Here is a 60,948-nt window from a genome sequence, read left to right on the forward strand (position 1 = left end):
TCAGTGTTACCTTATCTCTGGATCTATTTTTGTTATCAGTTAATGTTGTTCATTATGTCCTACATATGAGTGAGATCAGGTGATATTTATCTTTCTCTGACTGGCTTATTTCACTTAGCATAATGCTCTCCAGTTCCATCCATGCTGTTGCAAATGGTAAGAATTCCTTCTTTTTTATGGCAGCATAGTATTCCATTGTGTAGATGTACCACAGTTTTCTAATCCACTCATCTGCTGATGGGCACTTAGGCTGTTTCCAAATCTTATCAATGGTAAATTGTGCTTCTATGAGCATAAAGGTGCGTATATCCTTTCTGATTGGTGTTTCTAGCTTCTTGGGATGTATTCCTAGAAGTGGGAATACAGAGGCTGCACCAGTCTGCATTCCCACCAGCAGTTCAAGAAAGTTCCTTTTTCTCCAAATCCTCACCAGCACTTTTCATTTGTTGATGATGGCCATTATGGCAGGTGTGAGATGGTACCACATAGATGTTTTTATTTGCATCTCTCAGATGATTAGTGACGTTGAGCATGTTTTCATATGTCTCTTGGGCTTCTATATGTCCACTTTCAAAAAGTGTCTATTTAGGTCCTTTGCCCATTTTTTTTATTGGATTGTTTATCTTCCTTTTGTTAAGTTGTATGAGTTCCTTGTAAATTTTAGAGATTAAACCCTTATCTGAGATAGCATTGGCAAATATGTTCTCCCATGCAGTGGACTTTCTTGTTGTTTTGTTGATGGTTTCTTTTGATGTGCAGAAGTTTTTTGTTTTGATGTAGTCCCATTTGTTTATTTTATCCTTAGTTTCTTTTTTTTTTAAATATATCTTATTGATTTTGTACAGAGAGGAAGGGAGAGAGATAGAGAGCTAGAAACATCGATGAGAGAGAGTCATTGATCAGCTGCCTCTTGCACACCCCCTACTGGGGATATGCCCACAACCAAGGTACATGCCTTTGACCAGAATCGAACCCGGGTCCCTTCAGTCCCCAAGCCGACGCTCTATCCATTGAGCCAAACCGGTCTCGGCTTTATCCTTAGTTTCCATTGCACTAGGAGCTGTATCGGTAAAGATATTGCTACAACATGTCTAATATTTTGCTGCCTATGGAGTCTTCTAACATTTTTAGGGTTTCCTGTCTTACACATAAGTACTTTAACCAGTTTGCGTTTGTTTTTGTGGATGGTGTGAGTTCATGGTCTAGTTTTATTGTTTTGCATATATCTGACCAATTTTACCAGCACTATTTATTGAATAGACTATCTTGAATCCATTGTATGCTCTTGCCTCCTTTGTCAAATATTAATTGAGCATAGTGGTTTGAGTCTATATCTGGAAACTCTATTCTATTCCATTGGCCTATATGTCTGTTCTTGTGCCAATACCAGACAGTTTTGAGAACAGTGGCTTTGTAACATAGTTTGATGTCTGGTATTGAGATCCCTCCAAATTTGTTCTTTCTCAGGATTGCTGTGGCTATTTGGGGTCTTTTTTTTTAATTCCAGGTGGATGTTTGGGGAGTTTGTTGTAGATCTGTGAAATATGCTGCTGGTATTTTAATGGGGACTGCATTCAATCTATAAATTGTTTGGGTTTTATTTATGTATTTATTTATTTATTTATTTATTTATTTATAAAATATATTTTATTGATTTTCCACAGAGAGGAAGGAAGAAGGATAGAGAGCTAGAAATGAGAGAGAAACATCAACCAGCTGCCTCCTGCACAGCCCCTGTGGGGGATGTGCCCACAGCCAATGTACATGCCCTTGACCGGAATCAAACCTGGGACCCTTCAGTCCACAGACCAACGCTCTATCCACTGTGCCAAACCAGTTTCGGCAATTATTTGGATTTTAATAAGTAAAAGTATTTTTTAATTACTAATAGAACTAATCCACAGTTTAAAATCCCTGCTTGGAATCTATCGGTCTAGTAATAATTAATGTCGTTTTTAAACATTCGTTTAAAATCTTGCTTGGCGTTGACTTGTATTGACATAACCTTCAAACACATGGTATCTACAGAACGTGTGAAGTGCAATTAACAAGTTTTGCTTGAAAAAGTTTGTGTTTGGTTTGGTTTTTGTTGCAAAACTAGGGCTAAGAAGATGGCGGATGAAGAGCATATTTGGCACTGCATGCTTTACGAGTTCCAATTAGGAAGAAAAGCAAGTGAGGCTGCAAAAAACATCTGTAGTGCTCTTGGTCAAGATGCAGTTAGCGCCAGAAAATGCCAGCGTTGGTTTGAGAAATTTCGCGAGGGAAATTTTTCGTTAGATGACAAGAGTGGTAGAGGCCGTGTGTCCAATTTTGATCAAGAAGCTCTTCAAGCTCTTTTGGTGCAAAATCCTCAAATTACCCAACAAGAGCTTGGGACAACTTTAAATTGTTCACAAAAAACAATTTCCAATCAATTGCGTGCATTTGGCAAAGTCCAAAAGTTTGGAAAATGGGTTCCTCATTAGTTGACCGACAACAACCATAATCAAAGAGTCACAATTTGCAGTTCGCTCCTCTCTCGTCAAAACCGTTTGCCGTTTTTAGAGCAAATTGTTACTGGAGATGAAGAATGGGTGCTGTATGTTAATTTGAAAAGGTGGCCTCAATGGTTGGACAAAAATGAGGCTCCGCAGCCCACGCCAAAACCTGACTTGCATGCGAAAAAAGTGATGTTGTGTGTTTGGTGGGATTTTAAAGGAATTCTTCATTATGAACTTTTACCATCTAACCAAACCATTACAAGTGCAGTGTATAGTGCCCAATTGGAAAGGTTAGCCCAAGCTTTAAGAGAAAAAGAACCCGTGCTGATTAATCGGAAGGGCGTAATTCTTCACCACGATAACGCACGACCGCATACTGCAAGAATCACTGCTGAAAAACTGCGTCAGTTGGAATGGGAAGTTCTCCCTCAACCTGCATATTCTCCTGATATTGCCCCTTCCGATTACCATTTGTTTCGTTCTTTGCAAAACTTTCTTCTTGGAAAAAAATTTAATAATGAAGAATGCCTCAAAAATGCATTGACCGAATTTTTTGCATCAAAATCACAAGAATTTTACAATAGAGGGATTAAAATGCTTCCTGAGCATTGGGCACAAGTAGTAGAAAACAACGGCAACTATATTGTTGATTAAATTTTGTTGTATTGTTTAAATAATTTCGATTTAAAAAAGTATTAGAAAACGACATTAATTATTACTAGACCTAATAGTAAACTACTCCCAGAAGGAAAACCAGAGATATACTGTTCCCCAAACATTACTTCAGAGCCAGAAATAATGATGCTGATGAGCAGCAGCACATCTTTATCAAGAATAGAAGCTTTCTGCTCCAAAATAAAAGTTGGTTACAGCCTTATCTAAAATGAAAAACTTCCACATTTTTAAAGCATGCTAGTGCTTTGGGGGGAGTAAGGGGTGGGGGGTGGGGAGGGGCAGAAGGAGCTTACTACCAATCTTGGAGTATGCTTTGTTCATAATGGTCCCTTTAGTCATCTGAGCTAGAGGGAAAAATAAAAACACTGGCAAGGTCAATTCTTCCATAACTTTCCCATGGCCCTACGGCCCAATCCAAAAATGTTGGTGGAAGTATGAAGGCTGGAAACCAAATTATGTGTCCAACAAATCAAATTCACACACAAAAATAAGCTATTACTAAGACATATTACTGGATCATCGCTCTCCTTCCCACACAATTATATGGATCAGAATAATGTCTCTTTTGAGAAAAAAGAAGAAAATAGAAAATAGAGGGAAAATGCAAAAGTAGGTCTTGTATATGTTACAAATATTTCTTCTGAGAGTCTCTTCATCCTAAGTTACCTTGGCAATGTAAATATGGATTTGTTTCGAGGTAATGAGAAAATTGTCATATTTATTTATTGAACAAATACTTACATGGCTTTCACCATATGCCAGGCCCTGTTCTAAGCATTTTATAAATACTCTATCAAGAAACAATCTCAACAATTCTCTCAGGTATTTTCATTTAGCTCATTTTAGAAGAAAGTGAGGCACAGAGAGGTTAAGTAACTTGCCCAACATCACATTAGTAAGTAGCAGAGCTGGGATTGGAACCCTTGCAGGCTGGCTACAGAGTCTCTGTCTTTTATCGCTATGCTATGACATGTCATTTTTTCCACCCAGCCATTTAATTTGGTGTGTTTTTGTTTTTCTTTCTAGATCCTTCCCACTGATTTCTATTTGTTCTGCTGAAACTTGGAAAGCATTATCCTCTTTACTATTTATAAAAACTTGGATCCGATTCCTAATCTGTGATTTTCAGTTCACCCTGAACAGCTCATCAAGGAAGATGCTGCAATAACTATGTCTGTGGGCACTGCACCATTGGCAAGGAGAGCATTGACTTCATCTTGGACCAGATTCACAAAGTGGCTGACCAGGACAAAGACCTTCAGTATTTCTTGGTTTTCCGTGGCTTTGATGGGGGGACTGGTTCTGGATTCACCTCCCTGCTGAGGGTTCTCTGTCGATTTTGGCAAGAAGTTCAAGCTAGATTTCTCCACTTACCCAGTTCCACCCCCTCGTCCCCCTCCTCCAGGTCTCCACAGTTGTAGCTGAGCCCTACAACTTGATTCTCACCACCCACACCACTCTGGAGCACTCTGATTGTACCTTCATGGTTGACAACAAGGCCATCTATGACATTTGTGGTAGAAAACTTGATACTGAGTGCCCAACCTACAATAACCTTTACCGCCTTATTATCCAGACTGTGTCCTCCATCACTGCTTCCCTCAGGTTTGATGGAACCCTGAATGTTGATCTGACAGAATTCCAGACCAACCTGTCCCCGCATCCACTTCCCTCTGGCCACAAATGTCATCTCTGCTGAGAAAGCCCACCATGAACAGCTTACTGTAGTAGAGGTCACCAGTGCGTGCTTTGAGCCAGCCAACCAGACAGTGAAATGTGCCTCACACCACAGTAAAGACATAAAGTTTGCCACCTGCTGTACCATGGAGACCTGGTTCCCAAAGATGTCAATGCTCCCATTGCCACCATCAAGACCAAACGTACTATCCAGTTTGTGGACTGGTGCCCACTGGCTTCCAAGTTGGCATTGATTACCAGCCTCCCATTGTGGTACCTGGTAGAGAGAAACCTGGCCAAAGTACAGTGAGCTGTGAGCATGCTGAGCAACAACACAGCTACTGCTGAGGCCTGGACCACAAGTTTAACCTAATGTATGCCATGTGCCTTTGTCTGCTGGATCATGAGTGAGGGCACGGAGGAAGGAGAGCTGTCTGAGGCCCCTGAGGACATGGCTGTCCTTGAGAAGGATTATGAGGAGCTTGGTGTGGATTCTGTTGAAAGAGACGGTAAGAAAGGAGAACACTAATTACCATTCTTTCAGCCCTGCAACAAGTCATACTCAGAACTCCAGGTTCAACAGCTACCAGGTGTTCATGCTTTCTGGATAGATTGTCTTCACTTATAGCTGTCATCATCATATCTGTCTTTTTGTTGTGTATAAGATTTCCCCCTCATATCCCAAAATAAAGCCACTGAGAAATAAAAACAAACAAAAATATGCCAAGTACCCTTTTAAACATCATTTCCTTCGAAAAAAGAAATACAAAGAGAAAGCAAAAAGAAAGAATGTATAATGAAGTTTTTCCTTTTTATTAGTTTCAGGTATACAGCATAATGGTTAGATAATGTTTTACAAAGTGTTCCTCTCGATATTTCCAATACCACCTGGCACCATTCAGAGTTATTACAATACTAGAGGCCCAGTGCATGAAATCCGTGTCCTTCAGCCCAGCCTGTGCCCTCTCGCAGTTCAGGAGCCCTCAAGATATGTCTGTTAGTTGGACATCCTTAACGCTGCCTCGGAGGCAGGAGAGGTTTCTGCCACCACTGCTGCACTCACCAGCCATGGCGCTCCCCCTGTGGGAGCACACTGACCATCTGGGAGCAGCTCCTGTGTTGGGTTTCTGCCCCCTGGTGGTCAGGGTGTTGTCCCTCAGCCCAGCCTGCACCCTCTCCAATCTGGGACCCCTTGAGGGATGTTCGACTGATCGTTTCGACCCCCTGGTGGGAATGGGCCTAAATGGGCAGTTAGGAATTCCTCTCACGACCCAAGACTGACTGCTGGCTCCCAACCACTCACCTGCCTGCCTGTCTGATTGCCCCTAACCTCTTCTGCCTGCCAGCCTAATCACCCCCTAACCACTCCCCTGCAAGCCTGTTAGATGCCTAACTGCTCCCCAGCCAGCCTGATTGCCACTAACTGCCTTCCCCTGCCCTCCCCTGCCAGTCTGTTTGCCCCTAACTGCTCTCCCCTGAAGGCCTGGTCACCCCTAACTGCCCTCCCCTGGAGACCTGGTCCCCCTTACTACTCTCCTCTGCAGGCCTGGTCTCTCCCAACTGCCCTCCTCTGCTGGCCCGGTCACCCCTAACTGCCCTCCCTGCTGGCCTGATCACCCACAATTGCCCTACCCTACTCCCTTGCAGTCCTGGTCTCCCCCAACAACCCTCCCCTGCAGGCCTGGTCCCCCCAACTTCCCTCCCCTGAAGTCCTAGTTCCCCCCAACTGCCTTCCCCTGCTGACCTGGTCTCCCCCAACTGCCCTCCTCTGCTGGCCCAGTCATCCCTAACTGCCCTCCCTGCTTGCCTGATCACCCACAACTGCCCTCTCTTGTAGGCCTGATTCCCTCCAACTGCCCTCTCCTGCAGACCTGTCCCCCTCAACTGTCATCCCCTGCAGGCCTGGGTGTCCCTCAACTGCCCTCCCTTGTTCACCTGGTCTCCCCCCAACTGCCCTCCTCTGCTGGCCTGGTCATCCCAAACTGCCCAAAATTGTTCTCCCCTGCAGACCATCTTGTGTCCACATGGGAGCAGTCATCTTGTGTCTTAGAGTGACAGTCAATTTGCATATTACTCTTTTATTAGATAGGATTTCCCTGTATACCACATTAAAAGTAAAAGCACTTTCAGAGTGCTTGCTTAATTTCCCTTTATTTATAATTTTAGCTTTAATGTCATAAACTCTTCAAATTCCAGAGAAAGCAACATATAACTGACCATGTCCGAAAATGGGTTCAGGTAGGAATATTCCTACTCTGTTTAGCGTTTGTCCTTGTGACTTATTAATAGTCATCACAAAGGCTGGCATCAGGGAAAAATGTCTTTGAATTAATTTAAACAGGAGGCCAGTGTCAGATGGGGCAAATCAATTCTTGGAATCAGAACAACTTCTCCTTCCGCAGATCCTGTTAATACTTCAGCTTTGATTATGTTAGGTTGCAATCTTTTGGTAATAAATCTAGTACTATTACAAAGCCTCCATTTACTATTAAGATTTCTCAGTAGCATGATGATTGCACCTACTTTCAATTTTAATTTATGACATGGAATTCCCAAAGGAGTAATACTATTAAGAAATTTAATGGGAAAATTTTTCTTTTCATCATCATCCATTGAATCGGTGGAATCATCACTCAAATAGGTGTGAAAAGCTCTATCAAGTATATCCAGAATTCACCAAATTCACAATCAACAATGACAGGTGGAAACACATGTGTGCTATTAGCACCAGGGAGAGCTTTATATGTATTGTGCATGTGAGAGCCAATGTTTATTTTAAGTTGCCAGTGTACATCATATGTACCAGCCAGGTGGATAGTCAGACGGTCGTATGGACAGACAATTGGTCACTTAGCCTTTTATATATGTAGACTAGAGGCCTGGTGCATGAAATTCGTGCACAGGGAGTGAAGGAGGGGTTTCCTCAGCCTGATCTGTACCCTCTCCAATCTGGGACCCCTTGGGGGATGTCTGACTGCTGGTTTAGGCTCGATCCACGGACATCCCTCTCACAATCTGGGACTGCTGGCTCCTAACCACTCACCTTCCTGCCTGCCTGATTGCCCCTAACCACTTCTGTCTGCCAGCCTGATCATCCCCTACCGGCCTGATTGATGCCTAATTGCTCCCCTGCTGGCCTAATCACCCCCAACTGCCCTCTCCTGCCGGCCATCTTGTGGTGGCCATCTTGTGATGACATTGAATAATGCCACCTAGGCTTTTATTATATAGGATATTCAAGAAAATATAAAAGAAAACCTGTTGTAAAATGAGATGTTTTACTCTTCTGCCAAATTAACCATAAGGCAGCTATACAGTAATTCATTCCTTAATGTTGTGGGGTCAAACCCTGGGTTCAAAATAAGACCACCAGAGGCTGATGATTGATTTTAAAAAGCAGGCAAGGATTTATTGGAAAAACTGGCCAGGACAGCCGCGAGAGCACCACACGCAGGTGGAGTCCACAAGACTGCACCATTGCAGGTGTAGGCAGTCCCTTTTAAAGGTTCAAACCACAGGAATTTTCCTTCGTTCTAAATTCTAAATTCTAAAGGCTGGGAACAGCCCACAGGGTCATTCCCAATCACATCCTTCTGGACATTGGAATGTGGTCCTATCTTGCGATAACCGATAATACAGAAGCAGAGCTCAGTGGTTAGTCTCTTAAGGTTATCTACAGTTTCTATCCCTGAAACTACTGAATCAGTGGGAATCAATCTCATGTAGTTCTGGTCCCAGGCACGGGAAAATTACCTTAGCCTCCAGGTCTCCACCTGGAAGATGAGGTAACTACCCTATGTTTAAGCAGGTGCAGAAGCCAGAATAACAGGATTAAAATTCAAACAGCAGTTTTTACCAAAGTATGCTTGCTACCATATTTCACTTAATTTTCAAATTTTCCTCAGCCCAAAGTCCTTTGCTTTTTTCCCCCACCCTCACCAAGGCACCATTAAAATTTAAACAAGTATTCAACAAAATATATTTTAAGTAGGAACAATTTCCTCCATTCTATAAGTGCTGTGCAGAGGGTGTGAGAGCTGACCATGTGGTTTTCCCCTCAAAGCCCTGGGTCAGGCCTGCACTGGAGATAGAAAAAGATTTATAGCTGAAACTAGTTTGGCTCGGTGGTAGAGCGTCGGCCTGAAGACTGAAAGGTCCAGGTTCGATTCTGGTCAAGGGCATGTACCTTGGTTGCGGGCGCGTCCCCGGTGGGGGGTGTGCAAGAGGCAGCTGGTTGATGTTTCTCATCGACGTTTCTAGCTCTCTATCTCTCTCCCTTCCTCTCTGTAAAAAGTCAATAAAATATATTTTTAAAAAAATTTTTTTTAAAGAGAAAAAGATTTATATCGAATTTCAGAATGAAGCATTAAACTGGCCTGGACTGACTTTTATTAACCACAATGGGTAGGGTGAGAATTAGATGAGATAACATATGCAGCATCTTTGCCCTCAAACAGTGGCGAGAAGATGAGTAATTAATTGAAGGGCAACAGGGAAATCTCCCTCAACATTCAGTTACACAAATCCACAAATACATCCCTTTCTGACGCATTTCCTCCAGTCTCCTCTTCGCTGGCCCAGGATGTCTAAATCGGGTGGTTTTTATTTGCGTAGTCTAAACTTGAATGAAAAGGCAAAGATTTTTTTCTACACACCACTAAAAAGCACATACAACACAGCATCATCTCTCTCAAAGCTCACTTGTAAGGTTAAATGCTGATGAGCATAAAGTAAGGGTCACTGCCTACTCGAAATGCAGTACCACAACGTGCCCTTTGCCCCCCTCACCACAGCCTCCAGCGTCTTCATACATCATTCCCAAGGCTCTAGTGTCTCAGGAGTTACAGCTCAGGCTAGATTGAAGGGCTTAATGAGTGGAAGAATTAAACAAAAACAAAAACAAAACAGCCATCACAAACTGCAAATTAAGAGATCAGCAAATTCCTGTTGGTTTAAAAATTCCATTCGGCCTTGCCAAAGCACTAATTAATATAATAAAACACACAAAGATCTTGCTGAACATTAAGCTAGCAGGCTGCCCACAGCTTGCTGCCCACTCTCTAAGCAAGGATCTGCTTAGAATGTAACCAATTGTCTCTCAGGGAGGCAAAAGGAAGGGAGGAGAAATTGCTTTGGCAGAGAGTCTAACAGTTAACTATGCCCCTTTTGAAAACAGAATTATCCTGTTTTCAATGCCAAGCATATATGATGTCAAGTAAATTGGTCTTAATATAAAACATGTCAGAACTGCAGCAAGTGGAGGAGAAATAAATGTATACAATTAATCTGTGCTAACCGGTATTTGAAATGTTTATTCTTTTTAACTTGTACTCCTCCCTTGTATTTAGAACAAAGCTTGGCATATATTGGGCACTCAATAAATGTTTTCAATAACTGTAGTTAATAAACAAGCCCTAGCCAGTTTGGCTCAATGGATACAGAGCCTGTGGACTGTGAGTCTCAGGTTTGATTCTGGTCAAGGGCAAATGCCTGCATTGTAGGCTCAAGCCCCAGTAGGGGGCATGCAAGAGGCAGCCAGTCAGTGATCCTCATCATTGATGTTTCCATCTCTCTCTCTCTCCATCTCCCTTCCTCTCTAAAATCAATAAAAATATATTTAAAAATAAATGAACAGTACACCTGTTGATGTTCCACAAACATCATTAATATTAATGATTCACTATTAGTTCTTGATGCCCAAACTCAGAGGTTAAGCATCTTGTCTGGCTTTGTTCAGTTGCTAATCATTTATTATGCCCTTCACTGTTCTAGGCACAATAAAATATTCAACAAAATATTTTTAATGTTGTCAGCTTCCTTAAACAGCTAAGTTCCTGTGGGCGAGAAAAAAAAAATACACAGATAGGAAATGTTAAATAAGTACAGAGAAATAAGAACTGAGTCATATAGGAATAAACTGCTGTACTTCCATAACTGTTTCTTGATAAATAGAAAAAGAAAAAAAAAACCAGAAAAAAAAACACTTATTAAGCATCTTCTATGTGCTAGACACATAATTTCATTTAGTTTTCACAACTTTGCTTCAGATTAGGTTTTGTAATCCTTAGTTTTATATAGAAAATAAAGAGGTTAATCAAGGTGATGCTATTAGTAAAATACAGTTTAGGATTTCAGATGTCTTACTTCAAAGAAATACATACACAATTTCCAAGATGTCATGCTGTTTCCTGTTTTTAAAATTTGTGAGGTATGCTTGTGCTCCTTGGAAATACAGAGATATTTAGGAGATAATAGCTTGAATACTGAATTCAGGATTTGCTAGGCCATCTTGAAAAAAAAAATTTTAATAAATTTTTATTGTTCATATTATTACAAATGTTCCTTCCCCTCCCCCCCCCCCCCCCCCCCCCCCCCGCTCCATTGCTCTTTTCCACCAGGTTCCCACCCCACCCTCTGCTCTTTCCCCACCCCCCATTGTCCTCATCCATAGGTGCACAGTTTATGTTCAGTCTCTTCCCACATCCCCCTCTCCCCTTTTCCCTCCCCTTTCATACCTCTGATTCTATTATATTCAACAGTTAATATTGTTCATCAGATTTTTTTTAATTTCCTTGGTTTTTAGGTTCACTTGTTGATAGTTACGTATTTGTTGTTCATAATTTTTATCTTTGTTTACTTTTTCTTCTGAAAGAACCCCCTTCAGCAATTCATATAATTCTGGTTTGGCGGTGATGAACTCCTTTAGCTTTTTTTTATTAGTGAAACTCTTTATCTGGCCTTTGATTCTGAGTGATAGCTTTGCTGGGTAGATTATTTTTGGCTGTAGGTTCTTGCTATTCATCACCTTGAATATTTCTTGCCATTTCTGTCTGGCCTGCATGGTTTCTGTTGAGAAATCAGCTGACAATCGTATGGGTAACTACCTGCTTTTCTCTTGCTGCTTTTAATATTCTCTATTTGTCTTTTGCTCTTGGAATTTTAATTATGATGTGTCTTGGTGTGGTCCTCTTTGGATTCCTTTTGTTAGGAGTTCTATGCGCTTCCTGGACTTGTAAGTCTAATTCTTTCACCAGGTGGGGGAAGTTTTCTGTCACTATTTCTTTCAGTATGTTTTCGATATATTGCTCTGTCTCATCTTCTGGGACCCCCATAATTCTGATGTTGGTTCGCTTGAAGTTGTCCCAGAGGTTTCTTACATTATCTTCAATTTTCTGAATTCTCTTGCCTTCTAGCTTCTGTGGAGGAGTGTCTTCTGGCTCTTTATGTTCCAAATCTTTGACTTCATTCTGTTTTTAGGACTCTATATAATATTTTTTATTTCAGACAATGTATTCTTTATTTCTTATTGATCCCTTATCATTTCTTGTTGATCCCTTATCATTTCTTGTTGATTCCTTATTAATCTAGTTGATCTCTTTTCATATCTTCATAGTTCTTATCCATCTTTTCTAGGAAATTCTTGAAAAACCTTATAAGCGTAGATTTGAACTCTATATCCAGTCGCTTTTTGTCCTCCATTTCTTTCGTTTGTGATCTATTTCATTGTCGCATTTCGCAGCTACAGATGGGGCAGGGTTTCAGGGTGGAGCCTACAGCCCTGGCCTATGCAGCTCCTGGGTCTCAGGGTCCTTCAGTACTTGTTGCAAGTGCCTCTGATAGAAAGGTGCCCTCGATTTTCGCCTGCTACCAAACAGTCTAGGCTCTCCCCCAATGAGCCCGGTATTGGGGTTCAGTTCAGTTGGAAGTGGAGTTGGAGGTGGCGTTCAGAGCAGTCTGGAGCCCCTATCTCCTTCCTGCCAGGGCAATACCGTGGCACAGTCAACCGTCCCTTCTCTGCACTCAATGTGCACACCGCCAGGACCTCCTTTTGCCGCTCCCCCAGGGGTTCTGCCTCACAGCCCAGCTCCCTCTGGATGAGCCTGGGTCCCCGGGGTCTGGCCTAGAACTGGGGTTCAGAGCAGTTGGAACTGGGGCCCAACACAGTCGGAGCTTTTATCTCCTTTCTGCTAGGGAACGCCAGCCAGGCACTCAGCCACTCTCCTCTCCAGCTCTGTCCTCTCCCGCAAGCAGCGTGTCTCTGTACCTCAGGCTTTTACAGCTCCTCCATGCTTCCTTCTGGCCTTCTTCTTGCTTCTTGTTGTAGAATAGGGGTGTCGAACTCAATCAGAGAAGGGGCCAAAATCTAAAATCCAGCCTAAATCGCGGGCCGAATGGTTTACTGAACAGTCATAAACTGTCATTGTGATGGAAACGCAGTGGAGTGCAGTGATGACAGCGTGGTGCGGGCCACATTGCAAGGCCTGGCGGGACGGATTTGGCCTGCGGGCCGTGTGTTTGACACATATGTTGTAGAATTTCCAGTCAGTCGACTTTCCTGTAGTTCTGGGTAATGTCATTTTATATTTTAGTTGTATTTTATTGAAATTGTTGTGTGCTGCTGCGGCTAGGTGTTTACCTGGGCAGCCATCTTGGATTCTCTCCCATCTTGAAAATTTTATGAGAGGCAAAATGGTCCAAGAATTTGAAATCTGGATTATTTTGGAAAGTTTGTTCTTTCTGTTCACTGTTCATGTATAAAATATAAATGATGACTTAAAAGATAGGCAGGATATTTTCATGAAAGGGATGATATTGGAGCTATGCCTAAAGGACTCTAAAGTAAGATTCAACCCTTGTACTCAAGGAACTAATGGTCAAGAAGATTATAAACCAATGTACATTTATATAGTATAAAGACATTTAGAATTTAATAATTTTTGTTCACACAACTAAAACATGGGTTCTACATTTCCATAATTAGCTGTGTTTGGCCTCAGTCAGGATTCTTTTTGTTTGTTTTGTTAATCCTCACCTGAGGGTGTTTTTCCATTGATTTTTAGAGAGTGGAAAGGAGGGGGAGAGACAAATAGCTTGTGGGGGACATTTTGGAGAATTACAATGGAGAAAGTGAGAATAATTTAGGAAAAGACGGAAGTGATCAAGTGGAAATTTGCAATCCCAATTAAAAGGGTTTTATACAACTTTAGGATAAATAAAGAAAAAAAAAACCGAGTGTTCTGGGTTTGAAGATAACTAATAGAGATGGCAATTGGGCAGAAAAGTCAGGATCCTCAGGAAAGTAGAAAATTACATAATAAACTCCCATGTTCTCATTATCCATCCTCAGTAATGATCTCCTCATGGCTGATGTTGTTTTATTTATATCTTCACACTCCTCCCCAGACATTAGTAGATTATTTTGATATATTATTTATTTGGATTTTAGTATGTGTCTCTAAAACAGGTGCTTTTTAAAAACCATAATAGCAATACCATATTGCACCTGAAAAATTAACAATAATTCTTAATACAAATATTCACCCCATGTTCAAGTGACTCCAAATGCCTCATAATTTTTTAAATTATCTTTTTTTAAAATATATTTTATTAATTTTTTTACAGAGAGGAAGGGAGAGGGATAGAGAGCTAGAAACATCAATGAGAGAGAAACATTGACCAGCTGCCTCCTGTACACCCCCTACTGGGGATGTGCCCGCAACCTATGTACATGCCCTTGACCAGAATCGAACCTGGGATCTTCCAGTCCACAGACGAACGCTCTATCCACAGAGCCAAACTGGTTTCGGCTCATAATTTTTTTATAGTTGTTTTATTCAATGCAGAATCCAACCTGCCTTGGTCTCTTATATTCTTTTCAAATTTATAGTTCTCCCCGCAACTCTTTGTTTCTTTGTAATTTCTTGCAGAAGCTGGAAGCAGGAGAGGAGATCAAATATGCAGCCAGAGGGGCTAGATCTTGTAGGGCAAGCATGTCAAACTCGCAGCCCAAAGACTGCATGGGGCCCACAACAACTATTTTTGCGACCCAGGCAATATAACAATATATAAGAAAAGTTTTAATAAAAATTTTGTAACTTAATTTTTACAATATTCTTTTATATATAATTACTAATAATGAATCACAACATTTGCTAATGACTGATTGCTATAATCGTGTTGCATTCATTTCCCTTAAGTGCCTTACACACAGGCACACCATTTCTCTCCACTAATACTAGCAGGGAATATTTTAGTAGCCAACTGCCACGTCATTAGACTTGGACTGACTTGTTTGGTGTGCGCAACAGGAAATATTTTGCTTTTGGAGAACAAGAAAAATAGATTTATATGTGTCATGTTTATTAATTTGTGCAATTATGCAGTGTCTGGTAAGTTAATGTTCAAGAAAATATATTAATTTTTTTAAAATGTTCTTTTATTTTAACAATTACTCATTTATCTCAGTCCTTTGTATTCAGCATGTCTGTATTGAAATAAACCTATGTTTCTATGAAAACTGAAGCTTTTGTGGGGTTTTTTTTGCAGCCCACATAAACTTAAACCTTGTTTATTTGGCCTGTATTAGCCTTTGAGTTTGACATGCTTGTTGTAGGGCTTTATAGATCATTACTAGACCTTTGGGTTTTAATTGCAATGGAAAGCTATTAGGAATATAGAATACTGTGATCTCAATGATTTTATTCTCATTCTGGATACGATGTGGACAATGGATTGTGTGGCAAGAGTGGAAACAGGCAGACTCATTGCCATCTCCCACCCTTAGGCACTACCCTTAGTCTTGTGTCCCCAAGTTATGACTTCCCATGAAGATGCTGTTGTTTTTCAAGATAATCAATGACTAGATTGGGTACAGACACATCCTACAAAAAGCTCTCTTTGAGAGAAGAGACAACCTTCTCTTTGGGATTCTTAATAATGAACATGAGTGAACATACTGCAGATTAATCTGGGCACCGCAGAGAATAAGCTCTCGCTTGCTCTGAAGTGCTCCCCTCTGGGCAGAGACAAAATGGACCTTGGCCAGACTCACAGTGTGAACTGAATCCCACTGTTAGCAGCTTGCAGCACAAGCACCGCTGAGTCCACTTGAGTTGGCAGCACTGAAAGAAACTCAGTCCTAGTTATAATTATGAAAGCCAAATGCCCCATCCTGTTCCTTCCAACTTCCACTTCCAAATAAAGTGAATATTCTTATCCTATTGAGCGCCGCAAATAGAACTCAGAGATGCAATAAAATACATCTTCCAAAGAGAATTAATTTGGAAGCTTTAGGGTTAGGGTGCTGCCAATAATAGCTGAAATGTAAGTGGCAGGAAAGCACCTTTCCTAACTCAGGAAAATAAAACTTTATTTTATCTTTCTGAATTTTATTCGCCGGTTTAAAAAGATTCAGGTTTTCAATGTCCGCTAGAAGGCACAATACTTTTTGTCACCATAAGTTATTTTGTATAAAGTTATTTCCTGTTTATCAGTTCCTTCAGAACCTGGTTGCATAGTCACAATGAGAAGCAAAATGATGTTCTGACTGAATAGACTTCCATGGCAGACTGCTTGGTTTTAAACCTCAACTCTGTCCCTTTCTGACGTGTGCAACCTTAGGCAAGTTACTTGTGCAACCTCAGTCCAAGTTTCTGCCTCCAAAAAGTGGGTATAATGTAGGACTATGTCATAGGCCTATAATGAGGACTGAAGGGGTTAATATCTGGCTGGGCTGGCGTAGTTCAGTGGTTGAGCATTGACCTATGAATCAGGAGGTCACTGTTCCATTCTTGGTTGTAGGCTCAATTCCCAGTGTGGGCATGAAGGAGGCAGCTGATCAATGATTCACTCTCATAATTGATCTCTCTCTCTCTCTCTCTCTGAAATAAATAAAAAAATATTTTTTAAAAAGAAATTAATATCTGTAATCCAATAATCTGGATTTTGAGCACTCCACAGTTTTAAAATGCTATTGAAGCTATGATTCTTTTTTTTTTTTTAAATTTAGTTGTTTAAATGAATAATTCAGTGGTTTTGATATATTCACAAAGTTGTGCAACCATGTCCTGAATGGGTCGCTCAGTTGGTTAGAGTGTCAGCCCAATCCGCCAAGTTTGCTAATTCAATCTCTGATCAGGGCACACACAAGAATCAACCAATGAATACATCAATAAGTGGAACAACAAAACCTATATCGCCTCTCCTCTCCTCTCTCTCTCCCCCGTTCTCTCTCTAAAATAAATCAATACATTAAAATTTTTTTTTAAAAAAAGGGTTGTGCAACCATCACTAGTATCTAATGCCAGAGCATTTTCATCACTGCCCAAAGAAACTCTACATGCTACCAGTCACTCCCCACTCCCTGGCAACCACTAATCTACTCTTGGTCTCTATAAATTTGTCTGTTCTGGATGTTCCATGTAAATGGGATAATACAATAGAATATGTGGTCTATTGTGTCTGATTTCTTTCACTTAGAATAATATTTTCAAGTTTCATCCATTTTATAGTCGTATCAATACTTATTTGTTTTTATGGCTAAATAATATTTATTGTGTGAACATAACACATTTTATTTATCCATTACCAGATGATAGACATTTGGGGCTATTATGAATAACGTTGTTATGAATATTTACTTACAAGTTTTTATATAAACATAAGATTTCAATTCTTTTGGGTAAATACCAAAGAGTGGGTTTGCGATAACATTTGATAACTCTATTTTTAACTTTTGAGAAACTGCCAAACTTTTTTTCCAAGTTGGTTACACCATTTTATATTCCTACCAGCAATGTATGAGGATTCCAACGTCTCCACATTTTTGTCAACACTTGTTATTATTTATCTTTTTTATTATAACCATACCAGTGAGTGTGAACTAGTATCTTAATGAGGTTTTGATTTGCAATTTTGATAATGACTAATGATAATCATCTTTCCATGTGCTTATTGGCCATTTGTATATATTGTTTGGAGAAACATTTATTAAAGTCCTCTGCCAATTTAAAAATTGAGTTATTTGTTTTTGTTTTTGTTTGTGGGGGTGTAGATACTCTTAATATACTTTGGATAAAAGTCTCTTACAAATACATGTTTTGCAAATATTTTCTCCCATACTGTGGGTTGTCTTTTTACTTACTTTATGGTGTCCTTTGAAGCCCAACATTTTTATTTTTATTGCTGAGAAAACCCATCTCCCTCCCCTGTTCAGCCTTATCTTCACAGCACACACCACCTCAGACTGTTACATATTTTACTTGTGATCCGGTCTCCTCCCATTAGACCATAACCTCCAAGGGTAGGGCTCATGGTCATTGTCTGCTTTGATCACTGAAATATCCCCAGTACCCAGAATAGTGTTTGGTGTGCAGTAGGCATTCAATAGGTGTTTGTTGAATGATCACGTGAGGGACCCATCCTTGACAAGGCTGGGCAGCAAACAGCCTCCCTCCTAACTGACAAGTACGTCCTCCTCAAGTCTCAGCTCAAACACAACTTTTCTTTGAAGCTTTTTCTGTTCCTCTTCCAAGACATTATCATAGGATTTGCCATGTGTTATTGTTATAGCTTCTCCCCAAGTAGGTTGTTAAGCTGAGTTCTGGGAGGGTGAGGAGCATGCTTTATTTATCACTGTATCTCTGGGGCCTGACTCAGTGCCTGGGAAACAACACTCACCCGGAAACGTGCTTACTGACTGGTTCTGGAATTTTAGCCATGAGTGGTTATGGCACTTTGGAAGTTTGTTTCCCATCTGTTGCCTTCTTGTTTACCATCCCATTATCAGTGTTTGGGACTGTTATTGTCCTCTTCACGTTACAATGAGAAGGATACAGTACAGGGAAGTTAAATTACTTTCTAAAATTACATAGGGAATACAAGTCTAGGCTATGAATAAAGTTTAGAGCGCCGATACTCAGTCATCAGTGTTCTAAAGGAACATGCTCTTTCTTGAGGTTGCTCCTGTAAGGTGCTAACTAAGGAATCAAGCCCATGCTCTTCCCTACGATAAGGCAACTACTCCATAAGTGAAAGGAAAACTGACAAAGTCTACAGAAAACCCTAGAAGAACGCCTGCTGTCGTTTTAAATCCCCCTTTAACCTGGTGTCAAAGCTAACTTAGCCCTTTGTCTCCAGCTCCCATTACCTCTGCTCCTTCGACCACACATTCCAGCAGACGGAGCCTCCAGGGTTTTACAGCTAGGTACCTATTCCTACTGCGCCTTCACTTCCTTCCTCCCCACTGTCCCAAAGACTCACGTTTGGGCCTAATTCTGCTCCCAAGTCATTGAACAAGCCTGGCTTTCCCTAAGGCCACATTAAGAGCTAGTAGGGTTTGAAAACCTGAAAAGAGAGACTGTATTTTGTCACTCCTCTCCATATTCCATTAAGGAGGTGATACTTAAATACACCATATGAAGTATAGAGCATAATTTTTTTTTCTTTATTGATTAAGGTATTACATATGTGTTCTTATCTCCCCATTGCCTCCCACCCCCACTCCACTCATGCCCTCACCCTCCTGGTGTCTGTGTCCATTAGGCTTATGTGCATGCATACAAATCCTTTGGTTGATCTCTGCCCTTTACCCCTAACCTCCCCTACCTTCCCTCTGAGGTTTGGCAGTCTGATAGATGCTTCTCTGTCTGTGGATCTATTTTTGTTCATCAATTTATGTTGTTCATTATATTCCACCAATCAGAGAGATCATGTGACATTTGTCTTTCTCTGACTGGCTTATTTCATTTAGCATAATGCTCTCCAGTTCCACCCATGCTGTTGCAAATGGTACAAATTCCTTCTTTTATACAGCAGCAGCAGTGTAGTATTTTATTGTATAGATGTACCACCATTTTCTAATCCACTCAACTGCTGATGGGCACTTAGGCTGTTTCCAAATTTTATCAATGATAAATTGTGCTGTTATGAACATAGAATATCATCGGTGGTGTTACACCATTCCGCCATAGCAGTAAACCTGAAGAACTTACATCAGTATTTCAGCTGAGAGATGACTGAGTCCTGCAATCAGCCGCAGTAGAGAAGTAGAGCAAGAAAGGGAAGAGGGCTAATTAAGCTTGGGTGCATTTTCATGCAGATGACCCCTGTGGGGCTCCATCCTGTGGAATTCTGGGAAAACTGGGCAGAGGAATTGCCCTAACCAGGTAGGTGATGTTGCTGTGATTTTTAGTCACCAGGTCCTTTCAGTCACTAGTTGAGAGGTGCTTGAGGGGGAGAGTGGAGACAGCAAACTCCCCAGCACTTCTAGCCTCCCCTGCCCTCGGGCTGCTCAGGCAAACAGAAACCACTTTCCGGTGAAGCATGGCAGGTGTCTGCAGATGGAAGCCTCGGTCCCAGCCGCATGCTCCTCCGCCCAGCTTCAGGGACAGCCCCCCTGACACAGCTTGTAACATCCTAAAGCCTAGACCTCTTGTGCTCTCAAATACTGTTTTAAATTACCTTTTCCCTTGAGTGCCCACATAATAATATGAAGATATAAGCCTCCTATGGGGAAAGAAGAGGAGAGGGATTTAAAAAAAAAAAAAAAAAAGGGGGGGGGGATTAAGATTACAATTTGCTTCAAGTGGTCTGTGCTGAACACTGTGTTAGGTGTTGTGAAAAATGGAGAAAAAAATGTGTAAGTCATAAATTCTGGTCCACGGAGTTTACAAGAGACTACTTGTGTACACACGAAACAGTTAAATGGAAACAAAGAACATATATAATTGTCAGTGATACAGATGAAAATGCTGAGGAAAGGCATTTCTGTGTTTAAAAATAGGTCATATACCGAGTCCTAGACCACACCAGCGGGTTACATGACAGATGAAAAGGAGGGTGTTCTTGATGATAAGCTCGGTATGAGCAACAATGTAATACAGGTGTGCCGAACCCTTTCCCGTCATCTCGCTAGATTCCCCTTCACTCTGCTCTATCCTGCGGTGTGCCAGAAAGGCTGGCCTGTAAGGCTTTGGTGAACTCAGACTTCTAGCAACTTCCTCTGGTAGAGTGTCACTTGAGGTCAAAGAGAAGGAGAGGGAGTTTGGAGTATTTCTGTCTCAGCTTCCTTCTTGCAAGGTCACCCCAAGACAGCTGCTTTCTTTTATCAGGGCTTTATTATAGTCAGCAGGCCTCCCCTCTCTCCTCTGTCCTCGCTAGATCTGGGAACTGCTCTCTTACTAGCCCAGGTGTACTGCACTGTTCCTTGTAGTGTTTCCTAGAACCTGTCCTCACCTTTGTTGAATTCTCCTCAAATTGCTCCTTAAATGTCCGGGGAGTTTTCTGCCTGCAGGGTGGGAATGGGCTGACAGGTTAGGAATGGGCTCCCCTAGGAGACGGAAGATTGAAATGTTCGGTGGAGCTTGAGGAAAATGTTCATGTACAGAAGTAGAGGCAGGTAAGATGGACATTGCTTTTTTGTTTTTCAATATATATATATATATATATATATATATATATATATTTTAGAAATGAAGGGAAAGGGAGAGAGAGAGATCAATGATGAGAGAGGATCATTGATTGGCTGCTTCCTGCACTTCCCTACTGGGGATAGAGCCTGCAACCTGGGCATGGGCCCTTGACTGGAATTGAACCTGGGACCCTTCAGTCCTCTATCCACTCAGCCAAACCAGCTAAGGCTATGTTTCTCTAAAGAACATGGTACTCCAGTTTTGAGGATAATATTCAGAATGAAGTTGGAAAACTGAACTGACATGTAAACGGCTGCTTGCCAGTGAGCGTGTGGCAAAGGCGATTATGTATCTTCTATCGCAAGCTTTCCTTGGCCTCGCCTGTCTCCTATGTAAAGGAAGAGCTTGTGTGGTGCCTCAAGCAGGTGGGCTCATACTCAATTACCCTCGAGGTTTCTATGATTCAAGTCTCAGCTGCTGAAAAGTAGCATCTGAAACGGAATAAGCTGAGCAACAGGCTATTCTACTCTATAGTCCAGTTTTGCCTCTGAGGAAAGTTTTTCTTACTAGTTTTGTTTTCTAGAAAAACAAATGCAATTATAACAATTTCTCTTTTTCTTTAAAACAATCTCTCTCTTTTTTTGTTTTTTGTTTAGTTAATCCTCACCTGAGGATATTTTCCCCATTGATTTTTCGAGACAGTGGAAGGAAGGAAGAGAGGGGGAGAGAGAGAGAGAGAGAGAAAGAGAGAGAGAGAGAGAGAGAGAGAGAGAGAGAGAGAGAGAGAGAGATGAGAGACACAACCTTGGTTGCCTCTCACACATGCCCCAGCTAGGCAAGAGATCGAACCTGCAGCCCAGGTGCATGACTTGACCAGGAATCGAACCCAAGACCCTTCCATAGGTGGCCAATTCTTTAGCCATTTAGCAACATTGGCCAGAGCCAATTTCTCTTTTTTAATGCTGGTTTATAAACTCCCAAAGAGAATTACTTACAAAGAGAATCTGAAAAATTGAGTTTCTTTCTGCACCATTTGTGCAAGGACCATGGGTTCATGAGTTCTAGGTTGTGCTGAGTACAGCCAGCAACCATTTAGGTAAAGGAATGACATCATCTTCAAAAGGCTGCAACATGATAACCTCAAAGTATTGTCTTAGACTCTCTAGAGTAGGGGTGTCGAACTCAATCAGAGAAGGGGCCAAAATCTAAAATCCAGCCTAAATCGCGGGCCGAATGGTTTACTGAACAGTCATAAACTGTCATTGTGATGGAAACGCAGCGGAGTGCAGTGATGACAGCGCGGTGCAGGCCACATTGCAAGGCCTGGCGGGACGGATTTGGCCCTCGGGCCTTGTGTTTGACACATGTGCTCTAGAGCCTCTGTGCAAACAGGTCAAGGCCAGGTGAAGCCAATTCACATACCTTCTCTGGTACTTCCCTGGTGGTTAGTGTGTTCAGATGCAGGGAAATGTCCTAGGACTGGAAGTCTACCTCCATGACTGCAGAGGAGGGAAAGGCAGGAGATAGAGGCTGGCCACTCCAACAAGTTACTTAGAAGAGTTTATTACAGGAAACTAACATATAAGGCACGACTTGGGAAGCTACAAGACAAAGTGGATCCCTGAAGTGCTTACTAGACACCAGAGAATTACATGGGATAAAGTGGAGGGTAGTCACGGGCACTAGGATTTTAATGCTATAGGAAATTGCATGCTTAACGAGTTTAGGACAAAGGTTTGTTCCAGGATCCAGCTTAGAGCAGGAGGCAGGGGAGGGGTTTATGTCAGAATGGACATCAAGTGCGATCTTTGAGGTGGTTTTCTGGAAGCACCCCTGATCACCGATTTGGCCCCAGGACAGCTCCCTGGGGTGAACAACTGTCATGCTTTGGAACAGTCTCTCCTCCACACTAGCTATCTCTTTCAATCAGTGGTTTTCATCAGCTGGTCTCTTCATGGCTCCTGACTGCCCTGCCTTCTTTCTCCACTGACCCAGTGAGAAAGCAACCCTAAAGTGCTAATTAGGAAAAAAGGAAGAAAGCCTGCAAGCTGGGGCAGGCCGCTGTGCTGGTTCCAACGTTTGGAAGCTGCTAGCACATTTTGTTTGTCAGAGACAAATATTATCCTTTTTGCAACTGGAAGTTCCAACTCCTCCGGCCTACAGTGAGACTGTTCTGCTGGATCGGTGGTCACCAGTGACTCAGTCATCGTCATCTGTCATTCTTCCACCATTCTATATGGGACTTCCTCCTTCAAATAACCTCACAGTCGTCAATGAAAAGAAGACTTGAACCTTTGTAGATTTAAGAAAAGAGATTATATATATATATATATATATATATTATATATATATATTGATTTCAGAGAGAGGGAGAGAAAAGGGGGAGAGAGAGAGAAACTCCAATGGTGAGAGAGAGAATCATCTGTCACTGGCTGGACCCCTCCAAGGACCTTACTCGAGAGCAGATACCTATGTCAGATTGCTAGTGAGTGTGATGGATGAAAGAACCGCCCTAAATTAACTAAAACAGTGTAAGCGGGGCCACTGGGTCAAGGCCAGAAAAAACAAGTTTGTAGTGGGGCAGAAGGCAGGAAGTGGTTGTTGTTAAGGGAAGGGTGGCTGTGGAGAACAGTGATAAGATAGAATAGGAATGGGAAGGAAGGTTAGCTGCAGGCCAGTGACTCCAGCCTGGACAGGGAGGGGTGGTGTTGAGGCTCTTTAAGGAAGTTTTCATATACAGGCAGCTGTCCAGAGGACTGCCTTCTAGTTCCAAACTTTGCCCCCAAGGCAAATGAAGATAAAATTGTTCTCTTCATTAATCTGACATTCTTTTGGCTATTATAAAATCTTTTATTCCAGGACTAGAGGCCCAAAGCATGAAGATTCATGCAAGAATGGGGCCTTCCTTTGCTTGGCTGCTGGCACCGCCTTAGCTCTGGCTCTGGGGTGGTGGGGAAGCCACTCCTCAGTCATGAATGCAAATTAACCCACCATCTTTGTTGGGTTAATTTGCATACTCCCTCCTGATTGGCTGGTGGGTGTCATGAATGTACAGTCAATTAGCATGTTACTCTTTTATTAGGTAGATTAAGGGTAAAGACTTAAAATGCAATTGTCGATTGAGGTCCTAGAGCTGGAGGTTGCTTTAACAAAACACAGGTCTTGTAAAATTTTTTCTTTGCTTTCTCTTCATCTCTACCCTCCCACACGCCATTGACTTTATTGAAGAGTTCATGTACTTCAATATCCCTTTTACTTTCCAGTTTGTAGCAGAGGATGCTTAGGCCAATACACTGCTTCCTTAAGTTTATAACCTGAGGTATTTATAAACATGAGCTGCTTGGCATATCCTTTGTGGAGCATGAGCAATGATAGAGGAGTAAAAAATAGAAGCCTTTTTTTTTTCTTCCTTTTCTTGCGTGTGTATTTGATTTCTGAAAGGCATAAACCCTAAGCATACCATGCGCCTGAGGAAACTTGGTGGATGTAAAAATAAACCACATTTTGCATGGACATTGAAAGGAAGAAACCTAACCACTCCGAGGTATTTGCGTATATCCCATCCAACAATGTGCTCTGAGGACTTGGCTAGGCCCCGGCCTGCCACATCAGCGCAGGGCAACCCTGCCAGTCCCTAGAGATCCCCCGCGGCCCGGGAGCCAGCGGGGCGGCCGGGACCCGGGATCCGGGGCGCACGGGGGAGGCCCCCTGGAACCACACTTCCCAGAGTGCCGCGCGCCGCCCGAGGCGCCCTCCTCGCCCCGCCCCCGCCCGCTCCGGGGCTGAGGCGGAGGAGCCCGGCTCCGACGCGGGGGCGCGCGTCGGGCTGGCTGTTGGGGCTGGAGCCTCGCGGCTGCGGGACCCGGTGGCGCCGCTGCGGCCTCGGCGAGGCCAGAAGGAAGCGGACGGAGGGCAGAGCGAGGACCGAGGTACCTGGGCGCGCGCTCCCCGCGCTCCCCGCGCTCCCCGCGCCCTTGCCGAGCCCTCCCGCCCCAGCTGAGAGCCCTAACGCCGCCCGGGCTCAGGCATCGGCATCGGCATCGGGCACCGGGCTGGAGCCTTCACCCAACTCCGCCGCCGGAGGCTTCGGGCCCGGGAAGCCGCTCGCTCCCTGGCGTCCTCTTCGGCCGGAGGAGCGGGGTCGCGTTCCCCGAGGGGAGCCCCCGCCTGTGCGCGGTCGGTGTCGGGGTGGCCGGCCGCCCCGGGCGCGCTCCGGCCGTGTTTTCGGGGGCGGAGAGCCGGGCAGGTGCCTGCGGGTCCCGGGGACCAGGGCTGCGCCGCCGAGGGTTCGGGCGGGCGCCGGGCGTCCCGGAGCCGCGGCGGGGGCGGAGCGGGGGGCTGCCTCCCGGCGCTGCGGTCCGGGGGCTCGCGGGCGGCGGGGGGCTCCCCGGCCTGGCCGGGGCCGGCCCCGGGGGCGGGCTGCCTGGTCCCGGGCTGGCGGGGGCGGCCCGCGGCGCGTCCTCGGTGCCCGTAGCGGGGGCTTCCGCCCGCAACAGGTGCACCGCCCGCGGGGGCCTGGCACCCTCGACGAGGCACCGGGCACCGCGGCGATGTGTGCCCGCGGCGATGCCTCCTGCGCTCGCCTCTCCTCTGGGTCCCGGGCTTAGGGACCCGCGTGCGGGGTTCCGCGGGGGCTGAGCGGGGGAGCGGGGGGCTGAGCCGGAGGCTGGCGCGGCTACACGGTGGGAGCGTTCTAGCCTGCAAACCCAGGGATCTGGGTTTGCAAAGCTTTTTCTATATTCTCCCACAAGGCAGGGTTGATTTTTTTTTTTTTTTTTTTTTTGTAGAAAATTGAACTTTCTTCCTTTTTTCCATCTGTTTCAATAGCATTCCCACCTCTAGCCCTTTTCCCTGTGCCGCCAGTGCGGGGGCTGACATATAGTAATTCTGTTCTCCCACCTTTTAAGTTCTTCTGCGTCGGACTCCTTACCAAATGAACCAAAGACGTGAAAAGAGGAGAAAAAAAAAAAATCAAAGTTTTTCGTATAGGTGCTTGAGGGATTCACATGAGCGCGGACATCCCAAAGACAGTAGTGGGGCGGCATTGGGTATGTGAGAGATTTTGGACAAAGGGCAAAGAGGGGGCGGGGAATGGGCTGCTTACGGGTGGCTGGAGAGAAGCAGAGCATACACAACGTACAGGGCAGGAAAATCCTGGATAGGCAACTCAGAAGCAGTGCCACAAGCAGTGTGTGTGTGGGGGTAATCTAGCCAACAGGCGTCTGCAATAAATAAATAAATAAATAAGTAAATAAATAAAATAAAAATACATGTTTCAATTTAGGTTAAGGCAACATTTTAAGGTATCCTTCCTGAAGCAGATTGCTCTGTCTGAATGTGTTGGGCAGAAAAAGGGGCAGGGTCAAAGGTTCGGAGTCTTGTTTCTTCATAAACAACTTAAAATCAGCACCCCCGAAAGGCAGCTTCAGGGAGGCAAAGCTTTGGTTCCCTTCACCAGTGTCACCACTTCGGAAGAAATCTTTGGGAAAAGGTTTTTGAAAAAAATTGGGCTGAGAAGTATTTTATCAGCTGGTTGCACCTTTTCTTCTTTTTTTGTATTGCTTTTGTTAACATAAGAAACATTCAGGTCTGTAGAGAATTTTTATGAGTTTCATTGAGCCAACTTGATGACAGTTACCTGGAAGCAAAAATCTCAATGGATTGAGAAAATGCTCTAGAAAATGACAGTCATACCATTTATTTTACTCATCAGAATCAAAGGGGAAGATATACAGGGGTTACATGAAATTTATTGGTGTTAGGTTAGTGAGGGGGGAGGGGAGTGGGTAAAAAGTAAACAAAATAGACACTTCTTTTATGCAGGTGGGTATAGGAAAGTGAACAGTTAACAATTAACATGATAATAATAAAGATTAGGGGATTTGTGGTCTCTGCTCTGGAGAGGTGGTTGTGCTTTGAGGGATCCAGAAAAAAAGGAATTTAAAAAAATATATATATTCCAAAGGCAAGTTATCACATATGTTATTTTAGGTGCAAAAAGATGACAGGCACAGTTACAGTGAAAATGACCTTTGGGAGTGAAAAATGCCACTGTGGAACATGGCTACCCACCATGACTGCTTTTTGTTAGAAAGTGTTCATTTCAGACTATACTATGTGATTACGTTCTACCTCTGAGTTTGTAACTTCACCGAGCTCGTCAGGTTTAGTAGGTGGTGCCCTCCCTGTCCCCTTTTTCCTTCCATCCACGCTTTTCTCCTTATAAGTTGATAATTGTTCAGCTCTTGGTGTTCTTCATCCTCACTCTGCGAAGAAGTCCTCTTCCCCCATCTCCCTCATGTCTTCACCCTGCCGGAGGGTGGACAGGTGAGCAGAGGACCTTTGCTTGGCAGTGGGGTTTTCATTGGCTGTTGCTTTAACTCTTTTTATAGCCACCCATATTAGTTCAGTCAACCCATGACCCACTTCAAACTTTTAGTCACTTTATAGATTGCCTTTAAGATACCAAGTAATAGTCATCCTATCTAATAAAGAGGGAATATGCTGATTGACCGTCACACCCTCACAAAAGATGGTGGCACCCACCACCAATAAGGAGGGGATATGCTAATTGACTGTCACACCCTCAAAGATGGCAGCGCCCACAGCCACAAGACGGTGGTGCCCAGTCCCCTCAGTCCTGCTGGGGTGGCAGGTGTGGGACACGGCCAGGCCCACCGCCCAGGCAGGTTTGGCGGCTCCCCACGCCTGCCCCTGGAGTCCCCTGTTCCCTTAGCCCCCCAGCCACCCAGGGCTGGCCTGAGGCACAGACAAGCCTCAGGTGGCAGCTGCCCAAGGCACAGGTAACCAGGGTCGGCTGAGGCTTGTGCTGCCGGCAGTGGCAGCAGCAGAGGTGTGATGGAGCATCACCTTCCCCTGATTGCTGGGTTGCCTCCCGCCCCTGAGGGCTTCCGAACTGTGAGAGGGGGCAGGCTGAGCTGAGGGACCTCCCCATCCAGTGCATGCATTTTCATGCACTGGGCCTCTAGTATAAATATAAAAAGAAATTTTAGGATACTGTGCCTGAAATTACTATTACATTTAGCTCTGAGACAGGCAGTAAGCCAGGACAAGCAGAATAGGAAAACTGAGACAGCTGGTTAAATAGCCAACCGGTTCACAGCCATCTAGTAAATTTCAAAATCCTATATTCCAAAACAAGGGACACTTAAGAATAAATGGTTTAGCCCTAGCCAGTTTGGCTCAGTGGATAGAGCATCGGCCTGCAGACTGAACAGTCCCAGGTTCAGTTAACGTCAAGGGCATATGCCAGGATTGTGGACTTGATCCCCAGTGAGGGGTATGCAGGAGGCATCTGATCAATGATTCTCTCTCATCATTGATGTTTTTTTCTCTCTCCCTTCCTCTCTGAAATCAATAAAAATATATTTTAAAAAGAGAACACTCTTAAAAAAAAAAGAGTAAATGGTTTACACTTCTCCCCAATTGGAGTATAAGAAGCTTAAATTACTCTTCATCCAGGAGAAATCCAGTTAGAACTATTTGTGCCAGCCACACCCAAGGACAGATGAAGTTATAGGAATAAATTTCATTTTGGTACGTCAGCATAAAACTGATGAGTATTTTATTGAGATTTTCCCGTAGACCGCCCCAAAATGTCCAGCCTTTAAAAGCCCTCAAAATGGCCAAAACCGGTTTGGCTCAGTGGATAGAGAGCATCGGCCTGAGGACTGAAAGGTCCCAGGTTCGATTCTGGTCAGGGGCATGTATCTTGGTTGCAGGCACATCCCCAGCGGGGGGTGTGCATGAGGCAGCTGATCGATGATTCTCTCTCATCGATGTTTCTGACTCTCTATCCCTCTCTCTTCCTCTCTGTAAAAAAAATAAATAAAATATATTAAAAAAATAAAAATTAAAAAAGCCCTCAAAATGAAGGTCCCCAGGATACTATCTCTTTCCCCCAGGAGAGCATGCCCGTACCTTTCCCTTCCCCATTCGCCTCTTCTTCCCCCTCTGTTTCCCCCACGGATAAGCATCTCCCAAAGTCTAAAGAACTCCACAGGACCTGCACCTGGGCAGCTCTCCCAGGCTAATCCCTTGAACCTGTCTCCAAGGCCCCCTTTTCTCTGACTTCCAGTGAGCCAAAGTAGACCTGTCTAGGCTCTCCTGTCGCTTCTTTATCCCAAGCCCTTCCTTGTTTCACTGTCCCCAGCTTTAATAAACACACTCTCAAAACCATCTGGACTTGTGTTGTGAAACCTTTCCTGCACAGAGTCAAGAACCTGCACACTACAGGCTAGTCCGCTGCTGGTCACTCCCCTTTCTGGTAATTACCATATTAACATCTAAAGCTACTAATTCTTTAGCATTGGATAAGATTACTATTATTGTCTTTTAAGAAGATATTATAGCCTGTAATAATTGCATGTTCTGTAAATTCAGTGAGTGTAATTAAAAAACAAATCATTTCTCGTTGTTAAGAAGAAAGTAAGGTAGGTAAAATTTGACACCCTATTCCCTTTTCAAAATAGAGTTTATATTGAGAGCAGTTTTAGGTTCAGAGTAAAGTTGAGATTTCTCATATACATTCTGTCCCCATGTGCCTTCCGCCCTGTCCCACATATGCACAATCTCCCCAGCTATCAAAATCCCCACGCTGGAATGGTACGTTTATGACAACTGATGACCCTACATTGACACATTGCCATCACTCAAGTCCAGAGCTAACATTACAGTTCATTCTTGGTGGTGTACATTCTACCCGTGGGTTTAGGTAAATGACTCTTTAAAGACAAATCTCTTAAAAACAGGCCTTTTAAGAGTTGTAGAGAATTGAAATGGGTGTTATTTTTAGAAGATTACAGAAAATATTTTAAACATCCTAAAAATGAATTTCACATAGCTTTTCTGTTTTAAAAAATTGGATGTTTAAACTTTGGTTACTTATATTTGAATTTTCAACAATTTTTTTTTTTTTTTTTTTTTTTTTTTTTTTTTTTTATCTTCTGAGGATAATTTCCCATTGATTTTTAGAGAGAGTGGAAGAGGGAGGGCAAGACAAAGAAATGTCGATGTGAGAGAAACACATCAATTGGTTGTCTCCTGTACAAGCACATGGAGGAGCCTGCAACCAAGGTACACGCCCTTGACTGGAATCAAACTTGGGACCCCTTGGTCCTCAGGCTGACGCTTTATCCACTGAGCCAACCCAGATAGGGTGACAATTACTTATTTTTGTACATTAAGAACGAAAGAGACTAACCTTGTTGGCTGTGCGACCATGGTGAGTTATTTTCTGAGTCTTTCTTACCTGTAAAAGGGGGGTAAAAATGTTTATAATATGTGAAATAATTTCATAAACAGGAAGCACTATAATATTCATTGATAGCATTAGTCACATGCTGTTTTTTTCAAATGATGCTAGTATAATTTATTTTAGGTGAATACAGGTTATGTAAATACCGTTAAAACTTTTTTTTTCCCTAAGGGCTGGTTATACAAGAGAGTTCATTATCTAGTTTTGCATAACTCCTGTGAGTCAGAGGTAGTAACACTATCGAAGAAGGTCAAAGGGACCTTGGGAAAATTTCTACTTCATCTTGCTGGTTTTTTTTGTTTGTTTGTTTGTTTTTGTGTGTTTGTGTGTTTTCTGTGTTCATAAGTAATTTATTGGAACACAGTTATGCTAATTTATTTACATATTGTTTTGGGCTGATTTGTATAAACCCTAATGTTAAGTTGCTTTGAAGAAACACTTACCCTGACAGCCTAAGGTATTTATTTGTCTGGCTCTTTTGATAAAAGTTTTGCTGACCTCTGCTGTAATTGAACATTATAAAGAAGAAATTAAAAAAAAAAAGTAATTTCATACCTTTAGTGAGATGGCAAGATCACTTCTCCCAGCAGTCTTTCCAGATAAAAATCTCCAGCATTTGAAAGTTAATATCTCTGAAACCCTTTTACTGCTTCCAGCCACAGCAGTTACCTACACCCACACACGCCTCTCAGTCTTCAAACCCAGACCCGGTGAGCCACACGCTTCCTAGTCTGGTGGGCTGGGTCCCCTGTTCCCAGTAAGCACATTGGAGGGTATTTCTGCCGCTGTCTCTATGGCCAGGGCTTTGCCATAGGCCACACCCATTCTCCAACACACAATATCACATCTTTTCCAAGTTGTTTAGGGATATAATAGTTCTATTTATAGGACTGAATGGGTGAGAACAATATAGGGAGGGGGGAACTACACTTACCGTATTTTTCGGACCATAAGACGCACCAGTTTTTAGAGAAGGGGAATGAAGAAAAAAAGATTCTGAAACAAATAGTGTCCTAAAATATTTTATGTGCATTAAAACCCAACATCACAGTCATAAACACATGTAATCAACCCTGTAAAGTAAACAGCAGCATTTAGAACCATTTTAGAGCCGGGCAAACACACAGAGACCACACAGAGCCAGGCAAGTAAAAAAACTTTTTTTTTAAAGTATATGTGTAGGCTATATTTGGACCATAAGACACAGGGACTTTTCCCCCCCACTTCTGGGGGGAAAAAAGTGCGTCTTATGGTCCGAAAAATACGGTAACTATTTTCTGCGCGAGTTCAAATAGTTAGAAAGCGAAGTTCAACCAATATCCTTGATAGCTAGAACCTATGGAGAGATTAATAAGTTAAAAAGTGACCCATTTCCTTTTACAAAGTGGCAAGTTATAATTTATTTATTTATTTATTTATTTATTTATTTATTTATTTATTTTGGTAGCATGACAACACATTGCTGTGCAGAATTATAATGTCATCTTGCTGGTTCTTAACCTGACCTATGGGTACGCCCATAAGTGGTCTTCTAACCTTCGGAGTATAGGCTCTGTGTCTGCATGTAGAGCACTTTTCTGGGGAGAAGACTCACAGCTTTCAGCATGCTCAAAGGGGATTTATTAGTATGACCAGTCCTCCCTCTAGAGCAGGGGTCCTCAAACTTTTTAAAGTGGGGGCCAGATCACGGTCCCTCAGAGAGCTGGAGGGCCGGACTATATGAACTACTAATTCCTACTGTAACACCTCGGCTGCGCTCACTGCCCAAAAAACCTGGCGGGCTGGATCAGACTCCTCTGGCCCGCGGGCCGTAGTTTGAAGACGCCTGCTCTAGAGGTTCTAGGAACCATTAGATGCAGTTACTTAGGCAGGGCTTTTGTTTGTTTGTTTTTACTAGATATTTTGCAGATTATTATTATTATTTTTTAAACAATCTTTATTGTTCATATTATTACAAAGGTTCCTCATTTCTTCCCACCTCCACCAGGTTCCCACCCCACTCTCCGCCCCCTCCCCATCCCCCATTGTCCTCATCCATAGGTGCACAGTTTATGTTTAGTCTCTTCCTCCCTCCCTTTCCCCGATAGTAAATCCCTTTTCAGATAGTAAATCTGTAACTTAGCATTTTCTCATATCAATAATACCTCCACATGCCCAATGATACACTTCACACAAAAGACATTTCTAAATAGGTCAACCAGCCTCATCCAGGCCCCACCCAAGGCACTCACAGATCAAAACCCCAGCCCTATACTAACTCAACACATCCAGATCTAAGCCTTCATCACTTGATTCAGCAGACCCTCAAGTTCCCGCAAAAGTTTCCAGCCATGTCTGAGAGGCAGCTGTGGGGCAGGGGCAGGCGAGGAACAAGCTGTTCCGGGCCTGGCTGCTCCGGGCCTGGCCTCTGTTGCTCTGGTTCATTCCACAATCAGCTGCTCCGGGTCTGGTCACTGCCGCTCCCGACCTAGTTGCTCTGGACTTGGCTGTTGCTGTTCCAGGCCTGGCTGCACCCAACCTGGCTGCTCTAGGCCCGGTTGCTCCGGGCCCGGCCGCTCCCAGCCTGGCAGCTGCTGCTCCGGGCCTAGCAGCTTTCAGCCTGGCAGCTGCTGCTCCGGGCCTGGCCACTCCCAACCTGGCAGCCACTGCTCTGGGCCTGGCTGCTCCCAGCCTGGCAGCTGCTGCTCCGGGTCTAGCTGCTTCCAGCCTGGCAGCTACTGCTCCAGGCCTGGCCACACCATTTGCAGATTATTTTTAACATTAGTTTTCTGAGAAAAGAAAGCGAACAGGTAATTTTTGAAGCACTGTGAGTACCTATTTTCTACCACAGGTTGATATTTATGATATAAATATGATATGGTGTGCTGGCCAGTCCCCTGAATCATAGTGCTACTTCTTAGAGCTGAGGATGACACACCAGTGATTCATCCGTGATCATTAGGCAGATACTGTCCACTCCTGCCTTCCCCGCCATGATGGGCAATAGGATGCATGGCAGAGAACAACACCCTAATACAGTCTAGCATGTTCAGAATGTTATTTTGAAATGCCAAAAGATAATTTGGTTCGTTTGTTCTAAAAGTTGGACATGTGCTGAAACTGGTTTGGCTCAGTGGATGGAGCATCGGCCTGCAGACTGAAAGGTCCCGGGTTCGATTTAGTCAAGGCCATGTACATTGGTTGCGGGCCCATCCCCGGTGGGGGGTGTGCAGGAGGCAGCTGGTCGATGATTCTCTCTCATCGACGTTTCTAGTTCTCTATCCCTCTTCCTTCCTCTCTGTAAAAATTCAATAAAATATATTTAAAATAAATAAATAAAAGTTGGACATGTTTTCTTTTGTCAACAAGACACCAAATGCTAAAGAAAACTATCTTATCTCCCAAACTAGATGATATTTACATAGTTATGTGTGTTGTATAATATTTTTTCTACTCTGTGGAACAGAGTAGAAAGTTCTAACAAATCCTACTTGATCATTTTGACTTTCAGTATTGCTGGTTAGAAAAGAATATGGAATTTACCACCATCTTATAATCTTAAATTAGACTACAATTTATAATTTGAATTCATTATAACATTGAAAAGTTAATCTTATTTGCATTTGGGGAATTTCAGAAGTAGGTTGGAGTGCTAAGCTTGAGTATATCTTTGTAATAAGAGGTTGAAGTACTGCCCTGTTTTCCTTGTGAGTGTTAGATTGCTGGGCCATAGGGCTTTATAATGTGAAGCCAACTTCTGTTTCTGGGTCAGTTTCCAGTAACAGTCACAAGGTCTGAAGAGTATGAAGTGGATCAAGTGATGTTATACAAGCTTATGAATGAATCTAACCAGAGTAATGCCTTTTTTTCTCAGATCTGTTGTTTTGTTTTTTTTTCCTTTTCCCCTTTTGTATTGGTCAGTTTTTTTCATTTGAAATGTAAATGCTTTTCAAAGTTCAAGGTTCTAAATCAATACTTGGGATTTATAAAATAAAGTAACAGAACTATTTTGATCTGCGTAGATTTGTTCTCTATAAAAATAGTCTGAGGACCCAGCCGGTTTGCCTCAGTGGATAGTGGCAGACTGAGTCCTTTTGAGGCTTTCTCCCCCCCCCCCCCCCTTTTAATTGATAGTTCTGTTTTGTTCATACACATGACTTTCACTACATCTTTCTTTCAAATATCAGTAAAATAGTGTCTTAAATTATTTGTGTAGTATAAATGTCATTAGTTCTTTCTCAGAGGCAGTTTCTTTTTATTTGTTTTTCCCCTACATGGGCCATACATATCTGTTTCTATCTATGCCTTGTGTTTCATTGTGTTTGAACACTGAACATTTAAATCTAATAATATGATATGTCTGAAAATCAGATTCTTCCTTTTTTTAAAGGATTGCCAGTTTTTGTCATTGTTCTCCCTCCTCTTTCTCTCCTCTCTCCCCTCTCTCTCTTCTCCCACTCTTTATTATAAGTTATCTATGCTGAAGATCACCCTCAGGTGTAACCTTCAGGTGCTCTCAGTTCTTTTTGAGCCTTTCCAGGCATGTGTCTAATATTCCTTGTATATGCAAGTGTTTTGTTTTTTGTGGGTTTTTTTTAAAATATCTTAGTCATTCATGTCTTGCTCTCTAAAGGAGAAAAAGTATAAAATATAGGGGGGAAAGAACACCAGCCTTTCAAATCCCCTGGAAGTTACTCCAGCTGAGAGAGAAAGGCTTGCAATAGTAGAAAGAGTTGCAGCAAAAATGTCTGTCCACTCTTTGCATCTCTGTGAGCAGACACAGCACTCGGCAATCAGAGCAGAGACTCCTGGTGTTTGGAGGACAGGGTCCTTTTGCCCACATGGCTCCTGCAAATTATGTGCAAGCTGCTGCTCCTGGAACACATGCCCGGATGCCTGCATGTGACTGAGGGGGTGGGTAGAAAGCTGCTACTGTAGGAAGAGCTGAAATTGACCAACATTAACCATGATTTACCATCCAAGTCTTCTCTTGAACGTTGTCAGCCTTTAACACTTGAGTTCCAAAATAGTTACACCAGAAGATTCTGCCACTGCAATTGTTGTCTAGGTGGGAAGACAAATTCCTGATGCTTTCTATTTCACCTTCTTCCCAGAATTTACAAATTAGATTTTTTTAAAAATATTTTTTTATTGATTTTAGAGAGAGAAAGAGAGAGGGAGAGACAAAAACAACAGTGATGAGAGAGAATCATTGATCACTTACTTCCTGCACGCCCCCTGCTGGGGATCGAGCCCACAACCCAGGCATGTGCCCTTGGCTGCAATCGAACCCGGGACCTCTCAGTCCACAGGATGATGCTCTGTTTACTGTACCAAACCAGCTAGGATTCAAATTAGATTTTAAAGGTTTTTTTTTCACTGATACAAAATACAGTTGGTACTTCAAAACATGGTTGTAATCTATGTTGGTCCATTTATATACAAATTTTTGTAGTCAGCCCTTTGTATCCATGGGTTTAACATCTGTGGATTCAATCAAAACAGTATTTTCTCACCCAGCCTGTGTGGTACAGTGGTTGAGCATCATCCTATGAACCAGGAGGGTCATGGTTTGATTCTAAGGGCACATGCCTGGGTTGTGGGCTTGATCTCCATTTGGGGGAGGGTGGCAGGCAGGAGGCAGCTAATCAACAATTCTCTCTCATCACTGATGCTTCTATCACTTCCTCTCCCTTCCTCTCTGAAATCAATAAAAATGTATCAAAACAACAACAACAAGTATTTTCTCATTCTCAACCGCGGCTTCCTAACCGTGCATTTCCAACTGTGAGTCGAAAATACTTTCAATGTACTTTGTCATTGTTCGTTCCCTCTCCCTCCCTCCCTCCCTCCCTCCCTCCCTCCCTCCCTCCCTCCCTCCCTCCTTCCTTCCCTCGCGCGCGCGCGCGCTCTCTCTCTCTCTCTCTCTCTCTCTCTCTCTCTCTCTCTCTCTCTCTCTCTCTCTCTCTCTCTCGTTATCTATGCTGAAGATCACCCTCAGGTGTAACCTTCAGGTGCTCTCAGTTCTTTTTCAGCCTTTCCCCAGGTGTGTCTAATATTTCTATTTCACCTTCTTCCCAGAATTTTCAAATTAGATTTTTAAAAAATCTATATTTTTTATTGACTTTAGAGAGAGGAAGAGAGAGGGAGAGACAGAAACAACAGTGATGAGAGAGAATCGTTGATCACCTATTTCCTGCACGCCCTCTACTGGGGATCAAGCCCACAACCCAGGCATGATGGTTTGAATCCATCCTCTGAACAATATTGGTATATAAACAATCTTAACAGAAAATCCACAACATTGTTCAAGGGTCACCTATATTTTGCTGAGGTTCTTTATGTGACATTTAGCATAAAAGCTCCAAAGTTACTTTTTCTTTTTTGATTTATATAGTCTTTATATATATATATAATATTGGTAAACTAGAATTATTATTGATTTTTTTTTTTGGTTTGTTTCTATGTGCGTTTTATTTTTCAGTGTCAGCAAATTGGACAATAGCATTGAGTGGGTTTTGAAAATGTCTGAAGTTTAGTGGGCCGCATCTACCTTCCGCTTTTGCCCTACCATTAACGAGAGAATAAATGGGATGTTTGAGAAGACGGCTCTATTAAAAGAAGAGTGTTGCAAATGGCTTCAGATTCTATGAATACAAAATACCCTCGGAATCACTTCACAAAAGGGAAAAGGCAGCAGCACCAGCAAGCAAAGACCAGATCCTCCATCGGTGATGGCGATGGCGACGACTCCTTCATCTTTGAAGCACAGGAAGCTTGGAAAGATTTTCATGGGTCTCTTCTTCGGTTTTATGAAAATGGAGAACTCTGTGATGTCACACTAAAGGTCAGACTGTATTTTTTTTTCTCTCTTTTCTCTGTCCTCTTTAGAATATTATGAAAAAACAAGGGTTTTTATAACCATATCAGCAAATTTTTGGTGCTGTACTTATTGTTATAATCAGAATGATTTTAGTCTCAATCCTTTTGATTGAAAGGGAAGGAACATAATGGAGGATAAATAAAGAGAGATTAGCAAAAGGTCAAATTCTCAAACTAATTTTCAATGTTGATAGTCATTGTTTCTTAGTTCAACTGTGAGAGCTCTGGAATTCTAAAATAACAAATAGTTAGAAGGAAGAATATACCAGAAAGTTAACAGTATTTGTTTACTTGTGAGTAAATTATATTGTAGAGGCCCAGTGCATGGAATTCGTGCACAGGTAGGGTCCCTAGGACTGGCCAGTGATCAGGATGATTGGGAGCTCCTTCTCCCACCAGCCTTGGCTGGCCTGGTGCCACCTACTTGCTGGCCACACCCCCTGCCACTGCTACCGGTCAGGGCCTGCGGGTTGGGGGCAGCTCCTGCATTGAATGTCTGCCCCCTGATGGCCAGTGTGTGTCATGGCAACTGGTCCTTCAGCCATTCAATCAGTTTGCAGTAGGGTTTTATATAGACAGACTAGAGGCCTATTGCATGAAATTCATGCACTGGTTACCTGCCAGGGCCTCCATCCCTTTCCCTGGCCACCTGCTGCCACTGCTGGTTGGGGCCCCCCTATTTTTCCCGTCCTGGTCCCTGGTCGAATTCCCAGGCAAACCCAGTTGAGGGGACAGTTTGCATACTATGCTTTTATTATATAGAATGGAGGAGGAGAGAGAAAAAGTTGAAAAATAAGTGACTTCCTTATGTAAAATAGGTAGGTACATTTTACAAGTCAGATTTGATAGTACTGGGTTTTTAAAAATATATAATTTATTGATTTTTTTTTACAGAGAGGAAGAGAGAAGGATGGAGAGTTAGAAACATCGATCAGCTGCCTCCTACACATCTCCTACTGGGGATGTGCCTGCAACCAAGGCACATGCCTTTGACTGGCATCGAACCTGGGACCTCTCAGATCAACACTCTATCCACCGAGCCAGACTGGAATTTTTGATGTTCTTTGTTTAATGTTATTTTTATATCATTTTTTCATTCATTTTACTTCATAATTCACCAAAAGATCATTTATGTTTTCAGAGTTCTATTAATACTTAGTTTTTCTGGTTGGACTTGTATGTTGAATCAGCAATTAAAATTAAGGATGCTTGACTTCCCCTGTTTCTCCCAGTGTTGAAAATGAAGTGCTTGCCCAGCTGTTGTGCCTCAGTGGTTGAATATTGACCCTTGAACCAAGAGGTTACAGGTTTGATTCCCAGTTTGTGGGCTCGATTTCCAGTGAAGGGTGTGCAGGAGGCAGCTGATTGATGTTTCTCTCCCTCTCCCCCTCTTCCTCCCCCTCTCCCTCCCCCTCTCCCTCTCCCTCTCCCTCTCCCTCTCCCTCTCCTCTCCCTCTCCCTCTCCCTCTCTTTTCTCTCTCTAAAATAATCAATTAAAAAGATTTCTTTAAAAAGTGAAGTACTTTCTCAATCTAAAAGCATTTGTTTCATTGTTTTCTGATCCCTATTGGCTAATATACGGGAAATTACTTGGTATTGATTTTTTTTTTAAATAAGAGAACATTTTATTTTATTGTTTTTTCCCAACAATTTCCTTTGTGCAATAGTTGCTTACCCATAATTCTACTTATTATTACTTTTTAATCACACAGTTTTTTTCCTGTTGGTTTTCAGACAGAGTAGAAGGGAGAGGGGAAGCCTCCCACACGCCCCTGACTGGGTCTGGGATACAACCCACAACCAAGGAACATCCCCTTAACCAGTAATTGAACCCTCCACGCTTTGGTCTGAGGGCCAACCTTCTAACCACTGAGCAACCAGCTAGGGCAGGGAACATTTTTTTTAATGTTGATATTTTACATATTTCACTAAACTGTAAGCTTGGCATGTTTTTTCCCCTGAGCACCTTGAATTATTTATATGTTCACTGATCTGATAAAAACGAATATAAATTAGAAATTTCACTAGTATCAAAGACACAGAATGTGGTATGTACTTATATAATTTAAAATTGTATAGTAATGTCTATATATTTTTTTAGATTATGTATTTTTCACCCAATTTTAAATATGTAATCTATAGGCTTTGATTTCTTTTAATTCTAAATTTGTGATTAAATGTTTTTTATGTACCAGAGAAGAAAAATATAGAAATAAACTTTCAAGAATATAATGAAAGAATATAGTGTCAAAGGAGAATTAATGAATAAAAAGACAAATTTTTTATGTTCCTATTTCATGCATATTACTCAAAGTTCTTTTTAAAGATAAGATGGATATTTATTTTAAGGGGTACATAGGAGTATGATTTTGTGTGTATGTGCATTAAATATCCATGTTTTTGTTTATTTGAATTGAGAAGTTTAAAATTAAAACAGAGAGACAGATTATTATAAAAACATGAAAATAACTTATGGGCCATTGATTTGTACAGCTTGGGTGAAAAAGCAGTGTTAAAACACTGTTTATCTGGAAATCATAGAACTTATAGAACATAGAAATTATACAATAGTATAGTAATATTATATAAGAGAATGTTGGCAAGTTATTTAATTGAGCAGATATCATGTGAGATTTATAGATATTTGCCTAAAAACCAAGTATCAGTGGTGACATGTACAGATAATTTTTTAAATGGGGATATTTTAATGCCATTCTGAAAATGTTTGACATCAGATTTTGTATTTCATTTTAGGGTTGAAATGAATTTAAAAACATGCCAAGCTTTCTGCTTTAGTGTAGGATTCAACTTAAGTTTCAATAGAATCTAAATCCTACTTGAATTCTAATGAATTCTTTTTAAAAATTAAATATAGCATATGTGCCAGAAATGGTAATCTGTTCATTGAAATATGTGTTATTCATTTTTCCTCTAAATCAATGAAAAAAGTTGGTTGAGGAGCATTTATAAGCAAAACTCCTCAGACATTTTTCTTTAGAATTTATTACTTAAAAATCAATTCCCAAATAATGTATTACATAAACAGCTACTACATAAAAACAGAAAAATTGCTTAAACACTACTATTCTATTAATTATACTCATTGACTATTCAATATAAAATGCTGGGAAATTTGGATAGCTACTAGGTTAAAAAGAAGCTATCTGTCTACTCAGTACCCAAAGTTTTCAGATAGAAATAAAAGTTGTAGTGTAAAACAAAAAAGATACTAGAAAAAAAATGACATGAAGTAAATGTTACAGAATATTAGAATGATTCCCATTTCAAGCATAGTACTGAAGGCAGAAATCATAAAGAAAAGATTGATTTAATTATATAAAAATATATGAGGGGAATAAAATTTACAAGTATACTATAAAAGATGAAAGTTTAAAGTATATATAAAACAAATGATTAACACTCTAAATGTATGAGTTCTTACAAATGAATAAGAAAAACATCATAGAAAAAAGTTCGTAGAAGAAATACAACTATTGTAGTAGATTTAAAAATGGATAATTTAGCAGAATGTATCCAAATTTCATATTTATTCTTTGAAGCAGCATTTCTAGAATTTATCTGCAGGAAATAATAGGGAAGATGGACAAAGATTAAATTACAGCAAAGTTCATTACTATGTCATTTGTAATGGCAAACTATTGCAAGCAATCTAATCTTTAAATAATTGATGTGGTAAGATTTCAGAGTTTTTATTTTATATAAAATTAATGTAATTATGAATTACTTTAATAATTCATAAAGTTAAGTCATACTAAATACTACTAAATACTGATTTATTTACTCTGTGCTTCAATTTCCTCACTGATAAATTGTGGATAATAATAGTATATAATCAACTAAGTCAGTTAATATATGAAAAGTACTTAAAATGGTGCCTGACTTGATGACTTTAGTTAATAATATATATATTTGAAAGTTGCTAAGGTCTTCAAACTTATAAGGGAAGAAAGAATGTAATTATGTGACAATCATTTCATAATACATATATCAAGTCATTATATTTTAAACTTACACAGTGTTATTTTTCATTGTTTACTGAATATGCATTATATATACATAGATACATATATAAAAGATAAGTGGCTAATTTGGAAGAAGAAAATTACCTGATTTTAAGAAATTGGCCTAGATTAAAAGTTAAGTGACCACAGGGAAAGGTCAATGGGAGAAAACGAGAGATATGTAAAACTTTCAACAATAAATAATCTGTATATCCTATTATAATAAAGAGCTAATATGCTAATTAGTCCGAACAGCAGAACAACCATCTAGATGACCTTCCAGATGAAGCCAGGGCTGCAGGGGCTGGCTTAGGTGGCTGGGGCTGTAAGAGCCAAGCTCTTTGCATGAATTTCATGTATTGGGCCTCTAGTATATTTATTAAAGGCTAATATGCTAAGTGTCCCTCTGCCTGTTCAACCAATAGCTATGACACACACTGACCACCAGGAGGCAGACACTCAACGTAGGAGCTGCTGAGCTGCAGTGACTTTGCAGCAACATGACGCACCCTGAAACCAGAGAGGAGGGAGCCTGATTTCTTGCAGGCTGCACGATTCCTCCTTCGGCCGTGGGTTATGTTGTTGCTGGGGCACTGTTGGTCTGAATCTGGTTTACTGCACACTTGCATTTGTGTTGGGGGGAAAAAGGAGAGATATGTAAAACTTTCAACAGTAAATAATCGATATATCCTATATAATAAAGAGCTAATATGCTAATTAGACCAAACAGCAACTTTGCAGAGTGCCCTCTGTCACTCCGGGACCCCTTGGGATGTCAGAGATCTGGATTCAGCCTGTTCCCCGCAGGCCTGCCTAAGGCACCCAACTGCCTGAGGCACTCTGTTCACTCCACAGATGCCCTTCAGCGTCACCCCTGGTGCAGCTGGCTGGCCAGGGAGGGACTGCGGGAGGGACAGGGTGTGTCCAGCCATTCTCACCCAGTCCCGCCCTACTGGCCACCTTCTAATATTAATTTCCTTTCAATGTGCATGAATCAGTGCTCATAGTTATAAATAAACAAATAAATAAGTAAATAAATAATAAAATGCAAACTCAAAGAAAAAAGAAAGAAAGTGACCAAAGCATTACGTTGTTAAAACAAATGCACTAAATTTGTCTGGCGTTATTGTCCCCGCTGTAGCATGAGCTTGATGCTGATCTAAAACCAGCTGTGTTACTCAACTGAGTCCCATTTTGTTTGTTTGGAACAGGTTGGCTCCAAGTTAATCTCTTGTCACAAACTGGTTTTGGCTTGCGTTATTCCCTACTTCAGAGCCATGTTTCTCTCCGAAATGGCTGAAGCCAAGCAGACAGTGATTGAGATTAGAGACTTTGATGGCGATGCAATAGAAGACCTGGTCAAGTTTGTCTATTCTTCACGGCTCACCCTGACTGTTGACAACGTCCAGCCTCTCTTATACGCAGCCTGTATTCTGCAGGTGGAACTGGTGGCGAGAGCTTGCTGTGAATACATGAAGTTACATTTTCATCCCTCCAACTGCCTGGCGGTAAGAGCCTTTGCAGAAAGTCACAATCGAATAGACTTAATGGACATGGCGGACCAGTATGCCTGTGAGCACTTCGCCGAAGTGGTGGAGTGTGAAGACTTTGTAAGCGTGTCACCCCAGCATCTCCATAAGCTTTTGTCCTCCAGCGATCTGCATATTGAGAATGAAAAACAGGTCTACAATGCAGCCATCAAGTGGCTCCTTGCCAATCCTCAGCATCATTCCAAATGGCTGGATGAAACGCTTGCCCAGGTAGGGACTGAAATAAGATTATGTATAGAAATGAACAATATGGAAGCAGATCAACATGTTTCATTTGTCATGAAAGATGTAAACTATCACTTGATGTAAAACAGTGTGAAAATGGATTTGACTCTTAACTTCCCTATTATACTGTCTAACAGTAAATCTGAATTTGTTACATTTGATTTAGAAATAGTCTCTGCATATAGATTTGTTCTGGAAAGAATTACAAGATATCACTTCCCATTTTCTTCCTTCATCACAGTTTTACTTTCTAAATCTCAGAAATGTTTCTCTATTTTAGTCATTTATTTTTACTGTCAACAGGGGTTACTTAGGAAGATAAATAAATAGGTGTTTCAATTACTTTGAAGATAAGTTTGTCAAGAAAAATAAAAAGTTTCATTATCTTGCAGCTATATCTTTGTGTGTGTGTGTGTGTGTGTGTGTGTGAATGTGAATGCATGCTTTAAACTCAAAATTGTATTGCCTGGTTTGATAATGCTTTTATTCCACTGGAAAATCAATTCTTCTTGTAAAGGGGAAAAGTGAATGCCTCTCCAAAAAGAGGGGATGCTTCCTTGAGTTAGTGTGTAATCCTCTAAGGTCATTGATTTGAAGAAAACACCTATTTGTTTCAGATCCGAATGTTTGTGTGTTCAGTCTTAGCTTTAAGACAAAATAACCAAGCACAGCAGTTTTGCTTTGATTGTGCCTTTTCTTCAGCAGCAAAGGGGCCTTCTCATTATGACAGTACCATTTTGGGAGAAATTTGAATGAATATTATTGAGTGAATATTATTAGTCTACTTAAATCTGTACTTAAAAGGGGATGATAGCATCTAGCATATAATCTGGTTTCATTAGTGTAGACCGGTACTGGAAGTTGCTTTAGAACGAGGCCCATTGTACTTTAAGTCTTCGTGACATAAATGAGTTTTAAAGGGGTAATGTGCTTCAGTGAAAAGGGAGAGTGAGCCATCCAGTTACAACTTAAATCTTATATCCATAACTATTCGTGCTCTTAGGTTCGTTTGCCGCTGTTGCCAGTGGATTTCCTTATGGGTGTTGTGGCAAAAGAACAAATTGTCAAGCAAAACCTAAAATGTAGAGATTTATTGGATGAAGCAAGAAACTACCACCTTCACTTGAGTAGCAGAGCAATACCTGACTTTGAATACTCTATTCGGACGACACCAAGGAAGCATACTGCTGGTAATTAAATTACTTGTTTATCAACTCTGCTGGAAGGATCTTTGTTGTATTTGAGGGTTGGGTATATATTGTATGCCCAGACTTGATTGTAAGATGATTAGTATCTGATTGCCTTAGAATAATAACTCACACATAAGGTTACTTATGAATTCTTACTGTACATGATTCAGATAGTTTTACCAATATGCCAGTTTTTTAAAAAGCCATTACATGATACACTATACAAATGTTGTGTTATAGAATTGTACAGCTGAAACCTATATAATTTTATTAACCAGTGTCACCCTAATAAATGCAATGAAAAAAAAATAAATAAAACCCTAGCTGGTTAGGGACGGGGGAGGGAGGGAAGAAGGGAGGGAGGGAGGGAGGGATTGAGAGAGGGGGGGGAACATCTATGTGAGAGAGATACATCAATTGGTTGTCTCCTGTATGCACCAGGACCGAGGTTGAACCTGCAACCCACATATGTGCCCTTCACTGGGAGTCAAACCCTCAACCCTTGGGTGCATGGGTAGACACTAATCACTGAGCACACCAGCAAGGCCTGAGCAGATTTCTTAATCTCTGAAAGCCTCGATTTATTTATAAACAATTTGACTGTATGATTTGTAAAGTCACTTCCAACTTTAAATTTCTAACACTTAAGATACTGAATTAGTTGGAAAAGAGCTCAAGCAGTTCTGATCATACATTTATGTAATCATTCAGCAAACATTTATTCAGTGCCTACCACGTGCTGGGTTCCAGGTTGAGCATTAGAAATGCTGAGAGTACTTGCAGTCTGATGGAAGGAAATAGACATGTAAATAAGTAAATGTAAAGTATTACAAATACTTTGATACAATTGTAAGGCTTAGTGGGAAGCACAAAGAAAAGAGTGGTAATTTTTACCTTGCAAGAATCAGAAAAGGTTTCATAAAAAACTAAACCTCAGGCCGGGACCGGTTTGGCTCAATGGATAGAGCGTCGGCTTGGGGACTGAAGGGTCCTGGGTTCGATTCCGGTCAAGGGCATGTACCTCGGTTGCGGGCATATCCCCAGTAGGGGGTGTGCAAGAGGCAGCTGGTCGATGACTCCCTCTCATCGATGTTTCTAACTCTCTATCTCTCTCCCTTCCTCTCTGTACAAAATCAGTAAAATATATTAAAAAAAAAAAAAAAGTAAACCTCAGGCTCAGCTTTTAATAATAAACAGATGTTTTTCTGGGTGCCAGTTAGGGAAGGGGGTATTCTGTTTTTACTGAATGCCTAGTATAAGCCAGGCACTATGCTAGTCCTTCTTGGTGTATAAATACTTAGCACACTGTCTTAACCTGACTTAGCTTCTGGTGACAGATGTCGGCATAATAGATCACTTCAAGGATAAGCACAACTACATGCATGTTGCAGGAGCTTGAAATTTTAAGAGAAAGAGAGGGAGAAGATCGGTTAGCACTGCATGCCTTTGTGCTGTGCTAAGGCTCGATCTCGTAGGGAAGTTTCTCTGAGTGTGAGGGAAGTGGTGGCCCTTAGACCAAGAGTGTCAGCATTCCCTTGGCAACTTGTTTGAAATACAGTCTTGGACCTTCCACAAGCCTACTGAATCAGAAACTCCATGGTCAGTGTTTTATGCCTTTGGGGTGATTCTGGACCACACTACAATTTCAGTTTCTTGTTAATTGTGGTAAATATGGAAGTAAGCATACCACGTTTTATTGCACTTTGCTGACATTGCACTTTTTTTGGCAAAATAAAGTTGAGACCCTTTACCAGAAAAAAAAGATTATGACTTGCTGAAGGCTCAGATGATGGTTAGCGTTTTTTAGCAATAAAGTACTTTAAATTTAGTTGTGTACCATTTTTAGACATAATGCTATTGCATACTTTTAATAGACTATCTAATATAGTGTAAACAACATTTATATGTACTGGGAAAACAACAAAATTTGTGTGACTGGCTTTACTGTGATACTGGCTTTATTGCAGAAGTAGACAGGCAGTATCTCGCAGGTATGCCTGTATGACATTAAAACTGCTATTTTTAAATGTACAATTTAGTGAGTGGCATTGCTAACATTTGCAAGACACTACTTATGTAGGTAATGAAAATTTGTGGAAAGAACTTTTAATAAGATTGCTGTGTTGACGGTCTAAAAGCAAAAAAGACTACTAAGTCCTAGGAGAGGACAGGTTTTTGCAGAAGTTGGGTAATCATAGCTGACGAGGGCCTGCACGAAGGCAGTGGCATTGGAAATAGAGGGAGAGGAAGGACACCTTGGGAAAGGAAGAGGGTTAGGTAAGAGAGGAAGCCAGATCCTTTTGAACAGGCTGGGTTTGGGTGCCCATAGGACATCAAGTGGACATATGACTTAGAAATATAGATTGGAAGGCATTATCATACTAGATGGAATTTAAAATAAAGGAATACACTTTATGCATGAGCACAAAGTATGTGAGAAGTAGGCTAAGGATATAACATGGAAAACATAGGAAAGAAATGATGAGACACAAAAGGAGACTATGATATTAGGAAAACCAAGAGAGTTTCTCAAAAAACAGTGGTCAGTGTTGGCAGTTGTGTTCAGTAAGGAATTAGCAAGAGTTCACTGGATCTTGCGATGACCTTAGCAAGAGCAATTTTACATAGTGGGTGAGGATCTAAACTAGGGGTGTCGAACTCAATCAGAGAAGGGGCCAAAATCTAAAATCCAGCCTAAATCGCGGGCCGAATGGTTTACTGAACAGTCATAAACTGTCACTGTGATGGAAACGCAGCGGAGTGCAGTGATGACAGCGCGGTGCAGGCCACATTGCAAGGCCTGGCGGGACGGATTTGGCCCGCAGGCCTTGTGTTTGACACATGTGGTCTAAACCATACTGTAATGGGATGTTGGGAAGTGGGGGTAGCTAATGTATCCTATTCTTTGAGAAATTCAAATGAGGAAAAACCAAAAAAGAAAATTAGGTTTCTAGTAACGTTAGAAATAAACTGCTACCCAAAATAACTCACTTTCTTTGCCATTAATCAAAATTTTAACTTCCTAAATATTTTTTCCATACTAATTTTTTTTTAAATTAGGGAACCATGATTTTGACCTCTATTTTGTGGTTTTACCTTTAGGTGTGCTGTTTTGTGTGGGGGGCCGAGGTGGCTCTGGTGACCCTTTTCGCAGTATTGAATGCTATTCTATCAGCAAAAACAGTTGGTTCTTTGGACCAGAAATGAATAGTCGAAGGCGACATGTGGGTGTGATCTCTGTGGAAGGTGGGTTCATTATTGTCTTAAATCACATCGCATGATCTTAAATGCTCTTTTAAACTATTTGAACTTTGACAATTCTTTCTATAAGAAAATTGCTAAATGATAAATGTTTTAATATATTTGGATGGTGAGTATTTACTTGCTTTATGCCCATTGATGCTCAGTGTACAATCTCTTGCATGTAGTTGCTTTACAGGAGAATGAGTATCTGAGAGAAAGGGGGTTAAAATGAACTATTGTGAATTATATTTGCAAAAGAAACTAAAAAAAAAAATGTTTATTGAACCCAAATAATAAACACATACTAGCTTTTTTTCTATACCCATCTAATTATAATTGAAATTATATTTTTTTACTGATTACTGAAAATGATTAATTGCAGAAAACATGGATACATTGTTAGACTTTTAAAAAATAATTTTTATTCTGATTATAAGCATGTAAATATTTTTTAGAAAACATGAAAAAATTTTAATAAGAATCATCTGTAACCCAAACATCCCAAAACTGTCACAGTAAACATTTTTATATATAATCTTCCCAATTTTTTGGGTACTTTTATTTCATTTAGTAAAAGTTTGATCATATTGTATTGTTTTATATTTTCTTTATGTAACATAAGAACATTTTTCTAAATAAACCTTTATTGTTCATATTATTACAGATGTTCCTCATTTTTTTCCCCCCTCCATTGCTCCCCTCCACCAGGTTCCCACCCCACCCTCTGCCCTTTCCCCACCCCCCATTGTTCTTATCCATAGGTGCACAGTTTTTGTTCAGGCTCTTCCCGCACCCCCCTCTCCCCTTTTCCCCGAGAATCGTCAGTCCACTCCCCTTCCATACCTCTGATTCTATTATATTCACCAGTTAATATTGTTCATCCGATTTTTTAAATTCCCTTGGTTTTTAAATTCACTTGTTTTTAGTTACGTATTTGTTGTTCATAATTTTTATCTTTATTTTCTTTCTCTTCCGAAAGAACCCCCTTCAGCAATTCATATAATTCTGGTTTGGTGGAGATGAACTCCTATAGTTTTTTTTTTTATTAGTGAAGCTCTTTATCTGGCCTTCGATTCTGAGTGATAGCTTTGCTGGGTAGAGTATTTTTGGCTGTAGGTTCTTACTATTCATCACCTTGAATATTTCTTGCCATTCCCGTCTGGCCTGCATAGTTTCTGTTGAGAAATCAGCTGACAATCGTTTGGGTGCTCCTTTATATATATTTTTTCTTTCTTTTTCTTCTTTTTTTATTACTGAGTTTTTACAGAGAGGAAGAGAGAGAGGGATAGAAAGCTAGAAACATTGATGAGAGAGAGACATCGATCAGCTGCCTCTTGCACACCCCCTACTGGGGATGTGCCCGCAACCAAGATACATGCCCTAGACCGGAATTGAACCCAGGACCCTTCAGTCTGCAGGCCAATGCTCTATCCACCGAGCCAAACTGGTTTCTGCATGGGTGCTCCTTTATAGGTAACTACCTGCTTTGTTCTTGCTGCTTTTAATATTCTCTCTTTGTCTTTTGTTCTTGGAATTTTAATTATGATGTGTCTTGGTGTGGTCCTCTTTGGATTCCTTTTGTTTGGAGTTCTGTGCGCTTCCTGGACTTGTAAGTCTATTTCTTTCACCAGGTGGGGGAAGTTTTCTGTCACTATTTCTTTCAGTATGTTTTCGGTATCTTGCTCTCTCTCATCTTCTGGGACCCCCATAATTCTGATGTTGGTTCGCTTGAAGTTGTCCCAGAAGTTTCTTACATTGTCTTCAACTTTCTGGATTCTCTTGTCTTCTTGCTTCTGCAGAGGAGTGTCTTCTGGCTCTTTATGTTCCAAATCTTTGACTTGATTCTTACGATCTTCCATTCTGTTTTTAGGACTCTGTATAATATTTTTTATTTCAGACAATGTATTTTTTATTTCTTGTTGATGCTTTATTATTTCTAGTTGATCCCTTTTCATATCCTCATAGGTCTCATTTATTTTATCGGCCTTTTCTAGGAAATTCTTGAAAAACCTTATAAGCGTGGTTTTGAACTCTATATCCAGTTGCTTTTTGTCCTCCATTTCTTTTGTTTGTGATCTGTTTCCTTGTCTTGGCATTTTTGCAGCTTCCCTGAGTTGGTAGCCTTAAAAGTCTGTGTTCAGCTTGGATGGGGCGGAGTTTCAGGGTGGAGCCTACAGCCTTGGCTTCCGTCAGCCCCACCCTATGAGGCTCCTGAGTCTTAGTGTTCCTCAGTGTCCTTTGGTACTTGCTGCAAGCACCTCTGAGAGTGAGGTGCCCTCGAGTTTCGCCTGCTACCAAACAGTGTAGGCTCTCCCCCAGTGAGCCCGGAACTGGGGTTCAGTTCAGTTGGAAGTGGGGTTGGAAGTGAGGTTCAGAGCAGTCTGGAGCTTTTGCCTCCTTCCCGCTAGTGCAATCCAGTGGCACAGTCAACAGTCCATTCTCTGTGCGCAATGTGCATGCTTCCAGGACTTCCTTTCACCGCTCCCCTGAGGTTCCACCTTACAGCTTAGGCTCCCTCTGTATGAGCCTGGGTCCCCAGAGTCTGGCCTAAACTGGGGTTCAGTGCTGTTGGATCTGGGGTTCAGCACAGTCTGGAGCTTTTATCTCCTTCCTGCTAGGGAACGCCAACCAGGCACTCAGCCTCCCCCTTCTCTTCGGCTCCGTCCTCTCCACGCAACCTGTCTCTGTACCTTAGGCTTTTACAGCTCCTCTGATTTTCCTTCTGGTTTTCTCTCTCCTTCTCATTGTAGAATTTCCAGTCAGTCGACTTTCCTGTAGTTCTGGGTAATGTCCATTTTGTATTTTAGTTGTATTTTATTGAAATTGTTGTGTGAGGCTGCAGTTAGGTGTTTACCTATGCCGCCATCTTGGATTCTCTCTAAATCTCCCCTAAGAACATTTCCCCCCCCCCCCTTTACAAAACATTTTTTAACAGCATGATTTCATCTACTCAGTAATAAAAAGTTGGGAAACCTGAGGGACAGTGTTTGAGCATTTAGATCACTTCATGTGGAACAGCACATTCCAGGCATTTTATTAAGTGGAAGCTCACATTTATTTCCGCTTCACTACAAAGGTGACGTTGATCGTCATGCAGAACAAAAGAATACTTGTGGAGAATTATTATTCTCTTCTATTTATATGTTGATTATACCTGTAAATAACTATGAAAACACTCATCTGCATGGCAGGTAAAGTGTATGCCGTGGGTGGACATGATGGAAATGAGCACTTGGGTAGCATGGAGATGTTCGACCCTCTGCACAACAAGTGGCTGATGAAGGCATCGATGAACACAAAGAGGTAGGTCAGCACCGTTGGTTGTCACAACTTGGGTTGGGGGCAGGGAGGTTGGGGGAGAGGCCGCCAGCATCTTGTTGCTTTTTACCAAAACAAGCAATTTTAAGTTAAATTGCACATGGGATACATTGCCAACTAACTTTCTATTATGTATCAATTTAATATGAAGTGTTTTTAACTGAATATGTTTCATGTGTTACAAGTATAAAAGATTAGATGGAACTGTGAAAGAGTTATTTTTAAAAGAGATTTTTAGCCTTCTTTTTCTCAGGAGGAGAAAGAATCCTAGGGAAGAAAGCTGACCTTAAAATAATGCTGTTATCTCCCACTTGTCTACAAGTGACATTTTAATACTTTAATAGGGTTTGATTTATGCTATGTGCTAACTACAAATAATATTTAAATTGTGGTGCTTTAATTAAAATAAGGAAGTTGGCTAGTTTTTAGCCAAGAACTGAGTAGAACTTCTCCAGCACAGTGGTTGGCAAACTGCGGCTCACAAGCCATGGTTTGCCGCTCTGTTGACTAATGAGTTTTCCGACCACTGGGTAAGGTATTACCCTTACCCAGAAGTTTTGACTTCAGGTTAAAGACATTAGTACAGCCGAAACCGGTTTGGGTCAGTGGATAGAGCTTCGGACTGAAGGGTCCCAGGTTCGATTCTGGTCAAGGGCATGTACATTGGTTGCGGGCACATCCCCGGCAGAGGGTGTGTAGGAGGCAGCTAGTCGATGTTTCTCTCTCATCGATGTTTCTAGCTCTCTATCCCTCTATCTTCCTCTCTATAAAAAAAAATCATTAAAAAATATATTTTTTAAAAAGACATTAGTACATAATTAAAATGTTTTTTAAGTGTTTTTCCCTAAGGCAGTGATCGGCAAACTCATTAGTCAACAGAGCGGCTCCACTGCTCTAGCATAATAGCAGTTGAATTTTTTTAATCTTTTAAAATATGCCCTGAGCACTTTACAATAGCTATCCAACTGTAAAAATAATAGAACTGCAGTTATTTTGTCATACTATTTGTTAGCAATTTGTATTCTTCAAAATCATTTTTTCAGTGTGCATTTCAGGATCATATGCACATAAAATATCTGGGTTTCTTTACTTTTCCGCTCTTCCTTCCACTAACATGGACACTGGTATTGGTTTAACCTATGGTTTTATTGAAACTCCTCATTTTTACAGAGCATCTCTAGGGGTTGATTTATCTATTCAACAAACACCAGTTAAGTGACCATTGAAGACATACCAAGCGCTGAAGATGACAGCAGTAAATAAGACAGCCAAATGCCCCACTTCCATAGAGCTTACACTCTAGAAGGGAAAATACAAATGAAGACATGATTAAGGGTAGTAGTAATGTGAGCACAGGGGAAGTAAAGGGTGTGGAGTGTGGGAAGATCTTAACGAAGTCCCATTTAACCTAAGATCTGAAGAGATAGAATAATTTAGCCTTGTTAAGTGGTGGTAGATGGAAAGAGATGAAGAATCTTTGAAAATCCAGAGGTGAAGTAGAGAAAGAGCATAAAAGGCGTCAAGTATGGGTGAGAGAGCAAAGGGATAGTGTCAAGAAATAAGGCTGAAAACTGGTTTGGCTCAGTGAATAGAGCGTCGGTCTGCGGACTGGAAGGTCCCAGGTTCGGTTCTGGTCAGGGGCATGTACATTGGTTGCGGGCACATCCATGGTGTGGGGTGTGCAAGAGGCAGCTGGTCGATGTCTCTCTTCCATCGATGTTTCTTGCTCTCTAGCTCTCTCCTCTCCCTTCCTCTCTGTAAAAAATCAATAAAATGTATTTAAAAAAAAAAAAAGGCTAAAACAGTAGGCAAAGAAGGGGCCTTTCAGGTTTGCCAAGATTTACTTATCTAGTGGGTTTTGAAATACACACGCATGCTCGCACACATGCATGAGCGATTTTTAATAGCAAGGGGACAAAATCAGATTTCTCATTTCTAAAATCCCCTTCTCATATGAAATTGAGAAGGAATTTGAGAAGGACCAGAGTGAAGGTGAAAATAGTCTGAGAGACCAAAAGGATTGTTGTAATATTTCAGCCAAGAAGTAATGGTGGCTTGGACTTAAGTAGTAGAAGGTGGAATAGAGGAAAGAAGACATTTCAGAAGTATACTGTCAACAAGATTTAATGATGAATTAGGCTTGGGAGCTAGAAAGAAAACTAAGGCAGAGGCAAGGACGGTTCCTGGCTTAAGCATCTGATAGGTATAGTGATGTGCTTTTCTGCATTAGACACAACAAGACAGTGAACAGAATGAAATTTTTGTTTGTCTTGTGATAGGTCTGTTGGTTTTCAATTTCTGCGCTTCACAAACTTAGCTGTGCAAAACAGCACTCATTTATTGGCTCACAGTTCCAAGGGTCAGATATCCAGCAGGTTGGACTGGGTTTTCCACTTGGGGTCTTACGAGGCCAGAATCGAGATATAGGCGGGGCTAGGTTCTCACTTGAAGGCTCTGGGAGAAACGGCTCCCAAGGTCACTTGGTTATTGGTAGAATTCAGTTCCTGTGGTTGTAGGGCTCACTTCCTCATTTTTTCTGGCCATTGGCCTGGGCTTACTCTCAGCTCCTAGAGACCACTCTTGGGTGTTTTTATCCAGGTGTTCCCCTCTGTTGTCAAACAAGCAGTCGCATGCAGAATTGCCCTCATTCTTTAACTTTCTATCTTGTATTCTGCTCCCCACTGTATTTTATAAGCCACTGCTTTATACTCAAGGGAAAAGAGGTTAAAATGACAAAATGAATGACTACATTATTCTTAAGAATCCTTTCCTTCGATGCTCTTTTGGTAAACTTAGAGTTAGAAACTCAGTAGAATAGCTGCTCTCACCAGTAATATAGCACTACATATGGATCTGTCACTGTTCTTAGTGTTTGATGTACATTAACTTATACCAGCTGTTTCTACTCCTGTCTCAATTGGGGTACAGATGAAGAAGCAAGGTAGTAGAGATTTATAAGATACACTACATTATCCAAAGTACATACCAAGCCTGTGACATAATAGTTTTAGAGGTTGTTGCAATTGTTTTTAAAGAAGCTTGTGTAATCTTTTTAGTTTTTTTAAAATATATTTTTATTGATTTCAGAAAGGAAGGGAGAGAGAGAGAAACATCAATTATGAGAGATAATCATCAATCTGCTAGGGCAGTGGTCAGCGAGCTGCGGTTTGCCGCTCTGTTGACTAATGAGTTTGCCGGCCACTGTGCTAGGGGTTCGAGCCCATAACCAGGCATCTGCCCTGACCAGAGATCAATCCCATGACCTTTTGGTTCATGGGTTGATGCTCAACCACTGAGCTGCACTGGCCAGGCTATGCAATCTTCTTCTGGTCATCATTACTGTGAATTAGTTGTTATTTTTTTTTTTAATATATTTTTATTGATTTCAGAGACGGAGGGAGAGTAAGGGAGAGAGAGAGAGAGAGAGAGAGAGAGAGAGAGAGAGAGAGAGAGAGAGAGAGAGAGAGAGAGAGAGAGAGAGATAGAAATATCAACAATGAGAGAAAATCATCAACTGGCTGCTTTCTGCATACTCCCTACTAGGGATCGAGTCTGCAACATGAGCATGTGCCCCGACTGGAATCGAACCCTGATCTCCTGGTTCATAGGTCATTGCTCAATCACTGAGCCACACCTGCCAGGCTGCAGATTAGTTTTTAACATTGGCTAAGTCTCTTACTTTCCAAGAAGAGAAATAAATGCCCTACATAAGTAAAGCAATGTGATAAAAAGGATGTAATATAAACATTTTTTAAATGTGATATAATGAAACCCTACAGCAAAATGTGCTCTGCTGATTATAATAATTTAGAAATGACGTTGACTTCTTACCTCCACAGTAAACCATTTGCCAGTTCATCAACCTCTCAATGCAACTGTGTTTTACTTATTGAATGTTTTGGACTTCATTTGTAGTATTTTGTTGGGTTTTCACTTCATTATTTCATATGAGTTTTAAGTCATCCATGCAGGCTATGCATCATAAAGCTCCAGAGGGCACTGCTCACATGGACCTGCATGTTTCACAACCCCTAGCCATCTATTCAGAAGCTTCGATAAATCTAAATATAATTTGGGGGGGGGGGGCGGGAGACACACTGCAGTTTAACATGATGAATGACTTGTATTAGCACAATTTTTTTTTTTTTTGCTACCTATTTTCTCTAAACAAACCCAGAGACTAAAATGTGTTTTAATATCTTTGCAGGCGAGGGATTGCCTTAGCCTCCTTAGGAGGCCCAATTTATGCGATTGGAGGGTTGGATGACAACACTTGCTTCAACTACGTGGAGAGATATGACATAGAGTGTGACCAGTGGAGCACAGTGGCCCCGATGATCACTCCCCGGGGCGGCGTTGGCTCTGTGGCTCTCGTGGTAAGTCATATGGCGCTTTGCTCATTGGACTGCATGGCATCACATCCCTCACCAAATAAGGAACCATCTGGGATATTCACATCTCCAGTATGCACATATTGATTATACACCATATTATTTCATGAAATGCTGCTTTTTTTCAAGATTCTGATTTACCATTAGGATAATGTGTAAATCATTTAAAAAAAAAAACAAAAAAAAACTAATGTGACATCTTTTTTATTTTCTCTTTGCTTAGAACCATGTTTACGCAGTAGGTGGCAATGACGGAGTAGCCTCTCTGTCTAGTGTGGAGAGGTATGATCCGCATCTGGATAAGTGGATAGAACTTAAAGAGATGGGCCAACGAAGAGCAGGCAATGGAGTTAGTGATCTCCATGGTTGTTTATACGTTGTTGGTGAGTGGATAGTATTTCTCTGGTCTAATTTATTACAGGATATACAATAATCACACACACACACAGATATATATAAAAGCATAATATGCAAATCAATCAGACAGAGGAACAAACAGTCACTGTGACTTGCACTGACCACCAGGGGGCAGATGCTCAACACTGGAGCTGCCCCCAGCCCGCAGGCCCCATCACCCAATGGGGGCCTGCTGGCCAATCTCTCAGTCCTTCCCCCTGGCTGGCAGGCTCCGATCGCCCGATGGGATATGGGGGACTGGGGGGGGGGGGGGGGGGGTGGTGATGGTGGTTGTAGACTGCGCCAGGCCAAGGAAGGTTCAAGTGAGCAGGGCCCCGATCACCATGCCAGTCAGCCCACACACTGGGCGACCAGCGTCAGCAATGGAGGGCGGGGCCAGCTGCCAGCAGCCAGGGGAGTTGGGCTCTGAATGCAGGCCAGGCCTAGGGATCCTACCCATGCATGAATTTCATGAACCTGGCATCTAATAGTGTTATAAAACAACATAACTCAAATTATTCGCATTTAGGTTCAAGTGGAATCAGTCCTAAGGTTTATTTTTTAATTCTTAGAATTCACATTCATGCTTTTTTGTTTATATCTTCCTCATCATGTTTAAAACTTCTAGCTCCATATTTTTATTAATAGTAGCAAGTATATCTAAAGTAAGGGATTACATTTAAATAAGATATATATTTTTTCATTTAAGGACACAAATTGAATGAATATGCTTTGCAAAAATCTTTAAAGATCTAAGACATATTCTTTCATCCCAAGGAAATTATGGTGACTATTTTAAGCAAACCAATGGGTATTTCATATGCATAATAGGTATTGGCATCTTTTTATTGCTTTTTGACTTACTGAATTGAAGAGTTGAAAGGAACCATAGGACCATGCTTTCTCAAACTTTAATATGCATATGAATAGTATAGAGATTTGGTTAAACTGCCCAGATTCTATTTCTAACAGTTCCCAAGTGATAACTGATGCTACTTCTGGTCTACTCCCTTCTAATACTAAGGTTTTAAAGGACTAAGAGATGAGAGTAATAATGCCTTTCTTTTAGAATTGTTTTAAGAATTGGAGGCAATATATGTTCAGCATCTCAAACTGCATCTGGTACTTTGTAGTTACCCAATAAATAGGTGGCTATATTAGACTCAGTAATCCCTTCCTCTACAAAGGAAGGAAAGAGTTCAGAGAGCTAGTCACTGCCTATGGCATTGCATCCTCTTTGCCTCTGCTTTGAAATTTTTCTTTTTAAAAAAAAGAATATCTTGATTGATTTTAGAGCGGAAAGAAGAGGGGGAGAGAGGTAGAAATATCAATGATGAGAGCAAATAATTGATCTGCCTCCTGCAGGCCCCCCTCCTAGGGATGGAGCCCGAAACCAAGGCATGTGTCCTCACTAGGAATCAAACCCAGGACCTCTTGGTCCAAGGGTCAGTGCTCAATCCACTGTGGTTCACCAGCCGGATGAGACACCTTTATTTTTAAAGGAAAGAGCACTGTTAAAATAACAGTCTTTGTCTAACCCTCAGCAACATTATAAGTAATATTGTCAGAATGATGTGTAGCAAACATGTCAAACTCAGAAGCTGACATGGGCTAAATAAATGAAGCATGTGGCCCGTGGGCTGTGAGTTTGGAATGCTTGACCTAGAGCATGTAGCATGAAGATGTGTTTTTGGCAAAAACTGATAATAATTCAGTCATAGTTTACCATCTCTAATTACTATGGCAATTATGGTATTAAGGGAAGTAGCTGGAAAACTTTAACTTATATCTAAGTGAGTCAAATGACTTAGTATAGTTTATTCTCTTCTTAAGCCCTGTTACTATCCAAAATATAAGGCACACATGTACACGCAGAGGGAATCCGGTGCTGTCTTGCTTGCCCCTAGGAAGCTAAGGGAAAATTATATAAATGTCTGTGTTGTATTTTTTTGTTTGCTTGGTTTTTTTGTGTGTGTTTTTTTTTCTTTTATGTTATCTGCTTAGATACAGGAACTCTCGTTTTTCCTACTTTAAGATTTTTAACCCTAGTATTAAGATAAAATATTATTTCATTTATCATGAAATCTAGAAAGTATGTGTAACAGAAGTTGGGAGTAGTGATAGGTTTTGAGATGATTTTTTCCCGATTTTCTCCACTTTCTAAAATGTTTTTTAAAAGATTTGGTTTGCAGAAGCTATTGAATGAAGACTTAGCAGTTAATTTCTATGAAGTATAATGCTTTTACTCTGTTTTCTTCATGTAGGTGGTTTTGATGATAATTCTCCTCTGAGTTCAGTTGAGCGGTACGACCCTCGAAGCAACACGTGGGATTATGTAGCAGCACTTACCACTCCCAGGGGTGGAGTGGGGATCGCAACCGTCATGGGCAGAATCTTTGCAGTTGGTGGTCATAATGGCAACGCTTACTTAAATACAGTAGAAGCATTTGATCCAGTGCTGAATAGGTAACTTTGTTTTCTCTACCCTTTATTGGAATCTTCCAGTAACTATTGCCTCATGGTGCTAAAATTCTGCGAGATGGCATTAACATAAAACATTTAGGATATCTTGTCTTCCTTAGGAAGCTTGGTGTCTTCCAAAACCAGTCCCACAATAGGCAGTTTTGAATAAAATAAATCATGCTTTGTTCTAAGATAATATTCTTTGGCCCTAGCTGGTTTGGCTCAATGCATAGAGCATTGGCCTGCGGACTAAAGGATCCCAGGTTCAATTCTGGTCAAGGGCGCATGCCCAGGTTGTGGGCTTTGTCCCCAGGGGTGGGAGGGGAGGCATGCAAGAGGCAGCCAATCAATGATTCTGTCTCATCATTGATGTTTTTATCTCTCGCTCCCTCTTTCTTCCTCTCTGAAATCAATAAAAAATATTTTAAAAAAAATAACATTCTTTTATAAGTACAACCAATGGGCACAAGACACTGGGGAGATGGGATGAGGGCATGTGACAGGGTAAGGGAGGCTGGGGGAAGGTCTATGGGGGGAAAAAGGAGATATATGTACTACTATATGTAATATTTTAAACAATAAAATAAAATTTTAAAAAATTGTATCATTAGAAATAAAAAATAATAATAGTAATATTCTTTCTCCTCTCATTTCAGGTGGGAGCTTGTTGGATCTGTGTCTCACTGCAGAGCTGGAGCAGGTGTAGCTGTGTGTGCCTGTTTAACCAGCCAAATTCGAGATGTAGGTCATGGATCCAACAATGTGGTTGACTGCATGTGATTCGAGTCCCAGCCACCAACAATTTCATCATATCTGAGAGTCAGGAAAGATGACCAGGATTTTGTATGATCCTCTTTGAACAATTTTAACTACTACTAGAGTCTTGCTGAAATGTGAACTGTTGTATTGTGACAAAGTGCAACTTTTGGAATAGTAGCTAAAGAATTATTAGTAATAAAGTTAAATTTGATACTTCCCACTTTATAGCAAATAATTGAGTAGGGAAGAAAGACATTCTAACCTGAAACCATACCTTCTCTGAAAAATGTTTAAAGTAGTGCCAAACGTTGAAATTCCTATTTTAAAAAGTGTGGACAAATCAAAATGTAGGAGTCGTTTTCTGAGTGTTTTGTTTTGTTTTGTTTGTTTTTTGCCTAAAGGTATTAACCTTAGGCAGTGGGCTTTTCCTAGAGGGCAGATTGGGCTCTGTCCATCGACACCAGGACATCAGGACATGGAAGAGCAGTTCTGCTTGGTGCTCATGAATTTATGTCTTGCTTTTTTCTGGGTGTTGTTTTCTCAAAATTTTTTTGAATACTTATAGAAGTAGAAACAAATGTTTGATCTCTCTGCATGCCACTTGGCTCAAAGCGTATAGGAGTATTATAAGATCTTAATTTCAGTTTGAGTTGTTAGGACACCAAAGACCTAGCTGAACTGATTCCATCTGAACAAATGTACACTTTTATTTTTTCAGCTCATACAAAAGCAAAATAATTTCTTCATAATAAGCAAAAAATTGAACCAGAGTACATACTAGAGGAAGGCTTTCGAATTGATGTTATTATTCTAGTGCCCAGAAATTACACCTTAAGAGAGCCTGAGAATATGTTCAACACTCTTTTTATTTTATTTTATTTTTATTTAATCATTTGATTTTGTCCTTTCTATTTTGCTATTTGCCACCATCCTTGTGTTTGTAACTGTACAGAATCTGGATTAATTTATTATCAGAAAATGAGTTCATTTTTACATACATCCTATTATAGAACTGTAGTTTACTCATTAGTTCAAGTCCATCATTACCAATAAAAGATATTGTTGGTAAAAACAGAGAAAGATTGAAACTACATTTTTTTTCCTGTTTTATTTAATCCCCTTTGGTATATTTATTTAATTGGAAATATTTCTGTACATTAATTTGAGGCCAGAATATTCTTACACCTACTAATTAACATGTCTTCATGGTTTAAACCAGAATTGTGAAAATGGCCTATTTGTTATATGTATATATTTGTATAAATATTTATGAGGAATATTTTTTATTTGAATGCTGTTCGGTACATCCCTTCTAGGCGCTCCTAAAGCTATGCCTTAGGATTCAGTATAAGTCACTGCTGATCAGTCATCTGGTTCACAGGAAGCAGGGCAGTAAGAACCCTAGCTCCATCTAGCCAGCCCTGAAGCTCATTGCCTGGTAGCGCTAGTGGTCCTCATTAAACGGCATCCTGGCCCCAGCTGGTTAGAATGTCCACCTGCGGACTGAAGGGTCATGGTTCAATTCCTGGTCAAGGGCACATACCTGGGTTTTGGGTTTGCTCCAACCCTGGTTGATGTGTCTCTTTCACCCTGAAGCTTCTCTCCCTCTTCCTCTCCCCATCCCATCCTTTTCACTCTCTGAAAACTCAGTGGGAAAGAATGTCTTCTGGTTAAGATTTAAAAAAATAATAATAAAAAATGGCAACCTGGGCTTGTCAGTGCAGTAAATCAAAAAGCCACATTACAATGCCATTGCCTATTGGGTGTAATGGATGCCCCCACTCCCCACCTCAAAAAAACAATTTGTTAGGAGGCGCAGGCTAGCAGAAAAAGTCTTTCATGAAACAGATTTAAAAGTTTCCAAATTATTCTGTTTTTTGTTTGTTTGTTTGTTTGTTTGTTTGTTTGTTTTTCCCTGTCAGCCTATGGGCAAGTTCACTTGTCATTGCTGGACCTGAACCAGTGTTCTCTTATAGAACTAGAACCATATTTCAGTCAGTCCGCCAAATGCTGAACTCTACAGCACTCACTGTCTCAAAACCTGACTTCCACGGCATTTCTCATATAATGGCGTTCTTGTAGTTGGTTTTGCGAATTGTCTAACTATGATTACTGATATGTTGGTTTGGTTATTTTGTGGTGAAGGGAATTTGATCTTATTTTTAAGGTTATTTAAAATGTTTTTTCTTGAACAAGTCTACTTTGTTGTATGTGTAGAGAATAAGGAA

The 60,948-nt window shown here is 41.2% G+C and overlaps 1 protein-coding gene and 1 pseudogene across 2 annotated transcripts; both read left to right on the forward strand.

The window, feature by feature from the left end:
- The first annotated feature begins 3,839 nt into the window (after window positions 1–3,839).
- LOC118722598 lies at window positions 3,840–5,467 on the forward strand (annotated as a pseudogene).
- A 19,328-nt stretch (window positions 5,468–24,795) lies between these two features.
- KLHL8 (kelch like family member 8) lies at window positions 24,796–59,449 on the forward strand. Of its 2 annotated transcripts, XM_036454860.2 has the most exons (10): window positions 24,796–24,954; window positions 36,766–37,128; window positions 42,397–42,945; window positions 43,964–44,150; window positions 47,253–47,396; window positions 50,585–50,696; window positions 54,919–55,087; window positions 55,326–55,485; window positions 57,763–57,964; window positions 58,618–59,449. In XM_036454860.2, the coding sequence occupies exons 2-10, from the start codon at window positions 36,916–36,918 to the stop codon at window positions 58,739–58,741; spliced, it is 1,860 nt and encodes a 619-aa protein (XP_036310753.1). In that variant the 5' UTR covers window positions 24,796–24,954; window positions 36,766–36,915; the 3' UTR covers window positions 58,742–59,449. The 2 variants fall into 2 exon arrangements, with proteins under 2 accessions (XP_036310753.1, XP_036310886.1); XM_036454993.2 differs by lacking the exons at window positions 24,796–24,954; window positions 42,397–42,945.
- The last annotated feature ends 1,499 nt before the right edge of the window (window positions 59,450–60,948 follow it).

The sequence above is a fragment of the Pipistrellus kuhlii genome, unplaced genomic scaffold (assembly GCF_014108245.1).
Source record: "Pipistrellus kuhlii isolate mPipKuh1 unplaced genomic scaffold, mPipKuh1.p scaffold_m20_p_1, whole genome shotgun sequence".
In the NCBI taxonomy this organism is placed as follows: domain Eukaryota; kingdom Metazoa; phylum Chordata; class Mammalia; order Chiroptera; family Vespertilionidae; genus Pipistrellus; species Pipistrellus kuhlii.

What these genes read in the sequence shown, in the direction of transcription:
- KLHL8 (XM_036454860.2), top strand. Translation starts at nt 36,916, where the DNA reads ATGGCTTCAGATTCTATGAATACAAAATACCCTCGGAATCACTTCACA. An exon ending in TTGGCTCTGTGGCTCTCGTG is followed by an intron (nt 55,088 to 55,325) that starts GTAAGTCATATG and finishes CTCTTTGCTTAG; the next exon opens with AACCATGTTTACGCAGTAGG. An exon ending in TTTGATCCAGTGCTGAATAG is followed by an intron (nt 57,965 to 58,617) that starts GTAACTTTGTTT and finishes CTCTCATTTCAG; the next exon opens with GTGGGAGCTTGTTGGATCTG.